General features: G+C 37.7%; 2 protein-coding genes and 1 pseudogene across 2 annotated transcripts; all 3 read left to right on the top strand.

Annotated features, from left to right (window-relative positions):
* The first annotated feature begins 7,884 nt into the window (after nt 1–7,884).
* On the top strand, nt 7,885–8,713 carry LOC110194213 (uncharacterized). The gene is made up of 4 exons (XM_020966406.1): nt 7,885–8,054; nt 8,119–8,246; nt 8,327–8,450; nt 8,530–8,713. The coding sequence occupies exons 1-4, from the start codon at nt 7,885–7,887 to the stop codon at nt 8,711–8,713; spliced, it is 606 nt and encodes a 201-aa protein (XP_020822065.1).
* A 15,717-nt stretch (nt 8,714–24,430) lies between these two features.
* PGBD1 (piggyBac transposable element derived 1) lies at nt 24,431–57,762 on the top strand. Its single transcript, XM_020966577.2, has 7 exons — nt 24,431–24,576; nt 30,200–30,610; nt 30,886–31,012; nt 39,473–39,564; nt 41,909–42,035; nt 42,646–42,742; nt 52,622–57,762. The coding sequence occupies exons 1-7, from the start codon at nt 24,478–24,480 to the stop codon at nt 54,177–54,179; spliced, it is 2,511 nt and encodes an 836-aa protein (XP_020822236.1). The 5' UTR covers nt 24,431–24,477; the 3' UTR covers nt 54,180–57,762.
* On the top strand, nt 32,752–34,904 carry LOC144457964 (1-acyl-sn-glycerol-3-phosphate acyltransferase epsilon pseudogene; annotated as a pseudogene).
* Nucleotides 57,763–72,089: the final 14,327 nt, after the last annotated feature.

The following is a 72,089-nucleotide window of genomic DNA, read 5'->3' as shown; positions in this document are numbered from 1 at the left end:
AGGAGCCATCTCAATTGAGAAATATTTCTATAACTGAGTCAATAAAGGAAAACAATTTGAATGTGAAAAAATATTTCTTTGAAAGGATGTTGTATAATCAGGATTCTCTTCTTTCGTTTGAATAAGTACAGTGCATTACACCACAACCAATCTAATAGTTTAGTGCTCATTGCAGTAGATTAAAATTAGTATTTCCCCTCAATATATGACAGTGATATCTTGCCATGTATGAAGATTACCCTGATGAAAATGACTGCAGTCTGAACCAATAAAATTTAGTGGTAACACAAAGGCCCTAAGTCAGATTGCTAGCATCAACTGAATGGTCAGTAGCATACCAGATACTCTTTTTCACTGTGTAATCATTTTCTTTTGCTAGGATATATCATATCCATGTACAGCCAGAAAGTATTATTATAAATCAAAAAGTTATAGAACACCCATTCATTCTTTTTTTCTGAAAAAAAAAATGCATCAGTCAGGCTGAGGAGCCTTCCAATACCTTTGGAAGAAAACATGGAAATCCATTATGTAGGCTTTTTGCAGTTCATGTTAATACAGAAAAGAGTCAATGACTGGATATATTCCTTTTAAGATTCTTTTCCTTTCATGATCATGGTTTACAGTAATTTTTTTGTTGTTGTTATTTCACTCAATTAAAATGTTTGGTTTCTTTCCAATGATAACTGGAGGATCTTATTTTTGGTTTGCGTTGCATATTTTCTGGCTTTCCTATATTGAAAACAAACTTAGTGCTTTCTCTGTAGAAGAAAATGTGCACCTAGATTTAATTTTTAATGTCTCCTTTTTGTGTATATTTTGGGCTTTATTTGCTTGCTTTTTGATTTCCAATAATCTCTTAATTGCCAAGTCGGATGGCCTTTTCTGTCTTTATCCTTCTTGACTTCTCTGCTTCCTTTGACACTGTTGACCACCTTCTCTAGAGTACTCTCCCCTCTCTGGATTTTCGCAACACTATTCTCACCTGGTTCTTCTAACTGTGACATTCCTTTTTCTCCTTTTCTGACTCCTCATCCATATTATGGCCCCATAACTGTAGGTATTCCTAAGGCTGTGGTGACTTTATCAACTCCCATGGATTTAATTATCATTTTTATAATTGTATCCAGCCCTAGTGTCTGTCACGAGCTCTGGTCTTTACCAGCTACCTATTAGCTGGATACCCAATAAACTCAAACTCATCATGTCCAAAATAGAACTCATTCAATCAAGCCCCTACCTTTTCCAACCTTCATTATATCTATTGAGGATACCACCATCCTTCCAGCTTTTCTTCCAGTCTTCAGGATTTATAACTTTGATGCTATTATCAACTCTCTACTTGACCTTATATATATGTCCAACTCTGTCTCTACCTCTACAGCAACTCTTTTTAGTCACAAAGCCACCAACTTTGTTCAGGCCCTCATTACTTGTTGGTGTCAAAATCAAATAGAAATGGGAGCCACTAATGACTTAGTTTCGAAATGTAATATTATCTATGTTTTATTACATTTTATTTATTTGTTAAATACTTCCCAATTACATTTTAATCTGGTTTCAGGATGCACTTGGGAGTGTTGTAGGCCACATGCAACATGTTTGACACCTCTGACCTATACTTTTTTAAATAATATTTTATTTTTTTCCCCTAATTACATGTTAAAGCAATCTTTACATGTTTTTAAGCTTTGAATTCCAAATTTTATCCCTCCTTTCCCTCTTCTCTCCCTGAGACAGTGAGCAGTCCAATATAGGTTTTACATGTGCAATCATGTAAAACTTTTCCATATTAGTCATTTTGAACAAGAAGATTCAATTAAAAAAATGAAGGGAGGAAGGAGGGAAGAAAGAAAGAAAATATGCTTCAGTCTGCATTTAGATGATATCAGTTCTTTCTCTGGAGGCATAAAGCATGTTTCACCATGTGTCCTTTGTGTTACACTGTATTATATTATATTGTTGAGAATAGCTAAGTGATTCACAGTTCATCATACAATATTGGTGTTACTGTGTACAATGTTCTCCTGGTTCTGCTCACTTCACTTTGCATCAGTTCAATGTAAGTCTTTCCAGGTTTTTTCTGAAATCATCCTGCCTGTCATTTCTTATAGAACAATAATATTCCATCACAACCATATACCACAGCTTGTTCAACCATTCTCCCGTTGATAGGCATCCCCTTGATTTCCAATTATTTAGCCACTACAAAAAAAAAAAGCTGCTACAAATATTTTTGTACAGATATAACCTCTACTATTGCAACAGCCTTCTAATTGGTCTTTCTAACTCATGTCTGTCTTCAGTTCAAGCCATCCTCCATGCAACTTTCAAAGTGATTTTCCTTAATTGCAGCTCTGACCTTGTCACTTCCCTATTCAATAAACTCTAGTGGCTCCCCATTCTCTCTAGGATAAAATATAAATTCTTCTCTTTGGTTTTTAAAGTCCTTGATCTCATCCTATCATTCCAGCCTTTCCACTCTCTCCAGTACAAACTGGCCTCTCTATTGCTAACACAGTGCTTCATCTGCCACCCCTGCCTTTGCACTGGCTATAGCCCATGCCTTGAATTCACTTCCTACTCCCTTCTTTCTCAGTTATTCCCTGCTTTCCTTCAAAAGGAAGCTCAAACATAACTGCTTTCCTTCATCCCCTCCAACTGCTAGTGCCCTCCTTCCCTAACTAGCTTGTATGTGTTTGTATTTATGTTGTCTCCTCTGACAACATATAAACTCCTTGAGTGCAGGTATTGTTTTGTTTTTGTTTGTATCTCTAGTGTACTTAATAGGAAGTTAATAAGTGCTTATTGATTAATTGATTATCCTATTCTTTACGCTTCATGTACAATGAAAAAAATGTACTTTTCTTCTGTTGGAAAAACAGTTCAGGAGTCTGTGGATGTGGATCATGACAGATCATAGAGACTTGATAACCAGAGTTTGAGAGTTGTTTTACCTGAAAAATTCATCACCTTGCAGCTAATCTACTGATGAGCCTCTTTAAACTTAACTGTGGCAGTCCTCAAATAAGACTTAAAGTTTTTCCCTGTACCCAAACTGGATGTTTTTTTTTAGCTTGCTGAGCTATCTAGAACTCAAAGTTATCTCCACACTTTAATGAGACGATTAGATTAGAACTTTAATGGAGGTATGGGGAAAATGCACTCTTTGCTAAGCGTATGAGAGGATCTCCAACTTTTCAGGCAAATATTCCATGGAGGATTTATGAGTGTAGACAAAAAGCCCCTAAACCAAGAAGACATAGTGCAGTTGTTATCTTCATGGGTAGAGTACCTACACAGGTGAGATTCTCCGATGCATTAAACATATAGTTTACATTGCAACTTGATGTGAACTCTTTAGAGTAATATTTGACTTTCTGATAAAGATTCATCACCTCTGTTCTGTACTGAACACTAATTTCTATTGTGTATTAATACTAATTTGTGTTTTTAGATAGCATTTGATTAGATAGCACTTTATAATCCTGTGAGGTAGGTAGTATAAATTATTGCCATCTTACAAATGAGAAAACTGAGGACAAAAAGAAGGGAAGTAACTTGTCCAAAGTCATACAGTGAGAAAGTTATAGAGCCAGAATCCTCTGGAGGTCATTTAAAAAAAAAATTAGATTGTGATATCTTTCAGAGCAGTGATTGTTCTGGGTTTTTTGGTTTTGCTTTGTTTTGGCTGTTCTTTGTATCCCGGTGCTTAACACAGTGCCTGCCACATAATAGGCCCTTAATAAATATTATTTGACTGACTGGCTGACTAGTGTAGAGGAAAGAAGATTTGGACTCAAGGACCTGAGTTCAAATCTCAGGCCTGTAATTTACTATATGACCTTGAGTACAATCACTTCACTTCTTTGGGTCTTAATTCATTCAACTATAAAAATGAGGGGTTGGAATAACCCCTAAGGTCCCTACAACTTTATCTGTTTCTGTAGTCTTTAAAGATCCCATATAACTCTAAATCTGGATTTTATAACTCATAAATCCAGTGTGTTTTCCTACTTTTTAAAACTTTTAGATCTCTTTAAATAATTTATTTTAGAATCCCACAAGATTTAAAAATAATATGTTTAACTACAGTAATAAATAAGGAAGAAGTGATTTCCTTGTCATGGAGGAATTTGTTTTAGGAGTTGCAGACTATCTGTACTTAAATGACAGAAGATTTGATGGAGGAATATGTACTGAGAAGACTGGGACGTAGGATGTGAAACAGAGTACATCAATGAACCCACTCCCTGTAAATTTAATAAAGGGAGAAGACTGAACTATGAGGAAAGCCAGGCTTTGTCATGATAGGACACCACACAGTATGGACAAAAGAACACTGGACATAAACTAAAGGTCTAGATTTGAGTCCCTTCTCCAATATTTACTGGCTATATGCAACTTTGGAGCATGTCCCCTAACTTTTCTGAGCCTCACTTTCCTCATCTGTGAAATGGAAATAAGATTGCTATGTGAAAGTGCTTTGTAAATCATAAAGTTAGTATACATGTAAGTTACACTTACATAGGAAATTTTATATATCCAGCCTAAACTGGAAACATTTCTAGAGCCCTGGACTTCACTAACGAAATAGCACCATTCTTGTGGCACTATTGCTGTATTTTCTGTCCACTTCTGGGTGGACAGCTAAGCAAATATTACAATCACTTTATGTGAGGACTGTAATCTGAGATCTCTTTTCTTCCAGAAATTTCCTTTTTGACCAGCCCTCATTAAACTCTATATAGATGATCATTCCTATGTTAAACAATCATTTCTTATGCCACAGGAGTAGTCCTGAAGCAGTAATCCTCTCAGTTGAATTGTGTTGCCTTATGAGCTAATCAAGGACAGGATGACTGTGGAGTGGAATGAATCAGCAACCCTTTCCCCTTTCTTACAAGTTCTCAGGGAACGGAATTGTCCTTTAATAGTGAAGAAAGAAGAAGACCATTCCTTGAGTCAGAAAGCTTGTCATCAGGAAACAATCTCCCTGGTTGGGTGATCTTCCATGAATGCTTCAGGCAGTTATGCTATGAAGAAACCCCTGGCCTTTGTGAGGCAGACTCTGGGAGTTTTGCCACCAATGGCTAAGGCCAGAAATGCATACAAAGGAACAAATCCTAGTGTTGGAGCAGTTCATGACTATACTGCCTGAGGAGCTCCAGATGTGGGTGTATCATCTTGAGAGTGGAGAGGAATTAGTGAATATGCTGGAAGATTTAGAGAAAGAGCTTGATTAACCAACTCAGAAGGCAAGGTGAAGGGGAGAGTTACAATCTGTTGCAACAAATTTTAGGGAAAGAGAGAGACATATAACTTCAGGCAAGCCACAGCAATGAGAGGAATAAAATCTCCATTAGATCTAAATGGAACTGTTGATCTCTGTATATTTCTTATCTCTTTTACCCCACTCTCATCACCCTTAGAAAATTGAATGATATTTAGGTTTCTTCTTTCTCTACCATGTTCTTTAGGAATGTTCTCTGAAGTTTTAACTCCATTTCCCATAATAATTATCTCATGATCCCAATTGTATATTAATCCCAGGTCCCAAACTGGTCTACATGGGCAGGAACAAATTTTAGAAGAGTGTCCCTGGAAGCTGCTCAAGAATCCCCAAATTCTAACCTCTATCAAGTGCAGGTAAAGGGTGAATCTCAAGAATCTAATACTTTTCAAGAGATTGGTGAAAGGGGGGATTTTAACTGGGAACCCACTTCCTCTGGAAACCCAAACCTGAGCAAGGTGACCAAGAGAAGGTATGCTGCTACTTCTTAATCACTCTGTAGATTTTGACCCTCTCCAGATCTGTGTACAAGTCTGAGTACAGGTATGTATTTTAAATGCTTCAATTCAAATTATTCAATACAATGTACTTGTTTATTACCTCTCTCTCAACTTCTTAGATTCTGAAAGAAAAGGTCCTGTGTGAAATAAACATATCTACTCATTTGATTCTGTGACTTCTCAGATCTGTTGAGAAGGCAAGTTCTGCATTAAGTATTGGAGAAATCCTTTTCCTTCCCAGTCTTCAAATTAGGGAATGCAAGACAAGTTTTGTTATATAATCCCTAACCACTTCCTACTCACGCATTTAATCCACATCAATCTTATTCTACTACTAACCTTCACCTTTCACTTTTCCAGCTACTACCCTCTCCACTTCCTAGCCTTTCCCATTCTATTGATTAGTCTTATTTAGTCTCTCTTCCTGTTCAAAATTCCTTTTTAGTATTACAACTCCAAATCTTATTAGCTCTGTGACTTTGAGAAAGTCACTTTATCTCTCTGATTCTTGGTTTTTCCATTTGTAAAATGTGGACAGTAATATTGCAACTCCTAATCTCATGGGGTTGATGTGTAGAAAGTGCTTTATAACACCTTAAAGCACTATATAAATGTGTTTATCATTATTGATGTTTTCTTAGCCATTGCTAGATTCCCCTACTTTAAAATTCTCCTTGTGATTTTGCTTTACTTCTGCCAGACTTGCTATCTGTTGGGCTCTTTTCAATCTGCAAGCCTCTTCCTTCAGTTAATCCACTAAAATATTTGTTGTTATTGCTGTTAAGTCATTTCAATTGTGTCTAACTCTTCATGACTCCATTTGGGGTTTTCTTGGTAAAAATATTAGAGTGGTTTGCCATTTCCTTCTCCAGCTCATTTTATAGATGAGGAAAGTGAAGCAAACAGGATTAAGTGACACAGCTAATAAGTGTCTGGGGTCATATTTGAACTCAGGCCCAACACCAAATAGCTGCCCCAGAAATATTTGTAGCAGCCACTTATAATTTGAATATTGATATTTTTCTTATGACTTTATTATCTTCCTAATGAATTGAAGCCCTCTGTGGTAGACTAGGCCTAACTCAAGCTGGTCTCAAGCTAGATTAGAATAAAATTAAATAATCATTGACCATCCACTTCTATTTTTTTATCTTTTTGGCAAGGCAATTAGGGTTAAGTGACTTGCCCAGGGTCACACAGCTAGTAAGTATTATGTGTCTAGTCTGAGAGGTCCTTTTTACTCTAGGGCCAGTACTCTGTACACTGCGTTGTCACCTAGCTGCCCTGACCATCCACTTTTAAAAAGTGTACTTAACAATAACATGGAAAGAATACTCAGCAAGGTTACTGCACTGGTTGAGGTAGATTTAGCCCTCTTGTTTCCATTTTGGTCAGCAGGATATGCTGATTCATATGGCAATAAGACATCACTCATGTCTGAGTGATCGACTTCTTCTAGGCTAGTCTTTTTAAGGCAAGAAGGGACCAGGAAGCCAAGTTAGTAACTCAAATCCTAGTTTCCTATATCCGTTTTCCTGCCTTATAGGGGAAAACTCATCTAGCTGACTTAGTAGTTCCTTAGGAAAAACTGTCCCCGCCTATGTGGCATAGCATTAAGGAATTAGGAAGAAACACTAGTGACTTGAGCCCTAGTGCTCCGGGGCATTCAAGCTTCAGGGTCAGTTTCTCTGCTCTTTACAGAAAAAAAAAAATTAGCTTAGTTTATGTGGCAGGAGTCCTGGTAGAAACTGGTCCTGCCACACCTTCTCTGAATTTAGCCTTCTCTATTGGATACCATATTATTACCATATTCCCTGCCCTTCTACCCCTACTTCTCCTGCTGGCCCCCAGCATTTGGGCTTTGAGTTTTGTCACTTCTTTTCATATAATGATCCCATTTTGCAGTCACTTATTAACTGCTCACACGTACACAGTTTATTTAAACTATCTCTTTCCCATAAAGCAAGTTCCCTTTTTTGAACACAGAAAATAGGTGACATAATTATATTGATTGTTTCAAATCATGAAACCAGGATTGAGAATAGGGAGTTAGCTTCAAAGCCTGAAATTCAAGAAGAAACAGAATCACACATGGAGATATGTGGAACAGTCATTGGAAACATTTCCCAAGGTCCTGAGTATAGAGAAACCTATGATCCTAAGAGAACACGGGGAATCCAGAAGGTAAATGCCATAGGGGATAAGCAACATAAATGTGATGAATGTGGGAAAAGCATCATGCAGAATGCAGACCTCATTCAGTATCAGAGAATTCACAGAGAAACCTTTTAAATTTGGGATCTGTGGGAGACCTTTCCATCAGAGGCCAGACTTTTTTCATCACCAGAAAATCCATACAGGAGTAAGACCATATAAGTGTGAAGAATGTGGTAAAACTTTCAGATATAGGTCAGTCCTTGTTCAACATCACACTGGGGAGAAACCTTATAAACGTAATAAGTGTAGAAAAACTTTCAGAGTTCAGAATTTATTTAGCATCAGAGAATACACTGTATAGAGAAACATTACCAAGGCAATGTGTGTGGGAAAGCCTTTTGCCAGAAGTCAGGTCTTTTTAATCATCTTAAGACTCACACTGGAGAAAAACCATATCAGTGTAATCAGTGTGGTAAAGTTTTAGTCGACATTCCATACTTGTTCAACATAAGGGAACACACACTGGAGAGAAACCTTACAATTGTAATGATTGTGGAAAAACCTTCATTCAGAGAGGAGGCTCACAGAACATCAGAGAATTCATATTGGAGAAAAATCCTATAAGTGTAATAAATGTGGGAAAACATTCACACAGAAGTCAGATCTTATTGGATATCAGAGAATATGTCCTGGGGAAAGACCCTATCAGTGTGATAAGTGTGGAAATACCTTCTGTGGAACAGCTAGCTTTATTCAGCACTAGAGAATCCACATAGGAGAAGACTCTGTAAGTGTAAAGAGTGTGGGAAAGCTTTTATTCAGAGGACAAGCCTCATTTGACATCATGGAGTCCACAATGGAAAAAAAAATCTGTTTCTTTGTAACTACCATAGGAAAGTATTCCATCATCTTTGGTCCAGATTTTTCACTGATATAGGAGATTCCTTGTAAGGAAAATCCTACAGATCAACAGTTGTTCTAAAATTTATAGTATTAGAGGGTTACCTGGGTTACTGAAAGGTTAAATAACTTGCCACAGATCACCCAGCCAGTATTTCTCAGAGAAGGGACTTTAATCCAGGTCTTCCTAAATTCCAAGTCCAGTTCTTTATCTGATATGCCATATTGCTTCATTGCATCAAACAGTCAGGTATTACTCAATGTATCAAAATTGCAGTGGAGAAAGGCTTCATACTAGCACCAAAATCTTCAATACTGTTAGTATCTAGTTTATACCCAAAAAAAAATCTAGCTTATACAAAAAAAAAATCTAGCTTATACAAAAGTTGGCTACAATGGACTAGCCACTGAGAGTTGTAGACTAATTTATTAGTGCCATATCATGGGGTTTTCTGGAATTAAATTCTGAGCACTCAAGATAAATTTTACAAAGGGACTGCCCTTCAGATCACAAAATCCTAGAATTGGAAGGAACCTCAGCCCACTCTTAGTAAGGGCACCTGCAGGACTGCTTGGGTAGAAGCCAGCTTATGAGTAAAAATAATCAGAGCTGTTTAGGGTTTCTGTAGCTGTATTGTGGCTTCCCAGTCTTATGAATTTTAGAAGTAAATCTCTAAAATATCTTTTATAGTTTTTGTTTTTATATCACCTCATTTCCAAATGCACCCCTTCTTAACACTCATCCAACTAGTCAGAATAATAGCAGAGGGAAAACGCAGTTCTGCAAAACTAACAAACATATCCATCCTGTCTGACAGTCCCTAGAGTGCCATTGTTCCAAATCTGCAATCCCTTGCTTCTGCAAAGAAGGGAGAAAAGTGCACTTTCTCATCTCTTCCAGGTCAGTTGTAGTCATTATAATTATATAGCATAGAAGCAAGTCTCATTGGACCTTAAATGTTCAGGAGTAGCATGCAATAAAACCTTACTTTCTGAAAGAATGCTGTTGTCAACAGTAAAGCCATAGCTCCAGTAATATTCTCCTGGGTTGGGGGATTTAGTTTCTTAAATAGTTAAGTGGGTAGACATGGGTACAATTTTGTTCAAGACTAATAAGGAGATGTATAAAAGGCCTACTTCATGCTACCTCCAGGGCATGATTTTCAGAGACTAAGAAGATAACACCATTGTTACATAAATATACATTTCCCATCTAGTAGCTAGGCCCTTAAATTTTACTACCCTTAGCTTAAGACTTCTGTCCCCATTAAATTTCAGATACACCTGAAATGAATAACTGCTAAACTATCTCTGCCAGCCAACCCAGACTACCCAGAATTCCCATATCTCATTTTGTCTGTTTGTGTATACTGTCAACTATTCTTAGAATGGATTCCCCCTTCCCCCTAAATTCTGCTCTTGAAATTGTTTCCTTTCTTCAAGGCCTACCTCAGTTGCCATAATTTCCACAGAACCTTCTCCATGTTTTTGAAGAGCCCTGGACACCTGGGGCAGGAGAGCAGCAACACCTAGGGGAAGAAAATAGTGAAGACTGGAATTTTTCTTAAAACTGACCCTACTTCCACTCAGTTGTTCACAAATGTCTTAATAGAAGCCATAAAAGAAGCAAAGTGGAGACCATTTCCCCATCCTGCCTTTTTTCAGTCATAAGTGACTTTTCTGATCCTTCATGGAAGCTATTAGTCAAGAGCAGAACACAACACTATAGAGTTGAACAGAGCCACAGAGTAGAAAAATAGAGAAAGATAACATGGCACAAGAGGATAAACCAAGAGCTCACTTTCTTGTACTGTTGGAATAGCTAGACTTAAAGACTCCATGTCAAAATCTTTGTGTCTTTACCAGAAGCAGCTATATGTGAAAAGAACAAAAGGCTAGAGAGATGGAAAAGAGGCAGTGATGGTGATTTACAATTGATTTAAAATTGTATTTACATTTAGTATTTCTTTTGAAGTTTGAGATTCATCATCAATCAATATTCAGTGCCTATTATTTGCCAGGCACTATGACAGAAAAAAAAAGAAGTAAAAGACAATTCCTGCCCTGAAAAAGCTCACTATCTAATGGGTTTTGGTGATTAAATTTAATTTAGTGCTTAAATTTGAATTTAGATTTAGTGCTTAAATAACTGTTTCTTGACACTTTGGAGGTTTTCTGAGACTTTTCAAACTGATTCAAAGGTAGCTGGTGAAACTTAAATTCAACTATCCCTTCTTTGCCTATTATCATGGCATTTTATGACCTGTTGGGGTTTTTTTAGTAGCTTGGAAAGTCTCTGTAATTTTTGTTGCTGGATTTCCAGCCTGATGTGACTACTGATTGATTCTCTGTTCTTTCTAATGATACAAGATCCTTATTAGATACAAACAGGAGCCACACAAACATTTATATTTGTGGATCATTAAAGTTACTATTACAGAGAAAGAAAGATGCATACTAGCACTTATCTTATCAAATTGTGACATATATAAACATGGTAAGCATCAATATTTAAAAATTTTTTTGTTAGTATATATCTATTTCATAGAATGGTGTTATAGAAAAAATGTTGGTTTGTGTTTTCTGATCATAAATACTTTAAATTTACCAGTCCTGTCAAGCTTCTAACATTTTTAATTTTTAACATTTTTAGTCAGTAGCACTTTAGTTATTCATTAACACTTTTGCATCTTATAAATAACTTATTTTAATGAATTCAGCTGAGGAAGTTATACATATTCTGATAGAAATATCCATTTGATTTGAGTAGAACTTAAAAAGTAGTGATAAATGTGTGATTTAAAGCACAATCAAATGTTTTTATTGAGAAATCTAAGCATGAAATAACCAATAGTCAACTCTTGATAGATTTTTTTTTTTAAAAAGGCACCTTCATTTTGTTCTTTTGTGTTTAGGCAGACCTGGACTACCTTCCTTTTTGTGAAAGGCAAAAAAGCCCTACAGCCTCTTAGGATGAGAATGTCTATGCCTAAAATTGACAAGTAGCTGACATTCTTCGCTATTTCTCTAACTGAGCCTATTTGTTTTGTCCTAATTGGTGAATTTGCAATTCTATTTGGTTTACTTTGGCAGTGGCAAGGATCCATGAGGTGAATTTTAGGTGCCCTTTGGAATAAGGACCCAGAAGAAATTGCCTAGACCTCTGTGGGTTGAACTATGGTACAGAGGGACCCCTAAAGAATATTTGTGTGCACTGTGTTAGAAAGGGACACTGTTTCCAAGACCCTAGTTGGATGGCCTTACACGCTGTGAGAATTATGGAAGAGTTTCCACTTAGTGCAGTTTTCTCATTTGAGAAATGGGTAACATTTGATAGACCCCACATCCCAAATCCCTGTAGGGAGAGTTCGATGTAAATTAAAAAGCTCAATGTGGACCAGATTTTCATTTGATACAGAAAGCCAGTTTTATCCTTATTCTTTCTTTTGCTTATGAATTGAGAAAGGCCCTGTAAGTCAAAGGCTAAGCAAGCAGGAATATTTGGGAAATTTGGGAAATTTGTTCCTTGTTTTGTTGAACTTGTAAAACTTTGTATTTGGAAATAATTATGGTTTTTATCTGTACATGTGGGATTATATGTGATTTGCAACATCAGCTGTTTTGAGACTTTACTGTATGGCACTAGGGGAAAGAGAGAGAAGAGAATAGAGATTTATATGGCATCTGCTATGTGTCAGATACCATGCTGAGTGCTTTACAAATATTATTTCATTTGACCCTCACAACAACCTTGCAAGGTAAGCGATGTTATTGTCCCCATTTCATAGTTGAAGAAACTGTGGCAAACAGAGGTTGAATGATTTGGCCAGGGTCACACAGCTAGTAAGTGTTGAGGCCAGATTTGAACTCAGGTCTTCCTGACTCCAAGCCTAGCACTCTATCCATTGTGCTATCTAGTTGCCTCTAGCAAGTGAAAAAACATTATTTATGCCTCCTGAGAACTTGTTCTGAATTTGGGATAAGGACTGTGCTGCAAAAAATGCATCCCTGGCTTATTTCCTAGAGATAGCAAATTTCAAATTGAGGGAAGGTATAATGGTGCCTTGAAACACACTCATGTTGCCTAACATAGAGGCAATTCTGCATTTCCCTACCAAGTGAGTGGGAGTAACCTCCTTTGATCGTCTGTATAGGCTACATCTTTAAAACTGCCAGACTGGGACATCATTATTTCAAGAAATCATTGAAGAATATTGCCCAGATATATTCACGCAGGAGAGCAATGTTAAAATGGAAAGAAACCATCAATCACCTCCTGTGAGAAACACCAAAATGAACTGAACATACAACTTAAAAAACTAGAAAAACAATACATTTTTAAATCCTAATTTTAAAAAACACCAAAATAGAAATCCTAAAAATCAAGGGGGAGAGTTTGAAAGTTGAAAACAAAAAAGAAAATTGAAGGGAGGAAACATTAAATAAAACTAGAAACTAATTAAAAAGCAATGAGATAAAACAATTAGCTCATTTTTAAAAAAGAAGAGGAAACAGAAATTACCAGTATCAAAAATGAAAAAGGAGAATTCAAAACAAATGAAGAAATAATGAAAATTATTAGAAACTATTTTGCCCAGGAGTATGCTGGCAAAATCAGGTACTTAAATAAATATTTACAAAAATATAAAATACCCAAATTAAAGAAGAAAAAGAAAATTTAAATAACCCATTTCTTCAGGGAAAGAAATTGAATAAGCCAGTACTTTTAAGGAGGTTGAGGTGGAGTGTCCAGGTTCTCTGCCATTGGCTCTAGTCACCACTAATAGTGTTCCCCCTATTGTTGGGGGTCCCCTATACCTCAGCTTCATTTAATCATCTAATAGGATTAACTTTTACAAAGGAGTGGCTTACTTCAAAGGTATAATAACAAATATACAAACATACTTCCCAAAATGTGGGGCATAATTTCCACCTGCATGAGGAAGGGTTAGTCACAGCTTAGCTTACTTTTTCTTTTCTTTTTGGTGAGGCAATTGGGGTTAAGTGACTCTCCCAGCTAGTAGGTGTCAAGTGTTTGAGGCCAGATTTGAACTCAGGTCCTCCCTACTGCAAGGTCAGAGCTCTATCCACTGTACTACCTAGCTGTCCCTTAGCTCACTTTCTATAAAGTACAGTCCCAAGTTCCAAGTCCAGAGCCCATCTTGGGCTTGCATCCCAGGCACCCTCGCTTCTCAGAGCTTCTCTTCTTTGACTGGCTGGCTGCACATCCAGCCTGGAATCCTGTCTCCAAGGTTGTCGTGGTTTGAACTCTCAGATACTATGGCGATTGTACTTCCTGCACAAACAAAACAAAGCACAGTCCCCTAGCTTGATTCTCAGGGGCCACAGAGCAAAGAGTGGGTTGAGGGGAAGGAAACTCCTCCCCCTAGACAGTCAGTTCATGGTGCTTGAACCCTGTCTGGACACAAGAAGAGTGTAGGAAAGAGACCAACACTGTCTTAGTCTGACGGTTTTAAACATGTAGGCTGTTCTGGCTTCAGTCAATTGAAGGCAGCGACTCCCACCCATAGGGAAATACAGGATATCTTCTTACAGAAGCACAGTGTCTTCATATTAGATGATCTGGACATAATCCAAAGCTTACAGAAGCTTTTCCTTATATCATGCTCCTTATAATTTATCCCTTTGGTCCTGGTCCAAGTCCTCTGGGCCAATAGAAATCTAACCTTTCCACATAAATTGCTGAATATTATCAGCATATGTACAAATTCGATAACGTTTTAGATGGCTTGTAAGTGACAGATACTGCCAATCTGGAGTCAGGAAAACTTGACTTGGCTTCAAGTCTTGCCTCTTACTAGCTGTATGTTCATAGGCTCCTTCTAGAGTCCCACACATTTTTTTGTATTGTTATTACTTATTTTTTATTATTCTGAACTAGACAGACAACACGAAAATTAGAAAAAGAGGATGGTACACAAAACTGCAAAATCTCTATATAAGGCACTTTTTATAGTATATAATAAATTGAACACATTTGTTTCAAAATTGTCTTGCTTATCCATGCCTCCCTTGGAATTACTTAGCGTTCTCTTTTATACATTTAAAAAATGCTTCATTAATGATGAAGAGTATGGTTCAGAAAAATCTGAGTAAAAATATCTAAAACCATGGATTAATTTTAGAGAAGGGATTCAAATGTCATCAAGGGAAGAAAGAGAACTCAGCAAACATAGATACCATGAAACAACAAGCCAAAGCAATACAATGAGGATCGTCAATGTTAACATCAAGTTGCCTTGTGGCCTGGTAACTCACTCCCACTGTCCATTTGATCAGCACATTTCATACTGGATCCTAGATGTCTCATGTAGTCATGTAGTCTCTGGAAACAGCTTCTCTTGGACCTTCCAGAACATTTTCAGGGCAGCTCTGAAGGGGTTTCTCTTCAGTAGGTTTGCTTCTCTAGTTCCAAGTTACTTGCAGAGATTCTTAGATGCTTCTGCTAAAAGCTTTCACAAAACAGATCTCAGTACAATTTAGCACACTCTCCTAAATTCTGATTCTCCAATAACTAATTCATGTGGTGAAAACCAGCTCAAGCCTTGTGGTTCTTATTAACAATACAGCTATAAGAAGAACATCAAGTTAGGAACCTTGAAACTTCACAGAATTTAAGTTTGCTGTTTCTATGTTTACCTAAACCCTGTACCTGATACAAGACACTGCCAACAACAGACTGAAGGAAGAATCTTAAAAAGAATCTATGAGGATCTAACTTGTAAAATGCGACTTTCCAAAGCAGACATGTAAGCTAAGGTTGAATGATTTTCTAAATTGGTATTGGCACTGAGAAAGGAATTTATAATTTTCATATTTATCGATATGATACGTGTATTGAACGTACTAATAATTCAGTTTTGTCAAGAGCTGCCTTTTCCAGCTTGTGAGTCAGACTCACAACGTAGCTTGAATTGATCAATCAAACCTTGACAAGGCTCACGATCACTAGCATCCTTCTGCCTGTGTACCTGAAGTGAAGCGAATCAAAGACCATAGAACCTGTTCCCATCACAGAATTCTGGTCCTATGACCCACTAAGTAAAGACCCCAAGGACTTGACCAGTTTTGCTCCCACAGGATTCCAGAATTGTTGCATTGTCTTCCATTTGTGGGTTTGTTGCGGGAAACTACTCTTGCCCTGGGAAAGACTGTTTGTAATCCACCTTCCTCCCTCCCTTCCAACTTGTGTTTTATGTATATCATCTGTCTTCACTTCAGCAAGGTGGAATTCTGATCAGGAGAATTCTCAATTTGCAAATCTGTTCCTCATAATGAAACTAATTAATTAAGTGGCTACTTGATTACTGGCACTTTGTCGCTGGCCCGTTGTTTCATCATTCTCAGGTTAGAAACTGGTTCAGTAAAATCCTGTTAACAGCTCCATTATCATTTAACTTTTTAAGACTGGCATTCATTTATTTCATTTTGTATTTCAGATTTGAACTTCATAAAGGGAAACACTTCAGTTGTACTACTTAGAACTGTCTTGTGATGTAAGTTAGCAAATTGTTATGATCCTGTTGCTTTCTCAAAATTTTCCACTTGAGCCAATTCCCTCCTTAGGAGGACCAAATGCTATTAAGGATCTAATCCCATTTTTGTTGTTTTTGGTCAGTCATCTCAGTCCTGTTAGATGCTTCATAAGCCATTTGGGGTTTTCTTGGCAAAGATATTGGAGTGGTTTGTCCTTTCCTTCTCCAGTTCATTTTACAGATGAGGAACTGAGGCAAATAGGGCTAAGTGACTTGCCCAGGATCACATAGCTAGTAAGGGTCTGAGGCCAGATTTGAACTCAGGAAGATAAGTCTTCCTGGCCTTAGGCCCAGTGCTCTATCTACTGCACCACCTAGCTGCTCCAATCTAATCCTATACATGAATACATAGGTAACAACACTCTTGGTAAGCAAATGACTTCTATTCCCAAGTTCAATGGCTACACAAAAGAATTTACTTAAAAGATGCTAACTTTACTCCAATTGTAACAAAAGACAGTGCCCAACTACTCATCTACTTAGTTGTACAGGATTTGGAAATAACTATAATTTCACATTGAAAACAGTAAGATCTTATATACTTGCATCCTACAGCAGTGCAGAGGTGCTGAAGTATTGCAACAATGAGAGTAATTATACACACACACACACACACACACACACACACACACACACACATATTTTATAACTTTACCTGCCCTGGTTAGAGAGATTTGCTGTGAAAAGAAGAAGCAGGGATATGGTTATAACAACATCAAGACTAGTCCTCCAGGCCTAAGCCTAAGGGCACAGAATAACTCAACACAGATATGACAGGATAATGTATCCTTAGCTCTGTTTGATTTCAGGTAAAAGTCATATTGTATGCTAGTATATCACATCAAGGCTCAGAATTAAGGAGGTGGAAAGTTTTCTTGTGTGGAAAACTGTGTCAAGAGGGTCTAACCTTAGTTTCCCCAAGGTTGCTCCCCCACTCCCACCCCCATGTATTCTCTAGGGACAGATATCCAACGGAAGCAGTTCACAGATCTCACTCCCACTAAGCTGCTGGCATTTTTCTTGAAGAAGTGAAACTTTGGCTTAATGACACAAACATACCTAAAAATAAAGCTCAAAAAGAAAATTCACAGCCCCCAAAGATTTTACCTTAAACATCAAAGTTTCACTAATCTAGCTTAGAGCTTGATGTTGTTGCAATAAGTTAGGTAGTGATAAACAGTTTCCAAACCTCACACACACACAAAAAATTTTATTCAACATCCTTTTTCTTTTTTTTCTTCCCTATTTTAAACTCATATTATTGTCAAAATCAAACATTAGAAAATAAAAAAAATAATTACAATCTGGAATTCCACATAGATAGTAAATACATGATCATTTACTCAAAAAAAATTCCCCAAGAAAAACACTGGCTAATTACTGCAATCTCCAAACTAACAGATATCCACCTTTTAATGTGTTGTATATTAACTCCTTAAGCAAAATTAAATCCCTAAGACTGGAGTCTGTCTTTAGGTTTGCAAAGCATTTGACAAACATTAGCTCACAACTGCAGAAAGTAGGTACTATTATTATCTTCATTTTACAGATGGGGAAACTGAGGTAGGCAGAAGTTAAGTGACTTATCACATGGCTGGTAAGAGCCCAGTTTAAATCTGGCCTCAGATATTTACCAAATTGACTATAGAGGGTGGCACATTTTTTCAGATATGGCCATGGCAGAAATTTGTTTTGCTTGGCTATACACATTTAACAGGAGGGGGGAAAAGTTTTAACTTTCACTCAAACTTCAAACTGTGAACCATATTTCCCTTTCTTTGGAGTGAGGGGGTCCTGTAAAGATAAGGTCACAGGCACTCTCCCTGACCCTCAGAGGGGACAATCCTGAGCTGAACATTTCTAGTTTTGGTAGTAACCTTGTGTGCTCAAGATGTCATGAGCTCCTAGTTCTCTCAGCAGAAACTGACTGATAGTAGGAGGAATTTCCTGCATTATAGAGGATGACCACTGACAGGAAGAGGAACCAAAGCCCTGATATGATCAGCAGTAAGTCACTCTCACCCTCCCTTATTGACCTTGAAAATCCCAGAGAACATTGCCCCAGGAAAAATCTTGGAATAGTGGAGCCAGCAGAAAGATGAGGTATAGCAGTCTTTTAGTTCAGGAGACTAAGGAGACTAACATGAAAGGTCCCTTTTGTTGTGGCTGAAGGGGACCAGTATAGGATGGGAGGCATCCTGGCAAGCCCCACCTCAGCAAACCGGTGGGAGATTCTGAACCCCAGGGTGGTGAAGCAGGCAAGTGCCAACACCAGGCACATGCCAGCCACCACCACCAGCTCCAGCTTAGTACCAGGTAAACTACCAGATGCCTACAGCCTCCAGCTGCCAACATCTGAGGCCCCAGCACACAAACCAGTAAACAGGCCCCTAGCCCCCAGCACAAAAAGCATGGGACAGTGCCCCCTGTGACCCAGAAGCAGAAGTCAACTTTAAAAGCCAGAAAAAAGGCATACAACATGAGCAAGAAGCAACAAAGAAAAACCATGAACATAGAATATATGTTGGTGAAGGGAAGATCAAAACACAAATTCAGAATAGGACAACATTGTCAATATACCCACATCTGAAACCTCAAAGGGGAATATGAACTGGTCTCAAGCCCAAAAAGCTTTCTTGGAAGAGCTCAAGAAGGATTTTAAAAGTCAAATAAGAGAGGTAGAAGAAAATTGAATTCCTTTAAAAATACAATTGAGCAGAGCCAAGATGGCAGAGTGAAAGCAGTGACTTGTTTAAGTTCTACCCCAAAACCCCTCCAAATACCTGTAAAATGACTCTAAACAAATTCTAGAGCAGCAGAACCCACAAAAAGACAGAGTGAAAAAATCTGGATGGTTGATAGGAAAGGTTTGGTGCACCAAGCTGGGAGAGGAGCGCAGTTCAATGTGGGCTGTGCAGGTAAAGACGGGGCCAGAAGAAATCTTCAACAGGCCTCAAGAAACTGATTCATGGGCAGCTGTGGTGGTTTCCGTACTTCTCAACCCACAAACACCAAAGATAACTTATAAGGTCAGTGGGAAAGGTCCGTGGGACCTGGGTGAGGGAGAATCGTGGACCAGTCCTGGCCCTAACACAGCCCTGGGGTGGTGGCCACAGCACCAGAGCTCTCAGCCCACAGACAGCAAGGGGATCAAGTAACTGATCAGATAGGGGAATGCAGGGATCTCTTTGCTGGCACTGAGGCAGTATTCTCTTGCTTTGCCTGTGCTTGGATCTAGGTTGCAGTCCTGGGTGGCAGTCCTGGGGTGAGGAGGAGCACTGGTGTGCTGGAACTTGTGGTGCAGTGAAGAGGGAATCTCCTCACAGTTCCAAGGCAGAAAAGAATGCTAGTGGTCACTCACAGACCAGAGCACAGGCCAGGAAAGTAGGCAAAAGAGGTCCAAAAAGCCAATCAGAAGAATGCCTTAAAAAGCAGAATTGTCCAAATGGAAAAGGAAGGCCAAAAGCTCATTGAAGAAAATAATTCCTTAAAAATTAGAATGGAGCAAATGGAAGCTAATGATTCTATGAGACATCAAGAATCAGTCAAAGAAAATCAAAAAATGAAAAACTAGAAGAAATCATAAAATACCTCACTGAAAAACAACTGACTTGGAAAATAGATCCAGGAGAGATAATTTAAGAATTATTGGTCTACCTGAAAGCTACGATCAAAAGAAGAGGCTGGACAGAAACTTTCAAGAAATCATCAAGGAACACTGCTCTGAGATCCTAGAACCAGAGGGTAAAACAGTCATGAAAGAAATGCCTAGGAATATTATAGCCAAATTCCAGAATTATCAGGTCGAGGAGAAAATACTGCAAGCAGCCCAAAAGAAATAATTCAAATATTGTGGAACCACAGTTAGGATTATGCAAGACCTTGCAGCTTCTACGTTAAAAGATTGAAGGGCTTGGAATATGATATTCTGTAAAGCAAAGGAGCTTGGAATACAACCAAGGATCAACTAACCAGCAAAACTGAGAATAATCTTTCAGAGGAAGAGATGGATATTCAAAGAAATAGGGGACTTCCAGTCTTTCCTGATGAAAAGACCAGAGCTCAACGGAAAATTTGATCTTCAAATACAAGACTCAAGAGAGGCATAAAAAGGTAAACAGGAAAGGAAAAAAAATGTTATTCAATAAGGCCAAACTGTTTATATCCATACATGGGAAGATGATAGCTCTTGACTATCTTTATTAAGACATTTAGAAGGGATACACATAGACAGAGGGTGTAGGTATAAGTTGATTTTGATGTGATGATAAAAAAAACCTAATTAAGTGGTGAAAAGGGATTGTAATGGGAGAAGAGGAAAGGAGGAGGCAGAAAAGGGTAATTTACATCACATGAAGAGGCACAAAGAAGGAAAAGAAGGGAGGGAGATGAGTATTATTTGAACTTTACTCTCATTGGATTTGGCTCAAAAAGGGAATAACATATTCAATTTGGTATAGCAATCTAACTTGGCATATAGGTAGTAGGAGGGGAAAGGGGAAAGAAAAGAGAGGGGGGATGAGAGAAGGGAGGGAAGATTGAGTGAGGCCTGGCTTAAAGTAAAACTCTAGTGAGGAGGGAAAGGGAAAAAGAAGAAAGAAAAACATAAATAGGGGGACAGGATGGAGAGAAAGACACAGATAGTAATCATAACTGTGAATGTGAATGGGATGAACTCTCCCATAAAACAGATCATAAAAACGGGAAAAGGATCCACATGTATAAAAATTATTTATAGCAGCTCTTTTTGTGGTGGCAAAGAATTGAAAATTGAGGGGATGCCCTTCAGCTGGGGAATGGCTGACCAAGTTGTGGTTTATAAATGTAATGGAATACTATTGTTCCTTAAGAAATGGTTCAGAAAAACCTGGAAATACTTTAATGAACCGATGCTGAGTGAAGTGAGCAGAACCAGTAGAATGTTGTACACAGAAACAGCAACATTGTGCTATGACTGACTTTGTTAGACTTAGCTCTTCTGAGCAATATAATGATCTAAGACAATTCCAAAAGACTCATGATGAAAAGTGCTATCCACATCCAGAGAAAGAACTATGGAGTCCAAATGCAGATTGAAGCATATTATTTTCTCTCTCAATCTTTTTTTCTTTCTCATAGTTTTGCCCTTTTGTGCTGATTCTTCTTTCACAACATGACTAATGTGGAAATATGTTTAATATGATCATACATGCATACCCTTTCTCAGATTGCATGCTAATTTGGGGTGGGGGGAAATTTAGAACTCAAAATCTTATAAAAGTGAATGCTGACCACTAAAAATAAATAAAATTTTTAAAAAGGAACAAAAAGAACTTTGGAATTGATTATGTATGTGACATGGGAGAAACTGACACAGAACCTTTCAGCATGGCATGCCCTCATCAGAGAAGGTCGACCAAAGCAGAACTGAAGTAGCTTAAAAAAAGTGAGATATGCAAATTTAAAGAATCAACCCCAAATATTCACATGAACTATTTGTACCAACCTGTGGTAGGTAGAGTCTTCCCAAGTCCATTTTGGTCTGATCAGTCACAGTCAGACACATTGTAACTAGACTTATTTTGGTCCTCTTCCAGAACAAAGGACAACAGCCAAGTCATCCTCCTCTTTGGCTAGTGTTTGTGTTAAAAGAAAGGATCGTAGCTCCTCAGTAAACCAGGTAAGAATCTTAGAATTTAAAACTCTCTCATTAGCCACATATGTTCTTATATCTCCTTCTTTCACAATCATAAGATTTTATGACCTTGGTCAAGGTTGAAAATCCAGAGGACTTGACAAGCCCTCAAATAACTTCACAAATAATGAGAATTTTTGTACTTTGCCCAAGCACTAAGTGAACATCATTATTATTGATTTTGAAGCAAAATATAACCAATTAAATGTTCAAGATTTTTTTTCACTATAAGGACAAAAATCCCTAATAAGTGATAGTCCAAATTCATCACTTCATAGCATTCATATAAAAGTGACAGCAATATAAATTCATCACAATCTAGGTATCATTTCTCAAATAAACAGTATTTCTTATATGGTGGTAAAATCATAATGCAAAAATTTTAAGAGCGTAACAAAATATAAAACAATATTATGGGTTTAAAACATGAAACAAATCTTATTGCCATTCAGGGGCATCATTCAGGGGAATGTCCTTCTGATGTATCTTATATGGAAAAATAATTTCATTTATCCATCAATTTTAGTATTCTATTCTAGTAGTATTTAGAAACCAATAAATAGTAATTAAGATCAGCTTGCTCTTAGTGCTCATTGCTTAGGAGAAGTTTAGAAACTGCAGACTGCAAAACTCTTGGCTTTTTGTTTCCTGCTTTTTGGAATCACTGGAGATAAAACTTTTTAAATGGCTTCAGTTCTGCTTAAGGCTTCCTGAGAATTCTCTAGTCACTGAAATTACCTTCCTCTTCTACCCTAAAACAATAAATCTATAATTCTCCCAGGGAAAGGAAAGAATGATAAAGGAGTCTGAATGCTATTTGCATGAAAATTTCACAAACTTTCTATTTTAAAAAGTCCTAGAGAGCTGCAACCTCAAAACCCATTAGGATATTTCAGCACTTATAAAAACTACATTTTCAGCATAATTTGGAAATGCATAGTAAACAAATTAAATTTTAATCTCAAATTTAGTCTCTGGTTAGGTTAAAATGTCATAGATTACTGAAAATAGAGAAAGAATCACTCTCTCTCTCTCTCTCTCTCTCTCTCTCTCTCTCTCTCTCCCATTCCTGACCTAGGAACACAGAAATGAGACTATATATATATATATATATATATATATATATACATATATATATATGTATATGTATGTATGTATATATGTGTATATGTGTATATATGTATGCACATGTATACATATGTATATGTATGTATATATGTATACATATGTATATATATGTATATATATTTTGGAAAACACATTTTCAGCATAATTCTCATTCTCTTCCTTATCTTCTAGTGAAATTTTTTGGGGGGAATATTGGTTATTTGGGGTGGACTGGAAACTTTTTTCAGGTATCTGGGTTTGTGGCAGTAATTAGACAAGTGAGAGGTCAAATTTTAATTCCTTTGCTCTCCTTAAGTTCTGCAAAGTAACATTCTTGGTCAGAATTTTGCTGACAGGCAGCTATCAGTCACACTTGGTAGTCATCCTGCCTCTGGGACTCTACTCTTATTTCTCTTTCTCTCTTTTCATCTCACTCATTGAAGAACAAAATTTATCAGTGAGAGAATTTCATATAGAATTTTTTTTTGCAAGATTGTAAAGTGATGTTATTGTCCCTTAAAGGGATAGGATACTGCCTCTGGGGTTCCTGTACCCCCAAAGAGTGTGCACTTTCAGGGTTGCCCAAATAAACTAATTTTATCTTCCAGAATTTGTGAAACTTCATGACCAAAGGTACCATTAGGTAGCCAGGGCCATTCATTTAAATACATTTAGGATGGCCATTTAGATTGACAGAGCTTAACAAGATCAGACTTAGATAGACTAGCCCTCTCTGAATTTTTTTTTTCAAATTAGTCAAAATGGACTCTATTCTGGACCAGAAATACTGGATCCCATAGTGATGACTGACCATTCTAGGTGGAATTAAGGATCAGACTTTGATGTGACTGAACCTCAGTTTCCTTATCTATATTCCCCCCAACCTCACAGAATTGTTGGGAGTTATGCAAGTGTTAATATGATTTAGAATTTAACTATTATTATTACATCAAAATATACACTTCTGAGAGAGAGAGAAGAGAGAGAGAAAATACTTTTGAGCTGTTAGACTGTGAAAGACAGGTTTTGACTGAGAAAGAGCCAAAGGACTGGGAGTCACAGCAAAGACAGAGATGGTGAGAAAGGAAAAGGATTCATAGCTGTAGAGCTGAGAGTGTCAAAGGCGGGTCTGACAGATCACGGTTCCAAGCGAAGAGACCACATCATCCCCCTCTCCCTACCACCGTATTTCCATCCCGGTGGGCGGTACCCTAAGGTAGGAGAACAAAGAGATGAAGCCAGTCCGCCTTGAGATTCCTAGAGAGGACCCAAGCCTGAGAAGCAGCCTAAATGGCATGCGCGCCTCTGGGCGCCGGGCGAATCGTAGAGAGCCTAGTCGCTTTTGAGCGCCCACTCATTTTCAGGGGTGCATCCCTCGGAGGGTTTGTGGTGAGTGCCGCTGAGGGGAATGGGGGAGGGGTTGGGTTGCCCTGGGAGGATGTGCGGATGAAACGCTTCCTTCTCCCTCTTCTTCATTCTTCTCTCTTCCCTTCCCCGGCTCCTCTCCCCTCTATTGCTCTCCCCACTTTCCCTCTGCCCCCATCCTCAGGCTCCCTGGCTGCTGGAAGCGCTTTAGGGAAAGCGGAGAAAGGCCTTAATACCCTGCGTTTGGGGGGTTGGCGTCCGTTTCTGGAGCTCATTTGAGGCTCTGGCCGCTCCTCCCTCCTCCCTCTGGACAAAGGCCAGCCCTGATCGGGCCTGTGCTCCTCATTTGCGCCTCTGATCATTGAAGCCTCGGAGGATTTCTGGGTAACCGACGGTGCTGACCGCCTTGGCCATCTCAGGGGCGGAGGCTTCCCTGGCATTTCCTTGGGATCTTTTCTCCTAAGCTCTAGTGGTAGGAGTACGGTTTTCCCCCGTTTGTACATTTTCTGAGCCCCAGAGCCATTTTGACTTAACAGTTACGGGCTATTGTTTATCATCATCGTAGCCGCCTCTCCTTCTCTTCCTGATAATCTTAGGAGGAAAAGCACACCACTGGAGGCTGTAGCCAGCGGCATTAGGGAATCACTACCTTCCCAAACCCCCACACTCCTCAGGAATACTCCTAGAAATGTGAGGAGGAGGCAGTTTTGTTTTACCTTCTGGCCTCACCACTCCGGCCCTAGAGTCAGGAAGACTTGGATTCAAATCGGGTCTCAGACACAAACAGGAATTAAGAGAGGTTGGGGAAGGTTTCCTGTAAAAGGTGGAATTTTAGCTGGAACTTAAAAAAGCAAGGAGGTCAGTAGTCAGAGTGGAAGAAGGAGAAAGCCAGTGTCACTGTATCAACAGACTTCAAAAGTAGGAGGAGGCTAGGTTATGAAAAGCTTTGAATGCCAAACAGATCATTTTGTATTTGCCCTTGGAAGCAATAGGAAACCACTGCAGTATGTGGGGGGGGCAGGGAAGAAGCAGAATTTGTACTTTAGGAAAATCATTTTAATAGCTAAATGGAGGATGGGTTGGAGGGGAGAGAGATTTCAGGCAGGCAAACCCATCAGCAGGCTATTGCAAGAATACAGGTAGGTGTGAAGTGATAAGGGCCTGCATTAGAGTGGTAGTAGTTTCAGAGGAGAGAAGGGAGCATATTTGAGTGATGTTGTAAAGGTGAAATTGACACGTCTCGGCAACAGCTTGGATATGGGGTGCCGGTGGGGATGAGAGTGAGGAATCCAGAATGACTCCTAGATTGTCAACCTGAGGGACCGAGAGGATGATGTTGCCTTCTCTAGTAATAGGGAAGGTAGGAGCAAGGAAGGTTTAGGGGAAAAGATAATGAGTTCAGTTTTGACCAGATTGAATTTAAGATGTCTGCTGAACATCGAGTTTGAGATGTCTGAAAGTCAGTTGGAGATGCCAGTTTGGAGGTCAGCAGAGAAGCTGGGGCAAGAAAGATGGATTTGAGAATCATAAGTGTAGATATAAAATTAAATTAAATCCCATTAAATCCATGGGAGCTGATAAGATCACCAAGTTAAGTAGAATAGAGGGAGAAGAGAAGAGGACCCAGGACAGAAACCCTAAAGGACACCTACAGTTAGAAGGTGTGATGTGGAAGGGATCCAGCAAACGAGACAGAGAAGCAGTCAGGTAAGAAAAGAAACAGGAAAGAGTGGGTATTTTAAAAAACCTGGGAGAAGAAAATATCAAGGAGGAGAGAGGGATCAACAGTATCAAAGGCTGCAGAGAGATCTAGGAGAATGAGGATTGAGAATTGCCAATTGAATTTGGCAACTGAGAGATCAGAAGTAACTTTGGAGAAAGCAGTGTAGGTGGAATGATAAGGTCAGAATCCAGACTGTAAGGGGATAAGAAGAGATTGAGAGGAAAGAAAGTGGGGGCACCTATTGTAGACAGCCTTTGGAAGGAGTTTTAACCACAAAGGGCAGAAGAGATAAGGGATGATGGAAGGATCAATTGAGAGATTCTTCAGGATAAGGGAGATGTGGACAAATTTCATAAGCAATTGGAAATGAGCCAGTAGACAGGGAGAGATTGAAACTAAGTGAAGGAGTAAAGATGAGAGACAGGGTAATCTTGGAAAAGGTAGGATCACGTGAACAAGTAGAGGGTAAGGAGTAAGGCCACTTCATCATGTGAAATGGGGGGATGAAGAAAGTGGCAGAAGACATCTGAGTCACTGGAGGTGCAGAAGACTGTAGAAGAAGGAGTTAATGGCTAGTTGCCTCAATTTTTTTCTGTAAAATATGAGAGAAAGTACTCAGCAGAGAGAACGAGGAGGTCATGGGAGGTTTGAGAAGGGATGAAAAGGTTTGGAAGAGCAGCTATGAAAAGAAGGTTAGTGACTTGATAAGGGGGGTATAGTAAGATTGCCTAGCAGCAGTGAAGGCCCATTTAAAGTTATATAACATAAATTTGTAGTGGACCCAGTCAGAACAGTTGTCTGATTTTCTCTACCTTCAGTTGAAGTAAAGGCAATGAATAATGGGAGTGATTGAGGCTGATGCTTATCTTGGTAGAATAAGCAATATTGTAAGGGGGACTAGGGATTCAAGAGGGGAAGAGAGTATGGAGTTAAATTGGTTCACCAAGGAGTCAAGATAGGGAGAAGATAGAGAGTGACTACTGCATCTCTTCCATTTCCTTTATCTCTACTCACCTGGTCACTTGACCCTGATTCAAATCCTCAATCACCATTCAATACCTTCTGAAATACAGAGTCTTCAGCCTGGCATTTAAAGGAGTGCACATTCTAGATCTTTTTTTGCCTTTCCAGCCATATTTTCTAATTACTCCCCTTTTTTAACTCAATATTCAGCCAGACTGAATGACTAGCTATTCTGGAAAGTTAGCAGTCCACTTCTTGTGTTTGCACAAGTAGTGTCAGTGCCCAGAATGAGAAGGAATTCTTCCTCATCTCCACCAAGTAGAATAGTTGTCTTTTCATTGAGACTGAACTTTTTTTTTATTTCCCCATTTGTTATTACTCTTTCCCTTCTCAAATTATGTTTTTTACTTGTGTATATTCTCTCTCAACTCCACACCCCTCAGTAGCATATGAACTTCTTGAGGCCAAGATTGTTTTAGTTTTGTATCTTCAGTGTTTTCCTACAGTGTGTAGCACATTTGGGATAGGTGGGAAAGAAACTTGTTTCATCAATGTGGGGAATTCCAAGTGTGGAAACTCTTTTCAAATATAGTTTATATTGTCAGGGGCATAGAAGGTTTAAGCAGCTTACCCTTGGCCACATAGTTATTATGCATCAGTCAGGAATTGAACCCAAGTTTTCCTACTTCCAGTCCCATTTTTTGAAATAAATTTTTATTGGTCCTTTTTTTTTTTTACATCATCGGAATTTCTCCCAACATACCTTCCCCCTCCCCCTCCAAGAAAGCCATGTATATTATACATGATATTTTTTGAAGAAAAAAGGTTAGAGAAAAAATTAAAATTGACTAATATATTGAAAAAGTCTGAAAATTTATACAGTGTCCCACACCTGTGGCCCTTTGACTTCTACAAAGGAGAGGGTTAGGGGTGTCTTCTCATGTTTCTTTTTGGGGGCCATGTTTGTGTAATTTTGCAAAATTCACTTTTAATTGTTTTCAAGTGGTTGTTTTTTCTGTTGCATTCATTGTATAAGTATTGTTTTATTGGCTTTACTTACTTGACTATCAGATCTTGGAAATATTTCTATGCTTCTCTGTATTACATTTGTCATTTGTTATGGCACAATAATATTCTATTACATTTATGTGTCACTATTTGTTTAGCAGTTTCCCAGTTGATGGTTATCTACTTTGTTTCCACTTATTTGCTACACAAAAAGAGGTACTATAAATATTTTGGTGTATATAAGGACTTTCTTATTAATGGCCTCTTTGGGGGTAAACCTAGCAATGTAATCTCTGGGTCAAAGAATATGGATTTTTGGTCATTATATTTACATAATCCCAAACAAAATGACTATGCTGGTTCACAGGGTTCCACAAAAAATGCTCTAGAGTCACTTAGTCAAGTCATTAAGCATTTGTTAAGCAGTTACAATGTACCAGGTACTGTGGTAAATGTTAGAGATGCAAAGAAAGGCCAAAAAAAGTGACTACCCTGATAGAGTTCAGAATTTAGTGAGATAGACAACATGTGAAGAACTGTGCTCACTAAGACATATAAAGGACAAATTGGATCTAATTTTAGAGGAAGGCAGTAGCATTAAGGGGAACAGGGTCAGGGTTGGGGAGCAGGGAAGCTTCTTTCAGGAGGTGGGATTTTAGCTGGGACCTGAAGGAAGCCAGGGAAACCTGGAGGGGAAACATTCCAGGCATGGGAAACAGCTAGTAAAAATGCCTAGAGACTGGCGATGGAGTATTGTGCTCAAGGAGCAACAAGGGGGCCAGTGTCACTGGGTCAGAGTACTTAGAAGGAGTAATGTGTTAAAAGACTGGAAAGGTAGGAAGGGGCCAGATTATGAAGGGCTTTAAAAGCCAAACAGGATTTGATATTTGATTCTGGAAGCAACAGGGAGCCACCATAATTGACCGGATAGAGAGATGACAAGGAAAGACCTGTAATTTAGAAAGATTGTTTTGATAGCTAAAGGGAGAATGTACTAACGTGGGGAGAGACTTGAGGTAGGGAGACCAGCCAGCAGGATATGGCAATAATCCAGGCATGATATCATGAAGACCAAGGTAGTGGCAGTATCAGAAGGGCGCGTATTCAAAAGATGTTATAAAGATAGAAATGGCTGAAACTGCCTTTTGCCTTTCTTTGTGTTGCCACTACTTATTATAGTGGTGCTTAATAAATGTTTATTGACTGAAATGAGAGGTGAAGGAGAGTGAGGAGTAGAAGATAATACCCAGATTGAGATATTGGGCGACTGGGAGGATGGTGATGTCCTGAATATAGTAATAGGGAAATTAAGAAGAGGAGAGGGTTTTAGGGGGAAGATAATGAGCTTAGCTTTGGTCCTATCTAGCATTTTTAAGTCTTACTTTTTAAACAGTAATAATCACAGAGGAAGATCAGTTCACTAGTTTTACTTAGAGAGACAGAAAGGGAAAGCTGGTTTAATCCATGTTTTCAGTTAGAGAACTTTAGTGTGTTGAGATAATACACAAGTATCACTCATTTTGGCTGGAGTCACAGATTTGCTTCCCTGACCTGCAATATCTTCAGTGATGCCTTTAAGAGATTCATATGGATTACTTTACACTGCAGAGGATTTGGGGGATGTGACCTGAGGGAAGTACTTCTCATAGTCATTGCTTTTCCTCAAAAAGGAATAAATAAAGAGTTGACATTCTAATCTTTACTTAACTACTTTTTCCTTGAAAATTATACTTTAATTTCAAAACCTAGATTAAGTGATCAAGAGGCAATAATTACAGTGGATAGAGTGCTGGACTTAAGAAGACCTAAGTTCAAATCCCACTTCAAACACTTGCTTTTGTGACTCTAGGTAAAATAAGTAACCTATCTAAGCCTGAGTTTCCTCATCTGTAAAATGAGAAGTTTGGATTAATTTCCCATCCAACTCAATCTATGATCCTATGACCTTTTTAGATATTTAATCTCAAGATGTCAGAAGGCTTTTCTGTCCCAGTTCCAGAGGAACAGAAGGAAGTTTTGAAAGTGAAAGAAGAAGACTGTACTTGGGAACAGGCATCCAGCCAACCAGAATTAAACAGTTTTACCCAGGAGGCCTTTCGGCAGCGTTTCAGACAGTTTTGCTACCAGAAGACAACCAGGCCCCGAGAGGCTTTGAACCAACTATGGGTGCTTTGCTGTCAGTGGCTGAGGCCTGAGGTGCATACAAAGGAGGAGATTATGGAGCTGTTGGTGCTGGAGCAATTTCTGACTATCCTTCCCCAGGAGCTCCAGGCCTGGGTGAAGAAGCAGTTTCCACAAAACAGCGAAGAAGTAATTACTATATTGGAGGAACTGGAGCAACAACCGAATGAAGGTGGACAAGAGGTAGGAAAGAGAATAGTATAATGAAAGAAGCCATAAGGATGGATGTAGCACTGGGTTTAAATTAGTCAAATTTTGCTTGTAACTGGTTTTACTTAGCCATTAATCTCTAGGTCTGTCTTGCTCCCTCTTTTCTCCTGCTGCTTTAGAGAACTGAATGCAACTCTGGTTTCTTTTCCCCTTGTTTTTTAGTTCCTTGGGAAATGTACTTTATGGTCTCTTCTCGCTAGTGTAAATCCAGTTCATTCAATGGTGCCTTTATAACCTTTTGTCCCTAGATTTCAGTTCTTGCACAAAGACTAGAAGAACACTCAGAGGAGACAGAGCATCAAGGAGAATCCCAGAAGTCACAAAGCCTCCAGCTGAAGTATGAATCTCAGGATCGCTGTCCCTTACAAGAGAATGGTAAGTGTTAGAATTTGGACTTCTGTATTCTTTTGGAGGCCCTGTATCTGCCTTCTTAAGGGAATAGATCCTTGGACTCAAGTCCTATTACATGACTAAGCCTATATCAAAAGGAATAGAGAGCATCAGAATTAAAAGAGACTTTCTAGTCCAACCTCATCATTCCTTTAAGGCCTGAAGAGATGATATGACTTGTGTATCACTAATTAGTGGCAGAGTTGGAACTAAAATTCAGGTAGTCCGACTTTTAGTCCAGGGTTCTTTTCACTTTACAACGTTGCTTCAATACATACAACATAATTTTAATATTTGGATAGTCTAAATATGTGACTTGGTGACTTCCCATAGATTCATTCCTTTTGCCATAGTAACCATCTCCTCATTAACCTACCTACCTTTAAATTTACCAGGGATTGTTGAGTAACGCCATTGTATTTAGAAGCTAGGCATAACTGAGTTCGTCTTTCTTATGTTCCACTTTATAATTTTCCATCCACTGAATCCTAGTCTTCTTCATCTTGGTTTCATCTCTGACAGTTACATATTGAATATCTGTTACTTGGGCCTCACAGTAGCAAAACTGTACTCCTAGTCACCCAGTCTTGTAGCCTAGGTATCACACTTGACTCTTCACTCTTGCTCCCCGTGCCCAATTTGTTGCCAAATCCTGTTTATTCTGCCTTCATAACATCTCTTGGATTTGCCTCCTTCTAATCTTGCCACCACCTTGGTTCAGGTCCTCATCTCTTCATGCACAGGGAAAGTAATCACTTCTCTTTTGATCCACGGTAGAAGTATTGTTAGAAGTAGCAGAATTTCAAAAGTCATATAATTTGGTTGAGAGACTCCCTGCCTCAAGTCTCTCCTCACTCTAGTCCATCCTTCTTCATCTGTCAAAATGAACTTCCTATAGTTCACCATATCTGTTCAATCAACTCCCTGTTACCTCTTGGATCAAATATCAGATCCTTTCTTTGCCTTTTGAAGCCCTTCATAACCTGGCCTCTTTCTACCTTTCTAGTCTTCTTAAACTTTAAACCTCCATGTACTCTGTGATCCAGTGACACTGACCTCCTTGCTGTTCCTGACATGCTATCTCTGGACTTCTGACATTTTTCACTGGCTGTTCCCCATGCCTGGATCTCATTCTTTCCTCTTCTCCCACTCCTGGCTTCCCTGGTTTCCTTCAAGCTTCACCTTCTTCAAGAAGCCTTTCCCAATCCTCCTTAATTTTAATTTCTTAACTCTTCTCCTCTGATATTATCTCCAATTTATCATATATGTATGTGTGTGTAGGTATAAATTAGAATCACAGAGGTGGTATTAATCAAATCAAAATCAGTCCAAAAAGTTCTTGCCCTCAAGGAACCCACTAATGGGGGAGACAACATGCAAACAAGATATACACCCACATATATAAAACATGATATATCTTATATATGTATACCTTATGTAAGATATGTATCTTTTCTTCATATATATGTAGGTATATCTGTGCATGTGAAATATATCTAGTTGGACAGATAGATATATGGATATCTTATTTGGACATAGCTGTTTGCATGTTGCCTTCCATAGCAGACTGTGAGTTTCTTGGGGGGGGGACTTTTTTGGGCCTTTCTTTGTATCCTTTGCATACTTTTCCTCACACATAGCAGATGTCTGTTCTCTATTCCTGTCTGACAGTTAACACAGGGGTCAATAGAGTCCTAGGATCAGACATTATAAAGGGACGAGGCATGTCTGAGGTACTCAACCAGGTCAGCTATGCCCCAGGACTCTTTAATGTTGAAGTTTCTCCCAGAGTGATGAATGTTCAGAAGGATCTTTGTTCTTTGACTAGTAGCCAATATAGACTGGTAAGGGTGGCAGGGCAGACATGTAGACCCTGGTTCTGTTTTTGCCAGGTCAGCTCTGTTCTAGGATCTACACCCAATGCTGAGCTGGTGAAAACATACAAATCTTTCTTGGAAGATTGGATGGAGACTACAGATGCTGAATGTAACATTCTCCTTACTTTCTGTGTCAGTTGGTTTTATTTAACTGTTTTTCTTTGTTGCAAGAGAATGTTCTGTTGGGGGTGTAGGAGTAGAGAAAGAAATAGGTATGAATATAGAAAAATTATATTTATGAAAAACAAAAAGCATCAACAAAACTTTATTTTAATGAAAATAGAAGTTGTCTACTATGAGCTCCTCCCTTACTCCATACATCAGAACCCCTCTACATCTTTAACTGTCCTTTTCTTTGTTATCACCTTCTTTGAATAAGAAGTAGCCCTTCACTTTGCCTGTCTCTTCCGATGGCTCACCTTGCTGGTCATTTCCTCCCTCTCACTTTAATTTTGAACCTATCTACTAACTCCTTACTGCCTGCTAACATGCTTAAGGCTGCTCATCTTCCAAAAAAAAAAAATCAATGATATCCCCTCATTCCTTCAATTGCCAAATTCTTAAAAAGAATTGTTTAAAGCAATATGGTGTCAGAAGAGGGTCATGAGCCATAACTCTTCCTGAGGTAACCAGAAGCTGTGTCCCTATAGCTCCCAGGTTGCTACGCTTTCACTGGCGTAATATCTGTGTCCGTGTCTCCTGGGGAGCAGAAAGCTAGGGGAGCCGGACTCCTTAATGTAAGCAGTTTGCCTGCCACTCAGTATTGCAGCCCCTAAGACTGAGGGGGTGTGGCACTGATGGTGGTGGTGGAGAAGGTAAAAAGTGCTGCAGCTCCAGAGTAGGCAAAAGTTCTGGCAGCTTGCGGCTAAGGGCTCCCCCTTGGGCCTGGTGGTACACTGGCCTACAACAGAAAAGAGAGGAAAGGAGGAACAAGAAGAGCATGTGACCTAGTTACAACACTTCAAGAGAGAGCCAAAGCAGGAAGATATTGCTGTCCCTCGTGTTCCACATTGAAGTCCATGTACTATGTCCTCCTGGCTATGATGCTGGGTATGGCCCCCACCTACATCCTGGCCTGGTTAGGCTGGTGCATCAGGAGCTGGACAATCACTTTTACACCATCTACCACAGCATAGTGCTCTTCTAAAACCACACCTCTGTCCTGATAATACTATATGAGAACTTGTCCAAACATTAAGAAAATATAATATATTTACCAAATCATCAGTTGACAGAATTGTTGCTGACATTTTGGCAATCAGGCAGAATACTCTTGGACACTTACACTGAGTCCTGAAAAAGAAATGGCTTAAAAGTGGCTTCCATTCTATGGTAGTATTTTTCTTAGCATGGAGCTATATAAAATGAAGTGCCAAATTTAATGAAAAGGAAATGAGAAGCAAGCTGCAGATCTTGAGAATGCAAGCACTCCAGTGATTTTTCTTAAAAATTGTGATTATTCTAGAGACAACAAGATAGAATTTCGAGCTAACAAAAGTTCTTGCACGTAGTCAAACAAGCTGCCAGACAAGGTCTTGCAGTGTTAAAACATGTGCTGACGTCAAAAATAAAGGCAACATATGTTGTCTTTGTATGAAGAATTACTTAAGATGCAATTTACAATGTTTCAGTATATGGGAAAGAGAAAAGAAGCACCATCTATGGCCAAATTTCTTTGCAAAGAATGTCCAAAAGTTCACATTCACATTGATCACATAGATGTTAAAAAGTCCCAGAAGAACAGCTGTATATGAGAAGATGGTTTCATGACCTCTTTGAAATACAAAGCAAGTTACTGATAGAGTTCTGTGATTCACTGGATTTCCAAAGAAGAAACAAGTTTCCAGGAAATAGTAGTGATTCCAAATCAAGCCTCAAAAATCTTTACCATCTTTACTGTTCTTAGGTGGTCTGACTGCTAGTATATTCATGACAGAATCTGGAAACCTTGGATATCTGGAACTTTAACTGGCTGCCTGCTGGTTACTATTAAAGTATAAGCAAATCCTGTCTCCCAGCACTCTTCCATCTTTAACTCTGTCATTTTGTGTACATTTAGAAAGAAGTCTCCTACTGGTCTTTCTGTGGTTACTTCACTGCTGTTGTTGTCCTCACCTGATGCATTCATTTACTTTTGCATTTCTGTTATCTGGGGTGTTTGAGAAGCAAATAATCTCTTCATTTCTAGTTTTCTTTCTAAAAATGTTACAAATTCTTCTTTATTATTAAACATCCATATTTTGTCCTTTATGGTTAAGCTCAGGATAAGACTATAGGATAGGATGGGCTATATCCAGGGCTCCACTGCTCTTCCAAACACATTATTTCATCTCTTCTTTTTCTAGTCTGTGTGGAATAGTCTTGCATCAAATAGTCTGTTCTTTTGTATTTGAAGGTCTTTCTCCAGATTGCTTGCAGAACTTGTTGATTTGAATTGAAATTATGAAGTTTAACCACTATGTGCCTTGGAGTCCTCAACCTTATTTTGTTGTTGTTGTTTTCTGGGGGTGATCTGTGGATTCTTTCAGTTGGAATTTCATTTTCTATGGTCAGAAGTACTGGGCAGTTCTCTTTTATGATTTTCTTCATTATAGTGTTGAGGTTCTTTGTCCTGTCTGGGATCCCTCTGATCCTTCTTTGATAGCGGTATGTGTTGCTTCCATTGTGAGCAATACTTCCTTTTAATGCTTTTATTTTTTGTTTTTCTTCTAGGTTGTCCTTCACTTTTGTGTTTTTGCATTCCCCAATGTATTGTTCTTGCATTCATTTCTTTAGTGAGGTTTGCCATTGCAGATTCTAGTTTTTCTGTTCTGCAAATTATTTTTACTGTGCAGGACATAAATTCTGCTCTAATATTCTCATTTCTCTTTTAAACCATTCAGAAATAGTGTGTCATGGTTCCATGTTGTCTTTACATCCTACAGGATCCTCTATCTCAACAAATGTTAGATTATTTTCCTTTATTTTATAGTATTTATTAATAGATGCTTGAAATTATTCACTAGATCTGGAGGCCATATTTATTTCTATTTTTATTGTTTTTCCTGTTAATGTTCAAGGTCTTTGAGGTTTTGTTTTTCTTCTTGAAATCTTTGGTACTTTCCATCTTTTTTCCCTCACTTATTTTCTTTATTGCTCACTTCTGATTTCCTTTCCTGATTGTGGTTTCCTCAGGGGCTCGAAGTCAAAGTGTCACAGCCTTCTCCCACATTCAGCAATTTCTGGTTCGCCAGACTAGGTGTCTGCCCCAGTTGATGTTTTGGTGGTCAAAAATGGTCCCAGCTGGATACTGTGTTCTTTTCGTCAGGCTTAGTGGAGTGCTGCAAGTAGCATTGGAAGTAGAAGAGAAGTCCCAAGTGCAAGTGAGCATCAGTTCCTGGTTTTTTTTTAAACCTTCTTTTGTATTCTAGATGTTCTAGACCAGGGCTTTTTAAACTCTTTCCATTCACAACCACTTCTGTGCTTCTTAACCTGTGGGTCACAACCCCAGATGAGGTCTCGATATGTAGACAACTGAAGTTGCCTTATCTTTGGTGCATAATTTGTGTTTTGGAGAGATTTGAAAGAAAGGTTGTGGGGAGTCAGAGAAAATATTGTTTCTTACTTGACCCTTAGTCCTAAAATATTTATTTTTAGCCTAGTAACTAGGTGTCCAGTTGGGTATACAATAATTGCAATATTAAAGTATATTACTGTTGAAATTATGTTTTTTATTGGGTTTTTTTTTGGGGGGTGAGGCAATCAGAGTTAAGTGACTTGCCCAGGGTCACACAGCTAGTGAGTATCACGTGTCTGAGGCCATATTTGAGCTCGGGTCCTCCTGACTCCAGGGCCAGTGCTCTATCCATTGCACCACCTAGCTGCCCCATAATTATGTTCATTTTTAGTGATACAAAATAGCAATATGACTAGTATGAAAACTTGATAATTCTTCTGCTAAACTAAACTTATACACTCTTTTCTTATGCACAGAAAAAGCTTGATAAAATAATTGTTTTTAAAATTAATTTGCTGGAATGAATGCTCAAAATGTTTGAGAAATTAGTTGCTCTTAACGTGATATTAACTTCAGTTATTTCTTTATTAAAGTTGAGTCCCCTGCTCACACTTTTTGGATTTACTTTTAGTAAAGTGTTCTCTTTAAAAAAAATTGTTTTTCCTTACTGCCTCTACTTCCTCACTACTCACTCACTTCTCAGCTCTTTCAATCTCGTTTTTTACACCCTGTCCCCAACAATTCCTTGAAACTAATTTCTCTAAGATCATCATGGATCACTTCACAGCAAAACTGATAGTCTTCTTCTCAGGCCTCACCTTCTGTGACCTCTTTGCAACTTTTGATGCTATTAGACTAGTCCTCCTCTTGGATATGCCACTCTTCTTTGGCTTCCATAACACTGTTCTTTCTTGGTCCTCCTTCCTGTCTCATCACTCTGGAGTCTTCTTTGCTGTCCTGTCAGTGTGGTTGTTCCTGAAGGTTCTGTCTTGGACTCTTATCCCTCCTTCCCTACAAGTTCTCACTTAGAAAGATTTCATCAGCTGTTCAATTATACCTATGCAGATAACTGTCCAATCCATGTATTCAGAAAGAATATCTCTCCTCAACTCCATTCTTACATTGACAGCTGTGTGCTGAATGTCTCTTCCTGGAAGCCCCCTTTTGTTGTTGTTGTTTAGTCATTTTCAGTTGTGTCTGACTCTTCATGAGAAGAGTTTTGGGGTTTTCTTGGCAAAATTAGTGGAGTAGTTTTGCCATTTTCTTCTCCAGCTCATTTTATAGATATGGAAACTGAGGCAAATACAAATTAAATGACTTACCAAGGGTCACACAGCTAGTAAGTGTCTAAGGCCAAATTTGAACTCACAAAGGACGAGTCTTCCTGACCCTAGGCCAGCTGGAAGTCCCCTAGGTACCTCAAAATCAATATGCCCCAAACTGGTTTCCACAGTGTGGTGTTTATTACATTTGCTTCACATGTAACCATTTTGAAACCAGGCAGAAGCAAAGCAAATCCTGCTTTTGAGGTAGCATGGCATAGTGGATAAGGCATTGGAATTGGAGTCTGGAAGACCTGGGTTCAAATGTCAAGTCAGAAATGTATTAGCTGTACAAGTCACTTTATCTCTTTAGTTTCCTCATCTGTAAACCGATGGGATTGGAATAAAATATCTTGCAAAAGCCCTTCTAGCTCTAAATCTGTCATCCTACAATCTCATTATCTTCTGCTCTAAACATTGTTCTCCTCTAAACTTCACTATTTTTCTTTAGGGTACCACAATTTTCCCATTTACTCAGGTCCATAAATTTAGGGTCTTACCTTTCCCTCATTCCCATGTGCTTCCCTTCTAGTTCCCTTTAGTGGATCTGTGATCTCATTCACTTGGGTATTCACTCCACATGTATAGACTGCAATCCACTAATGCCTTTTTATCCTTTGTTGATCCTCCACAGAGCATCTGTTTTCCAGGACCAAGAATGATAAAGTAAATACAACTACATAAAATGAGAATTTGGATACATGCATTGACAAATTTTGGTCCTGGAAGACAGATGAAGAAATATACTTTCCTCCTTTCAGAACAGAGGGAGTGATCTACAAAATGAGGCAAATAATGTCAGATATAATTAGTGTGTTGGGTTGTTTTGGTTAACTATTTTTATTTGTTAAAAGAGAGTTCTATTTTGAGTTGTTGGGGTTAGTACTGGGAAATGACAGTAATATAAAAAAGTATCAGTAAAATTTTTCTTAAAATGCGACTACAAATATTTTGGTATTTATGTTGCATTTATTTGGTATTTATGTGTCTAACTGTGACTTTCATGGGACTACATGCCCAGCAATGTTATTACTGGTCAAAGGTGCCATGTTTTCTTTTAGTGAGCAATGCTTCCCTTTCTAAATTATCACAAAACATCCTTTTAGCCTTTTAGAATTTTGCCAGGAGTTGAAGGTCTCTAGTTAATAGATTTTACCTCTTACCAATTTTGAAAATTGGGACATTTGTCTTTCTCCAATCTTATAACACCTCTCTTATTCTCCATAGTCTTCCAGAGGCCACTAATAGCAGCATTATAATAATTGTATGTACTAATTCTTTTACTACGTTAGTATATAGTTGGTCTGTGTCTGGTGACCTAAATTAATTTGAAGTCAGCTAGAGTCTCTCTTACCACCAGATCATTTATTCTGGGTTTCAACTTTGTCCCTTGTTCTTCCCAGGTCAAAGGCCATTGTTGGAAGAGAAAACAAAAGCAGAGTTTGAGGTGAATAAGTTAGCCTTCTGTGTTATCATATCAGTCTTTTCTTCCCCTCTCAAATATTATACACAAACCCTGTCCTAGTTTTGTCACTAAAAATTTATAACCTTAGAGGTCTGTTGCAGACTGAAAATAATTTTGCATTAGATCAGAGAGAGCAGGAATCTTGTCTTTCGTATAATTTGTACAATTTTCAGTGTTCAACATATATTAAAAAAGTCTAGAGGATAAGTGATTCTGGGCCCCATGATGAAGGGTCATTACATGACCAGAATTGTTGTTACTTATGACTTTTTTCTCCTCCCTCAGCTGTCCCTGTTTCGCAGGTTTCTTCTCATCACCAGGGGGAACTCCTCAGGGACCAGACAGTGGTATCAGTTTTTAATTCTACTCAATCCCAGGTAAGCTATGATTCCTCCATCCTCTCTGACATGCAACTCTATCCTCACCCATCCACTGGTACCCCCTGACTTTGCCTTTATCTTATCTCATCTTGGAGGCACCCCCAGTACCTGAGCCTGAAACATCTGGGAAGCTTCCTTATCTCTATTGTTCTTTTCCTCTTCTCTTTAAATAACATTTCTCCACTTTCTTCATCACCTATTTAGACATCCTTAGCCCCCATTTATCAGGCACTTTCCTCTCCTTTGTCATGGAGTTATGGTGGTTAGACTACAAGTCATATTATTTAATTTTAGCTGAGCTCTGTTTCTTGACAGTTTTTTTGCTCATCTTTCAGTGATTTCCCAGTATATTCCCCACGGCAGCGATTTCAAACTGTCTCCATTTGTTTTCAGAAATATTTTATTATAAATTTACTAACAACCTCAACAAGACCATAAAGTTCAAACTCTGTGTAAACTTGAAGTTTACACTTTAATAGAATTATAGGATTTAGAATTGGAAAAGACCTTAGAAATCATTTAGTCCAATGCCTAAAAATGAGAGATTCACAGAAGATAAGTGACTTGCCGAAAGTCATAAGGCTCAATAAGTGTTAGAACTAGGACTAATCACTGCATCCTGGGCTATCACCAGTTGTCTTGACCGTTGTCTTGCCATGGGACTTTGATGACTCTGGAGGCGAGAGTGAGACTGATGATTTCGTGTAGCTCTGCCTCACTGAAACACCAATTTACTCACAAGTCAAGACATCACCTTTATTGGTCCTCTTTGAGAATAAAGGATGAACGACAACAACAAAAGATATGCAGTTTTATTGCCCTTTGGGGATAGTTCCTATTTATTCTCCAGAATAGTTGTACCATTCACAACTCCTCCAGAAGTGCATTACTGAACCTATTTTTCTACATCCTCTCCAGCATTTGTCAGTTTCCTTTTCTGTCATGTTAGCCAATCTGGTAGATGTGAGGTAGTACCTCAGATTTACTTTAAGTTGCATTTCTCTAATTATTAGTAATTTAGAGAAGTTTTTTTCTCAAGGTTGTTGATAGCTTGAATTTCTTTCCTTGAAAATTGCCTGTTTATCATCTTTGAATATTTATCAAGTGGGGAATGACTCATATTCTTACAAATTTGAAGATTTACTTGTATACATATTTGCTTATATATATATCTTAGATATCAGACCTTTATCAGAAACTTACTGCAAAGGATTTTTTTCCTCTAGTTACCTTTTTACCTTCTTGTTGGTTTTGTTTATGCAAAAACTACAACTCCTTGTTCACTCTACTACCACCCCAAACTCTGACTTTACCTTTTTGATTCTACTTCCCACTGAAATTTTTGTTTCTTTTAGCCACTAATAATTATTCCCATTATTCATCTCTTGCTTATTATACTTGTTTGCTATTGTCTGCCTTCTCTAACCCTTCATGTTTCCTAGTCATCCCAACCATTCCATGGCTACACTATCCCTCTGTTCCTCCTACTCTTCTTTTCCCACTAATGAACCTGTTTTAGTCTTAGTTGAGTGGTGAAATTGTCCCTGTAGCAAGAGACCAAGTGGTCATGTGCCTTCATTAGGTCTGTGGAAGAAAGGATCTAATAAATTCATTCTCAATGAAATCACTGATTGTGGCTTAGTGTGTTATTCCACCTGAGAATATTTACATTTTAATTATGGCAAAAATCTGAAACTAAAAGGATGGCTATCCATTAGATTAATTTTAGGTTTTCCTTATAGGCATGTTTGAAAGTCACCAATCAGTTAACAAACATTTATAAGAGCTTACTATATGCTACACACAGTTGTGGGGACACAAAGAAAAGCAAAAATAGTTGCTTGTGCCATTCTTGATTGACCAATCCACTGTCCTCTATAGTGTCTGGAGTAGCACTGGGCAAGGTTTTATAAATATTTGTTGATTAATTTCATTTGCAAGAATTAGCAAGGTATCTCTTTACTCTGCTGTTTGTGTAGGTGCCTTTCCTCCCCATTCCTGGAATTCCTTCACTCTTCTCTTCTGCCTTCTAGAATCCCTAGTTTCTTTTGAAGCTCATAACCTCCTCACCTCCTGTAGAAGACGTTTCCTCATCTTCCCCTTCCCCCATTAAGCTAAGGCTTCCCTTTCCCCCACCCCTGGTGAAATTACTTCGTAGTTCCTTTCTATATGTATTATATATACTTATCTCTGTACACACAGTATTTCCCCCATCCAGTGTAAGCTCCTTGAAGTCAAGGACTTTTTCATTTTTGTTTTTGTATCCTCATTGCTTAGAACAGTGTTTAACACAAAATAGGCACTTAGTAAATGCTTATTGATTGATCTTTCCATAATTCAGACATTGGTGAAGACTGAGGAAGAAGTGAAGTTCCTTGTTTCAGAAGAGTGGCAGTGTTTTGACCCAGCTCAGAAGAATACATGTGGGAATGTGGCACTGAAGAATTTTAGGAACCTTGACTCGTTAAGTAAGGAAAGACCATTGGCACCACTCTAGCCCCCTTCCTTAACCCTCCAACCCTGACTTTACCCTTTTGATTCTACTCCCAGCTAATCACCAATCATTGTTCCACATTTTTGATAATCATCTTCTCTTGCTATTTATATTTGTTACCACTGTTTCCTGTCTTCTCTAAGCCTCTATGCTTCCTAGTCACCCCAAACACATCTATATCCACATTCTATTCTCATCTTCTTACTCTTCTTTTTCTACTTATAACCTTTTCTAGTAAACCTGTTCTTCATTCTGTGGCCAATTCCAAGCTCCACTTAATACCCTAGCCACATCTTCATCTTCATAAATGTTTCTTGTTATTTAAAGATATCCTTGTGTGACCCCTTTCCCACCTCTCCTTATCTGACCCTTTCCAAAGACTTTATGTCCTCTTTACCCTATCTCTTTAATACTTCTGTTTTACTTTCTCTTCTTCTTTCTACATATTGTGACACATTTTGCAAGTAAGTCATGCATTCCCATCACAACTGTTTCATTTAGATCATCTTGTTCCCCTTACCTTAGGTTTCTTTCTCCTAGAATAGGAATCAGGTGACATATGTATGTTTCATTTATTATTTCAGCTGGAGAGATCATAATTAAAGATGGAATGTTGCTTCCAAAGCAAGAAATTTCTAAAGAAATAGACTCACAAGAAGAGGTCTCTCATGCACTAAGAAGGTATGTTATCTTTGTTACCAGTGTTACAAATAACAAGTTGGAAAGCAGGCAAGACAATAATGTGTGATAGATAAGGAAAAACCTCATTGAGAACTTCAAATGAAAGCTTTTGCATGATTCTTACATTTATAGAGTTTTTGCCTTGTATATGGTGGTCATCTTTGCATATCAAAGGTAGATAAGAAGCTATATCTCTGTCTCTCTGTCTTTCTCTGACTTTATCTCTCCCGTAAATATGTGTATGTATACATTTTTCCATGATATATATTTTGGGGAGTCATACATATGTGGCCTTTGTCTATCACCCAGTAGTTTTGTTTTTGTTTTTTTGCTTTTTGGCGAGGCAATTGGGGTTAAGTGACTTGCCCAGGGTCACACAGCTAGTGTCAAGTGTCTGAGGCTGGATTTGAACTCAGGTCCTCCTGACTCCAAGGTTGGAGCTCTATCCACTGTGCCACCTAGCTGCCCTACACCCAGTAGTTTTAATCTGACATCATTAGTTATGTTACAATAGAATTCTCTTCCTGAAGTTTCCTTATAACATATTACTTATAGCAATTCTGACAAAAGAGGTTTCAAAACACGTTTTTCCTCTTTGTCTTTGTATAGATTCCTGATAAATTACAAAACACACAACTTCTTCTGTACTCCATAGGGAGAAGTACTTCATAATGAGACACTTCTCAAATATGTGTTTTGTGTATATCTGTATCTATTTGTATATGCACATATATGTATATGTGTATGTGTATGTTTTTTTCTTAATATCCACTGTCTCTTCACTCTAACTTACCCTCAACCTGCTAGGTCTAGATTCTCAGAGATAAACAACTACCCTACTATTCCCCTCAAACTTTCTCAGACTCTAAGGAGTAATACTGTTGAGGGGAAATACCTTCTCCCTATCAACATTTTAACAGTTGAGCTAAGTGGCAGAGTGGATACAGTGATGGATCTGGATTCAAGAAGACCTGAGTTCAAATCTAGCCGTAGATACTTACTAGCTGTGCAAGTCATTTAACATCAGTTTTCTCATCTGTAAAATGTAAAAAAAATGTAAAAAAAAACCCTCCCAGAGTTGTGAGGATAAAATGAGATATTTGTAAATTGCCTTGCAAATTTTAAAGTGATATATATGCTATTATCATTATTAATATCATCATCATGATTATAATTTTTATTATTGTCTATTTATATAACCAAACACTATAATGATACTTTTGGATATTAAACATAATCACTTATCTAATAAGCAGCAAAAGAAATATCATCACAAATACTAATACATTATAATCAGTGCATATATAACACATATATAAACCTGAATTCACACTCTCCCACTGATGTATTTAATATCTATAGTGAACAATGGGCACACAGAGAAACCTGACAGAGAAACACAAGAGGAAAGAAAACCTATGTGTCTGGGGGAATTCATAACTCTGGCCTTCAGGTTTTGCTGTTTTGGTCTATTCCGGAGCATCTGCATCACATAAAACTGCTTCTCTGCTTGTTGCATGTTTGTTGGTCTTCACCACTCTTCAGTGGGCAGATCCTCTTCTATTATTTAAACATAGCATTTACAAGCTCTTTCAATTCACTGTCACCCTTAACAAGGCTTTTAGAAAGCATCATGGGAGAAACAATTCCCTTTAAGCCACAGCACTGCAAAGCTCCTCTGGCTATCTCTGGGCTATAGAGATCACCCTGCACAATTATTCATTCTTGTGGATGCTGGCTTATCTAATCAGAATGGAGCTCACAGCAGACAGCTCAGGTTTACTCTTTGGGTCAGGCAAACAAATCTACCTAGAGAGAAGCAATAAAATTCCTCTGAGTGGGGAAATGGGGTATCATGTGCAAAGAAAAGCCAGTGTCATTAGATCACGGAGTACATGGAGGAAAATAATATCTAAGAAGACAGGTAAGGTAAGGCTGAGTTATGAAGGACTTTAAGAGCCAAGTAAAGGATTTTATTGGATCCTGGAGGCAATAGGGGGTCACTAGAATTTATTGAATAAGGGATTATACGGTCAGACTTGCATCCCAGGAAGATTATTTGACTGCTGAGTGAAGGATAGATTGGAGTGGGGAAAGATTTGAGACAGAGTATTGCTGGTAATAAAGGTATGCATTAGGATGGTCATAGTGTCAAAAGAGAGGAGGCATATCTGAGAGATTTTATGAAGGTAGAAGTAACAGGATTTGACAACTGATTGCATAAGAGGGGTGAAAGTAAGAAATTGGGAATGACATCTATGATGAGAACCTGGAGCTAATGGTGTACGCTCAACAGTATTAGGGAAGTTAGGAAGCAGGAAAAGTTTAGAGGGGTGGGTGGGGAAAATAGTTCAGTTTTGGATATTGTTAGTTTGAATGTCTGCAGGACTTCTAGTTCAAGGTGGCAGTTGAAGATATGAGACTGAAGCTGGTAGAGGTTAGGAATCAATAAACAGATCTGAAATCATATCCATAAAAATGATCATTGAAACCATGGAGCCTAATGATTATGTTATGGAGCCTAATGTTATGATAGATGGAGAAGAGAAGAGGGCCCAGGCAGGCCTTGGGGGACACCCATCATTTTAATGGGCAAGATATGGATGAAGGTCCCTCCAAAGAGACAGAACAGTTGTGGAGGTAGAAAGAGAACTAGGGCACAGCAGTGTCTTTAAAACCCAAGAAGAAGAAGCTGATAATAGTGTCGAGGTTGGAGAGAGGTCAAGAAGGATCAGTATTGAGAAAACGATATTACATTTGACAAAAGCATGCAAGAAGATGTAGGAAGCAGGAAAAGAACAGTTTTAATCTGAAATATGGATTGTTACCTATGGAGCAGGTATTCCAGAAAGCATGTTGGAAGGGTTATGTAGCTTTAGAGCGGGAAGTTGCGGGGGGTGGGGTGGGGTTGAATTGAGGAGGATGGGAATAAAGGAGTGATCACTGGGGATTGAGGAATGGAGTTTGAACAATGGCAATTGGGGGTTCAGAATCACTGGGATGGGGTGAGTATGACAGGGTGGAAATATGTTAATCATTGAGGAATGAATTTATCATTGTCATAGGGCTTTGATGGAGTTGTCCCAAGGCATAAGATAATTGTATGTAACTGGAAAGTGTGGGGGGGGGGCACGCAAAGCAACTGCTGTGGAAATATAGGTGTCTAGAGGAAGCACCTAGATCAGGATGGAATGGTAGAGGTAAGGCAAGCCCCATGGAGTCATAGGTGATGAGAGAGTGCCTTGAATATGATGGAATGCCACAGGCAAGGCCAGTGATGAAGGTGGAAATGTAAGGTAACAGTGAAGATGCAGATGGGGCAATATGGACCAAATCTGGTGATATTCTGTCTCTAGGTAAATCAATGCTTTTTTGTGTGTGACTATATTACAACATGCTAGGATACATGAAAGGGGGCAAGGGAAGCAGGAGGATAAAGAGGAGCATGTGACATACTGGAGTCAAATCACGATCTAGCAATGAGGGGAAGGTGGTCTCAGAAAGTTAAAGTCTATAGGGTAGTGAATGAGAAGACAGGAAGAAAGATTGAAAAGGAAGGAGGCCTTATTTTGGTGTTGGGAGAGGGTTCTACTGATAAACGTTCCAATGAGTAAAGCGAGATAGTCGGTGAATGGAGATGAAGAACTTACACTGGGTAAGGCTTAGGGGATTTAGTGCTGAAAAGTCTTCTTAGGCCACACTGGGAGGAGGGAAACTGAAACCCCAGGGGGCAACTGGCATAATTATAGGGGTCATGAATCAAAGAATGAGTGTCTAGAGTAGACAGAGGCTGGATAATGGAGAGAGAGAGTGAAATGGGGCAGGGGTAAGGGGAGGAAGAGAGAGAGAGAGAGAGAGAGAGAGAGAGAGAGAGAGAGAGAGAGAGAGAGAGAGAGAGAGAGAGCGATCCTATTGGAAAGGAGCACAAGAATTAATTTTGAAAACTAATGAATAGGACTAGTTAAAAAGATGAGAAAGTGAGGAAGAGGAAGCCTACTTGACAAACTAAGAGGAAGAAAAAAAGGGGAAGAATTATGTAACCAGAAATAAGCTGGAGAGAAAAAGGAATTTAATAAGCAAAACCCTAAAGAGAAAGGGATATCAAAAGAAGAGGATCAGCTTAAGGGCAAGAGCGCCAATCAGAACAGGACCACTATAAAAAAAAATTAAATCAAACTAGCTGAAGAAACATAATATTGTGTTTACAGCAGAAAAGGATTAAAAAAAATCATAGCTTAAAAAAATTTTAGAGAGTCGGAGGAAAATATGTAGCTTTATAGCTTTAAATGGGAATAGATTAAACAGTTCACTAAAATGAAAAAGTGACAGATGGGATAAGAAAATAAAGTCCTATAACAATCTGTTGCTTGCAGGAAACCCATTTAAAAAACAAAAAAACATACAAAAAGCTGAGAGACCAAGGTTTTCTTCACTATGCATCAAGTGAATCCAAAAAGGCAGGAGTTGCTATGCTGCTATTTGACAGAGCAAAAATAAACCCCCAAAATAAAAAGGGATAAATAAGGAAACTCTTTTATGAAAGGAACCACAGGCAACAAACCAATATCATTAATAAATAAACATACTCCCTAAATGATTTAGCATCTAAATTGATAGACAGTAACACAATAGTGACAGGAGACTTCAACATACTTCTCTCAGTTTTGGATAAGTCTAAACCAAAGGAAAAATAAGAACTAAACAAATTTCTGGAAAACTAGAGTTAAAAGAATTGTGCTGTTGTTCAGTTATTTCTGACTCTTTGTGACCCCATTTGGGTATATTTCCTTTTCTAAGATTGTGTTATTTAAGTGACTTGCCCAGGGCAACTCTAGTAAGTGTCTGAGACCAGATTTGAATTCAGGTCTTACTGACTCCAAGCCTGTCCATCTATCCACTGCGCAACATAGGCGAATCTTCTTAAAAGGGTCAGTAAAAGACTACACATATTTCTCTGTACCACATGGAACTTTCACAAAAATATACTATGGCACAGAGATATTGCAAGCAAATGTAAAAAAGCAGAAATACTTAAATACTTTATAGACCATAACAGAATAAAAATAGAAAATGGTTCAGAGACCACAAACAAGATACAGACCCAAATGACAGTAAAATTTTAAATAATGAGTGGATCAAAAGACAAATTATATAAACAACATTTATAATTTTGTCTCTAATGCTTATAATGTAAAAGAAAATTACAGTGATGAAACAATGTACCATGGGATGCAGTTAAAGCAGTCGTCAGGGAGGAAATCATATCCGTACAACCATACATTGACAAAATGGAAAAAGAAAGTATTAAAAAATGAACTGAATACATATTTTGTAAAAACTGGAAAATAAAAAAATCCTAAAATAAACACAAAAGAGGAGATATTAAAAACTAGAGGGGAAATAGATGAGCTAGGAACAACAAAAAAAACCATAGAAATTACAAATAAAAGTAAAAGCTAGTTCTTTGAAAGACTAATAAAATGATAAACCATTAGCAAATCTGATTAAAAAGAAGAGAGCAGAAAATCAAATCAACAAAATAGCAAATGAGCAAGGTAAAGTCATACTAATAAAAAGCTGCAGAAGAAGTAGCATAAGAACATAATATCCCAATTATATACTAACAAAACTGAGAATACAAAAAAAATGAGGAATACCTTAAAAAATGTAATATAAACCAAATAAAATAAACCAGAAGACCAGATAGAGATCTTAAATAACCCAATCTTAGAAAAGGAAATAGAGAGCCAGGAGAACATAGTAGACAGTAACAGCCACATTGTGCTATGACTGACTTTGATAGACTTAGCTCTTCTCAGCAATGCAAGGATCTAAGACGTCTCCAAAAGTCTCATGATGGAAAATGCTATCTTCATCTAATGAAAGAACTATGGAGTTTGAATGATGATCAAAGTATACTATTTGCTCTTTTTTTTCCTTCTGTCTTGTTTCTTTTTTCTTGTGGTTCCTCTTATTGGTTCTAATTCTTCTCTACAACATGACTAATGTGAAAATATGTTTTATGTATACGTAAAGCCTGTATTAAATTGCATGCCCTCTTGGGGAGGAGGAGGAAATTTAAAACTCAAAAGCTTATGGAAGTGATTGTTAAAAACTAAAAATTAATTAATTAAAAAAGGAAAAGGAAATAGATCTAGCTGTAAAGCAACTATCAAAGGAACAAACTCATTGTCTGGATGAATTCATGGGAGATTTCTATCAAACTTTTAAATAATCAATACCCATACTATAGAAATTATTCTCAAAAACTGATAAGGAAAGCACCCTACCTGAATTCATTAATGAGACAAACACAGTTCTAATACCTAAACCAGGAAAAGATAAACACAGAAAGAAAAGTAAAGGCTGGTAGCTTTAATGAACATTGACTCAAAAATTTTAAACAAAACCCCAAACAGACTGTAGCGATTTATCCAAGAAAACATTCATGATGATCAGGGGGATTTATACCAGGAATGCAAAGATGGTTCAACATTAGGAAAAATGATCAACATCATTAATCATCTTAAAAACCCAAACATCCTAAGCCACGTCTCAAGAGATGCAGAAAAAGCCTTTGATAGCAACACTTGTTTATGTTAAAACATAAACAACATTTGTTTATGCTAAAAACCAAAAAAAGTATAGGCATAGAGGGACTTTAAAAATAATATAAAAAGCATCTATCTAAAACCAAAAACAAGAATCATGTGCAATGGGGATAAACTAGGACCTTTTCCCATAAATATGGGACTGAAACAAGGATGCCCATTTTCCCCGCTATTTTTAATATGGTTCTGGAAATGCTAACAATAGCAATATGACAAGAAAGAAATTAAAAGAATAAAGGTAGCAAAGAGAAGATGAAGCTATCCCTGTTTTCTGACAATATGGTGATTTACTTGGAAAGTCTTAGAGAAATAAAAAATATATAATAATTTTAAAGAAGATAATAATTGGGGTAGCTAGGTGGCGCAGTGGATAGAGCACCGGCGCTGAAGTCAGGAGGACCTGAGTTCAAATCCGGCCTCTGACCAAACACTTGACATTTACTAGCTGTGTGACCCTGGGCAAGTCACTTAACCCCAGTTGCCTAATTAAAAAAAAATAATAATAATTGAACTTCAACAAAGTTACAGGCTACAAAATATTCAAAAATCAATAGCAAGCATTTTATGTATTTAAAAAAACATAAGTAGTCCTAGGAAAATCCCATTCCAAATAAATACAAAATACATATAATATCTGGGGAATGGAGCTCACAAACATACAAAAGACTTATATAAATTAAATTACAAAGTACTCCTTAAAGAACTTAAATAGCTACAGCAATATACTGTGCTCATGGCTAGACCATGCCAATATAATACAAATGACCATATTACTAAAAATAATTTACATATTCAATGCTAATTAAATAGTACTTAAAATTATAAAAATATCAAAATTCATCTGGAAAAATGAAAGATCTAGGATATCAACAGAAATGAAAAGAAACAGGAATCAAGAGGAAATAGCTCTTCCATACCTCAACCTATGTTATAAAGCAGGAGCCATAACTACCATCTGGTATTGGTGAAAGAATAGAGAGATGAATCAATAGACCAGACTAAACAAGGAAAATTCAGCAACAATAATATTCAGTAACTCATTTGATAAAAGTGGAAACATCAGTTATATAGGGGAAATTTAAATATAAATAATATACTACAATAATGTAACATAATATATTAATATATAATACTAAGCATTATATTAAATATTATAATAACAATATATACTACTTCTTTGTGTAGCTTGGATACCAAACTCCTATCAGGGAAAGCTGATACAAACATTCCTCTCCCCTACTCCTCCCATTGGACTACTTCCCTTATCCTGGATGCATTAATGTTGTCTATGCAGAAGCTTTTCAATTTCAAGTAATTCCAATTAGCTATTTTATCTTTTGTAATTGCTTCCATCTTTTGTTTAAGAGTACGTCTCTTACCCATTTCTATGAGTATAGCATGTAATCTATTTCTCTTCTAATTTTTTTGACAGAATAATCTTTTATATTAAGGTTGCCTATCCATTTAGAATGTATTGTGGACTGTCGTGTAAGATGTTGATCTGAACCTCATTTCTTTTTCTTTTTCTTTTTTCTTTGACTAGGCAGTGGGGTTAAGTGACTTGCCCAGGGTCATACAGCTAGTAAGTGTTGTGTCTGAGGCTGGATTTGAACTCAGGTCCTCTTGACTTCAGGGCCAGTGCTCTTTCCACTGCACCACCTAGCTGCCCTTTGAACCTAATTTCTGACTTTAAAGTTTTCCCAGCAGTGTTTATCAAATAGGTAGGTGGTGCAGTGGATAGAGTACTAGGTGTGGATTCAGGAACACCTAAGTTCAAATCCAGCCTCACACACTTGCTAGCTATATGACCCAGGGCAGGTCACTTAAACCTGTTTGCCTCAGTTTCCTCATCTATAAAATGAGCTGGAGAAGGAAATGGCAAACCATTCCTGTATCTTTGCCAAGAAAACCCCAAATGGGGTGATGGAAAGGCTTGTTTTATTCCATAAATTAAAAATAAAATAAAATAAAATAAATGAAAAAAGTTGCTCACAACTTAAAAATGACTAAAAAAAAGGTTTTCCCCTATATAATTGATTTTCCATTTTTATCAAACAATGGCTTGTTGAGCTCTATTGTTTCTGAATTCCCCTAGTCTGTTCCACTGATCTATCTCTCTAATCTTGAACCAGATGATTTTGATGATTGCTGCTTTATAATACAATTTGAGGTCTGGAAGAGCTATTTCTTCTTTTTTTCCACACACTCTCTTTTTTGTTACCTGTCAGTAATCTTTAGAGGTCTAGCGTTTCTAACATTTCAAAAATTCTATTTAGACACTTCATTTCTCTTTTGTTTGTATTTATCTAGATGTAAATCCCTTTGACTAAATCCAAACTTCACAGAACAAATCCCCTTAACAAAAACATTTATTCTGTAAAACTTGGACTCAGTCAAAAGGCCACCCCCAAGGACCTAGAAAGCCACATGTGGCCTTGAGGACACAGGTTCTCTACCTCAGTCTAGATAATCAAGAATAAAAAATATCTGAACTCAGTAATCTTTTATTTGATAAACTCAAAAGATTAGCTACATAGGAAATAACTGTTCAGAAAGTTTGTTGTTCAAGCCGTTTCAATCACGTCTGACTCATTGTGACCCCATTTAGGGTTTTCTTGGCAAAGGCACTGTGGTTTGCCATTTCCTTTTCCACCTCATTTTACAGATGAGAATCCCAGGGTCACACAGCTAGTATCTGAGGCTGGATTTCAACCCAGGTCTTCTTAATTCCAAGCTCAGTGCTCTGCCCACTGTACCACTTAACTGTCCTTTTAAAATAATTAGTGAAAGCTTAAAAATTATCTTTTATTTTTTCCATTTCCTCTAATTCTCACTGGCAGCTTATTTCATCTTGTATTGTTGATTGCATGGGGGAATCAAAGGGCTTAATTTTACTGATCTCTATCTTGGCATGGTTAACAATCAAAAAACAAACAAACAAAAAGCCAAGTACTGTGCTAAGTGCTAGAGATACAAATAGATTGAGGTTACTAAATACCAGTGATCCCAGCCTTTTTTTTTTTACATTTTAAGGGTTTTTTTTAAACTTTTTGTATCAATTTCCTTCAGATATCTCATTTCAAAGTATTTTTTAAAGTACATCTTTTCCTAAATCTTCCAGAGATTCTCAGCTTTTAGGGAGAGGTGAATTTTACTGTCTCACCAGAGAGGAGGGAACTTATTTCAAAGAATATTTATGCTTCCCTAGTTTCTGAATTTTATGTCATACGGATTTTCAAAGTTCATGGTGTCTTTTTTTCTTTTCTAGAGATTGTTCACCTCAGATCCTTGTTGGTCCTCCTGTACAAGCTGAAAAAAACATTGAATTTCTGAATACTCTTAAAGACCGTAATCCTGGGGATTTATGGTCTAGAATGCACATCTCGTCAATGGAATATGCTGCAGGTGACATCACACGGAAAGATAGGAAAAAAGACAAAACAAGAGTAAGTGAATTGCTACAAGGTCTTACATTCTCTGGTGATTCTGATGTTGATGAAGAAGATGAAGTTGAGTCACACCCTGCTAGAAAGAAGCAGAAAGTAACTACTTTTACAGAAAAGAAATGGATCAAAAGAGATATTCAGCCCAATTTTCCAAGCTGGTCAGCATTGGATTCTGGAATTTTGAATCTCAAAAGTGAGAAACTAAGTCCAGTCGAGTTCTTTGAATTATTTTTTGATGATGAAACATTCAAGTTAATTGTTGATGAAACAAATCATTATGCCGCTCAGAAAAATGTCACCTTGGAAGTTACAGTTCAGGAAATGAAGTGTGTTTTTGGTGTTCTTCTTTTGAGTGGATATATTTGTCATCCCAGGAGAGGAATGTATTGGGAAACTTCAGATAAAGAGCAGAGTCTTGTTAGCAATGCAATTAGAAGGGAAAGGTTTGAATTAATATTTTCATACCTCCATTTTGCAGATAACAGTTGTCTAGATCAATCAGACAAGTTTACAAAATTGAGGCCTCTTATAGATCAAATGAATAAAAATTTCCTCTTATATGCTCCCTTGGAGGAATATTATTGCTTTGACAAATCAATGTGTGAATGTTTTGATAGTGACCAATTCTTTAATGGTAAACCTATTAGAATTGGTTATAAAATATGGTGTGGGGCAACTACCCAGGGTTATTTAGTTTGGTTTGAACCCTATCAAGTTGAACCAGTCCTAAAAGCAGATAAAGATCATGACCTTGGTTTAGGTGGAAAATTAGTAATGAACTTTGCTAACATTCTCTTGGAGCGAGGACAGCATCCTTATCATATATGTTTTGACAACTTTTTCACAAGTATCAAACTAATATCAGCTCTGAAGAAGAAAGGGGTGAAGGCCACAGGAGCAATTCGTGATAATAGGACTGAAAAATGTCCTTTGATGAATGCAGAAAATATTAAAAAAATGAAAAGGGGGTCATTTGATTTCAGAGTGGAAGAAAAGGAAGAGATAATTCTGTGTCGTTGGAATGATGAAAATTCCATCAACCTGTGCTCCAATGCTGTGGGCATAGAACCACTGAGCCAAGTAAGCTATTCTGTTGATGAAAAAAAGAAAATTCAAGTAAGTCAGCCATCAATAGTTAAGTTGTATGAAGTATGTAGGTATGGTGTTGCCAAGATGGATGAAAATATTTCCAAGTACAGGATAAGAATTAGAAGCAAAAAATGGTATTCAATTTTGGTAAGCTACATTATTGATGTGGCCATGAACAATGCATGGCACCTATATAGAATCTGTTGCCCTGATACTTCTTCAAGTCTTTTGGATTTCAGAAGATGCATTGCACATTTCTATTTGGAGAATAATGCTAATCTAGCAGACTAAGCAAGATAAAGTCAGCAGTTACATACAGAACTAAAAAGTAAATATACCACGACTTCCCACTTAGAACATCAGTACTTCAATAATTTATTGGAGGAACAAATTCATTAATTTAGGTACTTCCTCCATCATTACATCCTTAACCTCTGTGATTCCCCCATAGTGCACCTACTCAATGCCCTAGTGGCCTTCCTCTGGTTCTTTTAACCCTCCAAAGAAACCAGTGTGTCACTCAGACTATCCATTATCCCTTAGTATGTACTGGGGCCAAGCACTTTTCTAATCATATTACATATCTTAAATAATATATTTTATATCAGTTCTTACAAACAAATTATCATTGGCTATCTGCTACATCCTACTAATGTCTGCTGCATCTCTCCATTGTCCTGTGGATTATCTGTGATTTTTTTTTATATTGTGGAATTTTATGATAGCTAATCAGCTTCAACAAGAGAATATTGATGTTAAGAAAGATGGATTTTTCTATTAGAGAGTAACCTGGGATCACTGAAAGCACTGCCTATGTATGTAGTGGTATACAAAGTCAATGGGTTGCCTATCCAAACTACATGCCATGAATAATAAGCATTTTCACAATTTTTGTTTTTCCTATTTGATTTCTTAGGTTTAAGAAGTCACATAGTTTTTAAAATTTCTTTTTAAATATAGTTTTGTGCTTGATTGAGGAGGCCCCCTAGTATTCTTGGGCTTGATACAATCAACGCAATGTCATTCACAAATAGGTTAATCTGGAACTCGCCGTTTCTAGAAAACCCCTCTGCACAAGACATCTTCTGTAACAATGGCAAACACCTTTCTTAAGTGTATCCATTTTAGGCCTCAGTTGATATTGATCATCATAAAATGATTGAACAAAGATATCTTTGTGGGTCCATTTGGTAGAGAATCATGTATAATTTTAACATATGCATGGGAGAGAGATCTTTGAAGTCTATATTTTGCTCATTCATTAACATCTTCTGGAAAGACAGCTTTGAAGTCTGTGTATTGCTCAGTAAGATGTATTTCTGTAATCAACAAATAATAATTATAATGGAAGCTTGTATTCTTTTTGATTTTCTATCAACTGTGTGACTCTGGGTATATGGTCTACAGTAGAAAAAAATTTCTGTAAGCCTGCCTATTGCTTTATCATATTTTCATTGAGGATATACTATACATATGTATGTATATGAATATACGTAGGTGTGTATGTATAGTTTACATAAAGATAAAGTAGATATGTAGTTAGAAGTTGTTGGTATATTTTTATCATCTTTTTTAGGTAAGAATAACTGTAATCCATTATTATTTCCAATTGTGTTATAATTCCCTTATTCCTTTATCTTAAAGAGTCAGTCCTTCAGGCAAAATATAATGACTTATAACAAAGAATAAACTGTCAAAATTGCATATAATCCTATGGTAAATTCCAAGTATTCCTCATGAAAAGGCCAGAACTGAGCAAAATTTTTGAAATACATGTTCAAGAGTCAAGAGAAATACAGAATGGTAAAATACACTAGATCAATTAAAAATATCATATGATGATGAATTATTTACTTCTAATGGAGGAAAGAGGGAATGTTCTCTCAGAATTCTAATGACCTCAATGATCTCAGAGAAAGTTAAATAAGTTAAATAGAAGGCTGTGGGATTATGTTTTCATTACATTAGAAGAAGGAAATAGGAAAGATAGGGCAGGAAAGAAGGAGGTAGTATCTCTCACAATAAAAGTGCATGAAATAAAGATTATATAGAAATTAAGGAAGAGATGGGTGAAGTGAGCATCCCATGAATCTTACTTTCACCTGAACCAGAGAAAAGAAGGTTGAACACACACATTTATTCCCACACATACAAAGGGCTTCGTATAGAAATTTATTAATGGCAACAGGGAAATAGGAGGAAGGTTTAAGAAGGAAGGAAGTACAGGGAGGAAATACTAAGCAAAATAGAATTCCAGCATCAGGGGATCCTGAAGAGGAAGTTTCAAAAATCTGTAATTAAGGGTGTGAAAAAGGGAAGAGAAGAAAGAATGGAGTTAGAATGGAAGCAATCCTTCACAATTACAGATCACCAGTGTTAAGCAAACTTCTTTCTTTAGCCATCTTTTTTGTAAAGAGGGACCTTGGAGACAAAAAGAAGGGAAAGTATAAGAATAAAGGATGTAGGGAAATACACAACTAACAATCATAAAAATGAACATGAATAGCATGATCTCACCCATAAAACTAAAGGGGACAGAATAGGGTAGCATCCAACAACATGCTGCTTAAAAGAAACTCTTGAGATAAAAATTCAGAGTTGAAATCAGTAGCTACAGTAAAATCCACTATGATTCAGGTGAACTTTTTAAAAAAATAGTAACAGTAATGATTTCAGACAAGACAACAGTGAAAATGGACATGATAAAAAGAAATAAGCAGGGAAACATGCGTGTACTTAAAGGCTAACCTGATAATGAACCAGGGACTAAATCAAGATGGTGGAGTGAGAAGAAGCACTTTATTCTAGCTTGCCAGTATCCTTTTTCTACAATGATCTACAAATTCTTATTGGGAAAGGCAAGAAAAAGTCATAGTGAGGCAACTTTGGATAAGGATTCACTATTCAACAAAAATGAAAATCCAGGAAAGTACTCTGGCAGAATTGGCTATAGATCAGCATGTTACAGTAAATACCAAGATAAGCTCCAAATGGATACACGACTTAGACAGAAAAGGTCACATCCTAAACAAATTAGGGAAGCAAGGAAAGACATATCTACCACAACTATAGATGGGAGAAAAATTCATGACCAAACAAGTATAATAGGAAAGATCACAGAACATAAAATGAACCGTTTTGATTTGGTTTTGCTAGAACAAAACCAATGCAGATGAAAATAGAAGAGAAATAGGTAACTGAGGGAAAAATTTTTGAAGTAAATTTCTCTGATAAAGATCTAATAACCAAGAAATATAAGAGGTTGCTTCAAATTTATAAGAAGAAAAATCACTCCCAAATAAAAATTATTCAAAGTCACAGTTAGTTTTTCTTTTTCTTCCCTTTTTTCTTTATTTTTGAAATTTAGATTATTATTTATTAATTATTGATTAATAGCTAAGAGTTTTAGTAATGACTATAACCAATTTCTGCAGCTTAGATTTGGATTTATTTTGTATAGGCCTTGGTAGAAAAGTTTGGAAGAGACTACATACACAATTGAAATTAACCCTGCCTCTTGAAGGAAATAAAGAAAATGGATGGAGGGCAATTCAACCTTATCAGGAGATGTTTTTCCTACCACTAGGTCCCTCTGGTGAAGGGGAGGTATCCAGTTGGAGACTTTCCAAGGGATGTTCAACTCTATGTTTTCCTTGTTACAATGAATTCTGGAGACCACTCCCCTCCTTTTGCAAATCAGCATAACTAGGTACCAATCAAAGTCTGAATTTATTTGGCACCGCTAAATCTTATGTAAATGAACTTAAGTAACCAAACTATGTAAAAGGCTGCTCTGACTATAAAGTATGTCTTTGGTGACTAACCTCTATTATTGGTAATTGCTAGCCTTGCCAATAAAGAGATTATGCTTGGACTTTAATGCCTCAGTTTCTTTTAATAGCACATTTATCACAACAAATTTTAACATTCCTTTTTAAAGTTTTGAGTTGAAAATTCTCTCCCTCCCCTCAGTCCCTTATCCACCCATCAAGAAGGCAAGCATTATATTAATTATACATACAAAATCTTTTAAAACACATTTCCATATTAACCATGTAGCCAAAAAAGGAAAGAAAAAGTAAAAAAAAAAGATACTTCAATTTGCACTAAGAGTTCATCAGTTCTCTCTCTGATGACGGATAGCATTTTTCAACATAAGTCCTTTAGGATTGTCTTGGATTATTGTATTGATCAGGGTAGCTAAGTCCTTAGCTACAGTTGATCATTGTTACATTGTGTTACTATTTACAATGTTCTCCTGGTTCTGCTCAATTCACCTTGTATCAGTTAATATAAGTCTTTCCAGGTTTTTCTGAAACCATCCTGCTTATCATTTTTTATAGCATAATCATATTTCATCACAATTATATACCACAGCTTGTTCAGCTATTCCCCAATTGATGAGCATCATCTCAATTTCCAATTTTTTCCATCACAAAAAGAACTCATAAATATTTTTGTATATATTTTCTTTTTCTTTGATCCCTTTGGGATACAGACTTAGTAGTAGTATTGCTGGGTCAAAGGGCTATGTATGCCCTTTTTTTTTTTATTGCCCTTTGGTCATAGTTCCCAACTGTTCTCCAGAATGGTTGGAACAATGCAAACTCCAGCAACAGTGAATTATTGTACTAGTTTTTCCACATCCCCTCCAGAATATGTCATTTTCCTTTTCTGTCATGTTAGCCAAACTGATAGGTGTAGAGTGGTACCTCAAAGTTGTTTTAATTTGCATTTCTTTAACCTTTAGTAAAAATAGAGTGGTATGAAAAAGAGTCTGGTTAATAGAGCATTTTTATATGACTATTGATAGTTTTGATTTCTTCTTCTGGAAACTGCCTGCTCATATTTTTTGGCCATTTGTCAATTTGGGAATAGCTCTTATTTTAATAAATTTGACTCAGTTTACTATATACTTGAGAAATGAGGCCTTTATCAGAAAAACTTGCTGTAAAATTTCCCCCCAATTTTCTGCTTTTATTCTAATTTTGGCTGCATTGATTTTGTTTGTGCAAAACCTTTTTTAATTTCATGTAATCAAAATTATCCATTTTATTTGATGTAATACTCTCTATCTTTTGTTTGGTCATAAATTTTTCCCTTATTCATAGATCTGGCAGGTGAAATTTTCTACACTCCCCTAATTTGTTTATGATATCACCCTTATGTGATGTACCCTTTTGTGTACCCATTTTGACATTTTCTTGGTATACAGTGTGAGATGTTGGTCTATCCAGGGATGGGGAACCCGAGGCCTCAAGGCCACATGTGGCCATCTAGGTGCTCAAGCTCAGCCTTTTGACAGAACCCAGACTTCACAGAACAAATCCCCTTAATAAATGAATTTGTTCTGTAAAACTTGGACTTGGTCAAAAGGCCCCACTCAAGGACCTAGATGGCCACATGTGGCCTTAAGGCTGCAGGTTCCCCACCCCTGGTATTATACCTAATTTCTACCAAACTACTTTCCAGCTTTCCTGACAATTTTTGTTAGTGAGTACTTTTCCCAAAAGTTTGAATCAGACAGAGAGGACTGCTGACACTACAAGGAACACCCGAGCATGTAGGGAGAAGCTATGTACCAGATCAAGTGAAGGTCCCAGACTCATAATAAGGGTTCCACATGGAAAGAGGTGCCAACTGTTAGCTTTGACCTGCACTACCTAATTCAGTGAAGATTGCAAAAAGAGACTTTCACCCAGCAGTGGCCTTCCAAGCTAAGGAACTGCCTCAGGACCTACACTGAGAGACAAGTTCAGAAGGAAACAACAATATGAGTTTGACCCCAGGAACAGAACACGGTCTCAGTTCCAGCTTCTAGCCAATTCTGCAGTCTGCAGAGGACTGACCAGAGCAGCAATCTCAGACTAAAAGGGAACCTGCGGTTCTGTCACTCAGAGTCAGAAGAACTTCCAAGCTGACCACTCCAAGACATTCTATTGTTGTTCAGACCCAAACTAAGATCAGGAACTTGTAAAGCCCAGACAATGACAGTAACAGTTTTACTTTGCCCTCAATCAGACCTTTGGGAACACTGAAAATCTACAGGTCCCCAGCCTTAGCTGTTCCTGAGATCCTAGAATAACCCAACAATCAATAGCCCAAGCAAGCAGCAAGAATGTCAGCCCAGACCTTCCCTTCACAAGTACACAGAACCTGGCCCTAATATCACATATGAAGTCACAAAATAAACTAGAAGAATGAGCAAACAAAAAACAATGTCTTATAGAAAGTGATGACAGGGATACTCAAGACACAAACCCAGAAGAAGAATATGACTCCAAAATATATTCAAGACTTCCGCTTCTGGGAGCCAAGATGGCGGAGTAAAAAGGTAGTCACTCTCACCCTCTCCTATCAACCTTTAAAAACCCAGAAAATATCACCCCAGGGAAAAAGAAACACAAAACTCTGGAACAGCTGAACTAGAAGAAAGACAGGGAACAGCAGTGCAGCAGCCCAGCAAACGGGTCTCCCAGTGCCTCAGCAAAAATAAGTGAAGCAGCACTACAAAGGGCCCAGGTGGATAAGCACCCTGCAGCATTCATCTGAAAGGAGCTGAAGAAAGCTACCTAAAGTCTTCCTAAAGTCTGAGCCTTGCTGATTCCAGCCCAACACCATGTAAGCTGTCAGAACCTCCAACTGTCAACCAGGAAGAGATCCTGAAGCCCAGGTCATAGAGCAGGCAAACACCAACACTTGGACCTCCTAATGCCTCAATGAGGGCAGAGCGAATGGGTGGAAGCCAGCTCAGAAAACCACCAGGTGCCTCGACACTCTACTGCAAAGGAATCTCCCAGTGCATTAGCAGAAACGAGGGAGATAGCACTGCAAGGGTTCCCCGGGCAGATAAACACCCAGCAGCACCCACCTAAAAGGAGCTGAAGAAAGCTAAAGGAAAGGAAAAGCAGGCAACCTAGGATTGCCTGAAAGTTCCAGCCTTGCTGATTCTAGCCCAATACGAGGTAAGCTGCCAGAAACCTACAGCCTCCAATTGCCAACATAAGAGGCCCCAGCACACAAAGCCAGTGACCAAGACCTAGGCTCCCAACACAAGAAGCTTGGGTCAGTGCCCTCTGTTCCCCAGCAGGAGAGCTCAATCTCTTTAAAGGCCAGGGAATAAAGAAAAACCATGAGTAAAAAGAAACGTACCATAGATTCATATTATGAGAAGAGTGAAGATCAAGACAGAAATTCTGAAGAGGACAACATTGTCAACAAACCCACATCTGCAACATCAAAAGGGAATATGAACTGGTCTGAAGCCCAAAAAGCCTTCTTAGAAGAGCTCAAGAAGGATTTTAAAAGTCTAATGAGAGAGGTAGAAGAGTCCTTCAAAAATACAATTGGCCAATTGGAAAAAAAGCACACTGAAGAAAACAAGTCCCTAAAAAGCACAATTGGCAAACTGGAAAAAGAGTACACTGAAGAAAACAAATCCCTTAAAAATACAATTGGCCAATTGGAGAAGGAAGTACAAAAACTAACAGAAGAAAACAATCTGTTAAAAACTAGAATTGGACAAATGGAAACTAATGACTCTATGAGAGCAAGAATCAGTCAAACAGAAACAAAAGAATAAAAAAAAGATGAAAACATAAAATACCTCATCGGTAAAACAACAGATCTGGAAAATCGATCTAGGAGAGACAATTTAAAAATCATTGGACTACCTGAAAATCATGATGAAAAAAAGAGCCTGGACAGTATCTTTCAGGAAATCATAAAGGAAAACCGCCCGGAAGTCCTAGAACCTGAAGGTAAAATAACCATAGAAAGAATATACCTGTCACAACCTCAAAGAGATCCCAAATTGACAACGCCAAGGAATATAATAGCAAAATTCCAAAATTACCAGATGAAAGAGAAGGTGCTGCAAGCAACCAGAAAGAAACAATTTAAATATCATGGAACCACAGTCAGGATTACACAGAACCTTGCAGCTTCTACATTAAAAGACTGCAGGGCGTGGAACATGATATTGAGTAAGGCAAAGGAGCTTGGACTACAGCCAAGGATCAACTACCCTGCAAAAATGAGCATGATTTTTCAAGGGAGGAAATGGATATTCAACGAAAGAGGGGACTTCCAAGCCTTCCTGACAAAAAGACCAGAGATCAACAAAAAATTTGATCTTCAAGTACAAGATTCAAGAAAGACATGAAAAGGTAAATGGGACAGAAAGATACAATATGTTGTTAATAAGGGTGGACTGTTTACATCCCTACAAGGGAAGATGACATTTGCATCTCTTGAGAACTGAGTATACATAAAGGGGGTGGATATTAGTTAACTTTGATGTAATGATTAAAAAAAAATCTAATCAAGTGGGTTAAATGGATCCAAGTAAGTGGATTAGTCTGATCTTAGAAAATGTACTGAGAAAAGAGGAGGCAGACAAGGGTAAATTACATTACAGGAAAAGACACAAAATCCTATTACAGCAGAGGGAAAGAAGGGGGGGGGGGAGCATTGTTTGAAACTTACTCTCATCAGATTTGGCTCAAGAAGGGAATAACATAATCAGTTAGTTATAGAAATCTAACTTGCCCTATAGGCAGTAGGAGGGAAAAGGGGAAAGAAAAAGGAGGGGGGAATAGAAGGGAGGGAAGAAGCAGTAAGGCTAAAGGGGAAGAAAAGGGAAAGGGAGGGAGGGACTGAAGGAGGCGGTGGTCAAAAGCAAAACACTTATAACTTCACTAATGGGAAAATATGTTTAATAGGAAGGTAAATGTATAGCATATATCAGGTTGTGCACCGTCTTGGGGAGGAAGGGGGAGAAAAATTTTAAACTCAAAAGCATATGGAAGTGGTTGTCAATAAATCAAAATAAATTAATAAAATAAATTTAAAAAAATATATTCAAGTAAAATATTAAAGAAAAACATAGTTTGGGCACAAATGCAATTAGAATTTCTGGATGAAGAAAGAGTTTACAAAGTTAAAATATATTTAATCAACTAAATAATAGCACCAGAGGAAAAAATGGAAAAGATATGAGAGCTATGGAAGAAAGAATTGGAAAGGGTTTAGCACTAGAGATACAAAATCTTGCCCAAGCAACAAACTCTTTGAAAATTTTTTGACACAAACAGAAGTCAATGACACCATGAAACAACAAGAAATATTAAAATAATGTCAGAAAGCTAGAAAAAAAACAGAAGAAAATATACAGTATCTCAGCAAAAACAACTAATCTGGAAAACAGATTGAGTGGGGGGGGAAATCTAAGAATCATTGGACTATCTGAATGCTATAACAAAAAAAAAAAGAGCTAAGACATCATATTTCAAGAAATTTTTTTAAAACTCCCCAGATATCTTGGAAACAGAGGGCAAAGTAGAAATAGAAAGAATCCCACTGGTTACCTCCTAGGAAAAAGAAAAACCCAAAATAAAAACTCCCAGGAACAATATAGCCAAAATCTAGTTTCCAGGTTTAAAAAAAAAAAGAATACTATAGCCAGAAAGAAAGAATTCAAGCAACTGAGGAGCCACTGTCAGGATCACTCATGATGTAGTAGCCACTTCTATAAAGGAGCTAAGAGTCTGGAATACTATATTTAAGAAGGCAAAGCAAATAGGCTTACAATCAAGAACAATTTACCCAGCAAAACTGAATAGAATACTGGGGGGGAGGGGCGGGGAGGAATGGACATTTAATGAGAAAACTTCCAAGCATTTCTGATGAGAAGATCAAACCTACATAGAAATTTTAAATTTCAAACACAGGAGTTAAGAGAAACATTAAAAAGTAAGCACAAATAAATGATGATAAAGGACTAAATAAGGACAAATTGCAAATATTCTAACCCTGACCTATGTTCAAAAATCAGTGACTATGTGAGAAGTGTCATCCTGGTATTTCTCTTATTTTCTGTTCCTTCTTTATATAGGTATACCTACTATAAGCTATAAAGATTTGGCCTCACCCACTGATGGTGATAGAATCTGAACCCCTAAAAAAGAAAAGACTTATGTCTTTGGGATCTGGACCCCAAAAAAGAAAAAGTCCTGCCCTTTCCCACATGGCCCAGGTCTCTGGGGCAACTTGCCCTTCTCAGTTAATCCTTTCATTGTGGCTCTACACCCAAACCTCCAATTATCTGTTACCTCTAACCTAGCCCAGCCTTACCTCCAGATCCAGCCACTTCCCACCCTTAATTGTCAGTCCTTTTCAATTCCCAAAAAATTCACCTCTGGTTTATCTTTTACAAAATTGAAAAAAAATTTAGTTTCCCTAAAGAACTTAAAAAGAAAAGGCTTGTGTTCTTTTGCAACACAGCTTGGCCTCAGTATCACCTGGAGGACCAAGAAACATCGCCCATTTGTGGGTCTTCATAATACAGTACTCTCTTATAGCTAGATTTATACTGTCGCCAAGAAGGGAGATGGATGGGAATACTCTGTGTAATGGCCTTCATGGAGCTCTCTTGGGACTCCATTCTCAGAAAAGATTGTAAGATGCTTGTAGCTAGAGCCACCCCACAAAAAGGGAATGGGGGCCAATTATCTTCTTGTGGACTCCAGGGCTTCAGCCCCCTGCCTTCTCTGCCTCTGATCCCACCATTTCCCCAGCTCCTATCCCCACCCCATTCTCCCCTGGCTCCCCCTGCTGCTCCCTATTCTCGTTTCCAGTCTCATTCACCTTGCACATCTCCTACCCTGCATCTATGTTTTGGCCTTTCCACAGTCATTTTTAATTTCCACCAGGGAAACTGTTTTTGTCTATGCTCCTTTTGTGCCTTTTTGGTCCTTGTTTGCTTCACCTCCTTGCTAGGTCTGCCTCCTCCGGGGTAAGAGCAATCAACTTCTAGATGACTGCTCAGGCTATATACCAAACTCCGACCGAATCCAAGGTCTAAACACCTAAAGCCCACTGGACCTGACAACCATTAAGGTTGCAAAGTCTGACCCCTTTAACGGAACCCAGAAAGGCGGGGACAGCTCTGTCTCTTGCCAGCAGGAAGCAGTTTCAGAAGCTGAGACTTTCGCCCTTACCCCAAAAGAATTTGGGTCCCATTTGTTTGAGGGGGGAATGATGGAGACGGGATCTGAACCCCTAAAAGGAAAAGACCATGTCTTTGGGATCTGGACTCAAAAAAAGAATAGCCCTGGACTTTCCCACGTGGCCCAGGTCTCTGGCATTCACCTGGGACAACTGGCCCTTCTCAATTAATCCTTTCATTGTGACCCCATGCCCAAACTTCCAAAACTTTATTACCTCTAACCTAGCCCAGCCTTACCTCCAGATCACTCCCGGCCACTTCCCATCCTTAATTCCTTTTGGCCCCTTCTCTTATCCCACAGTCTTCTGTAAAAAAGATCCATCTTGCCTCCATTAAGGTGCTCAGATTCTTAAAATCTGGCCAATAGTACAGACTCACTAGGAATCTTGCTCACCCCAACCAGTGTTCTAATAAACCTTGTCTTTGGCCGTAAGATGGCTTGGGTCAAATTCATTCGAGGCAGGACCTGTGTTGCTTGCCCTTGAATTTCAGGGTTCCCAGCACCCCTAAACCTCAATACCACCATATGGATCAGGACTGGGTACTTCTGAGGGATCTAGAAATCTTCCTGAGATTTCTCTTTTTCGGCTTCCCATATTTGGTCATTACTTTAGGGAGCCATCACTTTGCTTACGTTGCTTTATTTGTTTTGTTTTTGTTATCTTTCTGTTTTAGTGTTTCTTTTCTTCTTGTTGGCTTCCTATTCAGGGCTTCTCACATCCCCAAGGATGTAGTAACAACTCTAAAACTATTTCAGTGACGAAAGGTCCTCTAGAGCAGTTCTGTCAAACTCAAAGCAAAATGGGGACCACTAATCCATACATAAGGACTCCTGTGGGCCACATATATACTCAGAAAACCATATATTAACTTTATCTATGTTCCATTATATTTTTTAGTTATTTTGTTAAATATTTCCCAATTACATTTTAATCTGGTTTGGCAGCACTCAGGAGCATTGTGGGCCACAATGCATTCCAATGGTCATGTGTTTGACACCTCAGCTCTAGAAGACCTTTAGAACCTTGCCACAAAAGAGTGGGGTATGATAATAATGACAGGAAAATTAACTTTAATATTGTTAATATAAAATGTAATATTCCCTGCCCCTCATCCTAAATAATCCTGGTAATGTCAGAGTTCTAAGTAATGTCATTGCTTTCCTGCTCTTGAGGCACTTACTCTCAATTAGATTGGGCTAGGTCCCACCATAGAACCTCACACTAGAATCTTTAGCTCTGTTTATCCTGTGAAGAGAACTAGCTTAGGCTAGCAATAGGTTGGGGGAAAGTATATAATTAGAAAATTAGATAAGGAAAAAAATCAGAATGAAGTAGGTTTTCTTGTTTGGATTGCCAAGAGCTACTGGGACCTTATGATCAGGCCTTGCCCCTCATATATCTCACACACACACACACATAACACACACACACACACACACACACACACACACCCCACACAACTTTTTACTCCTGAAAATACAAAAACATTCTGTAAGTTTTCTTGGTGGACATCCATGTACTCAGATATATGGGTGACCTTATTCTTGACCCTATTTATCACAATTAAAGAAGACTTTTTCCTCCACTCATGAGTTTGTTTTATTTATTTATTTATATGAGCAATTACCTATCAGAGTCCCTGGACATGGGGATTGAACTAGCTTTTCTTAAGACTCTGCTCTGTGCAGGTTAGTTTTTGATTTTCCTTCCTGTTCACCCAAGAATATTTATCTAAGCAGCCTGTGGAGTTGGGGCCCTTCAGATATGGCAGATGTCCCAAAACTAGGCAAGTTTCCATGCCTTGTGCTACTGATAAGATATACTTCTGTATGAAAATGAGTGGGGCCATGTCTATCTCAGCTAAAGGTTGTATCAATTTTATGGTCTGCCTATAGCTAACTAGGCTTCCTTTTCTTAACAGTTGAATGGCCTATGAATGTCTCATTTTGTTCTAATATCAGACCTCAACAACAAGCTTGACTTTGTCTGTCTTGGCTTATTACATATAGAATAACAAGGTTTTTGCTGATCTAAAGAAAAACATATACACACACACACAGAGGAAAACTCCAAGCTTTGGAGAGATGTGAAGTCCATGGGCAACAAACTTCTCTAGCCCCCAATAATGATTTTTGTTTACCATTCACTTCATTTTTAAAAAAATTATTCTGTATCTGACAAACATAAAATGTAAGCATTACTATACACAGAAGAACAGGAAAAGAAGATTTTTGGTGAAATCACCCATCTACTATGTACAGCTTATATTTTTAAAATAATATAATAAATTCAACATACTAGTTTGAAAACTGTCCTGTATCTCCTTCTGGACTCCTAATAAAGATTTAAAAGGAATCTCTTCTTTCTGCAAGTCTACAGGGTGGAAGAAGAAAGAGTGTTCAATTTCTTGTCATCTCTTCATTCGTTGGATATTTCATTTCCAATGCCAGAACTATTATACATTTTATTGCAATTTGGAATCAGTTGGTAAAATTGGCTCATAGAAAAAGATGTCAGTCAATCAGCATATAAACATTAAATGCTTACTTTGTGCCAGGCCTTGTACTGCACTAGAGATACAAATATAAATAAAAACAAAGACAGTAACTGCCCTCATGAGAGAAAACAATGCATAAAAGGAAATTGAGACATGAGAGGGAGGAAGAAGAGGTATCTGGTGTTGAGAAGAGGATGGTTTTTTTTTTGTTTGTCCTTCATTCTTGAAGGGGACCATGACATCAAGAAGGTGATGTCATGACTTGCAAGCGAATTGGATTTAAGTGAGGGAGGGCTGTGCAAAGTCACCAGCCTCACTTTCTCCTCCAGAGCCATCTGGGTACAGTGGCAAGATATAGATCAGGATGACTAGAGATGCACCCTGCCCCAAGACAAGATGGAGATATCCAAAGAATTCCAAGAGCAATATAGCTGGTGGAAAATGGAGAAGAAAAACTATGCTGCGCACTGTCTTTAAACAGAAGCCTCAGAACCCTTGGCCCTGCCCTTCCCAACAAAGGGAGCAATCAGAAAGTCATAGGATACTGTGAGTACCAGGCAGATTCAATCATGCAACAATGACATTTTCCAGTGATGAGTTTCCTGGGAAAGAAAGGCATGATGGTGTCTTCCAAAGAAGTCTAAAAGGAGTGTAGCTGATGCAGCAGGAGATGTCTTCATGCAGCAGGAGGGTTTCTGTATTTATACATTGAATGTATGGACACAATGGACTTATACTATACAGAAAACACATAGTCACAGTGGGTTCACAGTCAGTCAATCACTGGCTTTGGTGGTGTCAGTTTGCTGTTTGTCAGGTAAAAGGAAATGTAAACTTTCTAATCTAGTTTGTCATTGGTCTTGGATATCCTGGCTATTCTTGAGCAAGTAAAAGAGAGCAAAACATAAAGGTTAGATATGACTGCCCATTTAACACTGAAGTGGATGCTTATTCTTCCCCAGCAGTTGTTGTCAAACAGTGGGTTCTTATCCCAGAAGCTGGGGTCTTTGGGTTTATCAAATAATAGATCACTATAGTCATTGACTACTACGTCTTGCATACTTAACCTATTCCACTGATCCACCACTCTATTTCTTAGCTGGTACCAAGCAGTTTTGATGATTTGGAATGGCTAGGCCACCTTCCCCTGTATTTCTTTTCATTAGTTCCCTTGATATTCTGAACCTTTTGTTATTCCAAATGAATCTTATTATTTTTTTCTAACTCTATAAAATAATTTTTGGTAGTTTGGTTGGTATGGCACTGAATAAGTAAATTAGCTTAGGTAGAATTGTCATTTTTATTATATTAGCTTAATCTACCCATGAGCAACTGATGTTTTTCCAGTTATTTAGATCTGATTTTATTTGTGTGAAAAGTGTTTTGTAATGGTGTTCATAGAGTTCCTGGGTTTGTTTCAGAAGGCAGACTCCTAAATATTTTATAATGTCTACAGTAAGTTTAAATGGGATTTCTCTTTATATTTCTTCCTGTTGGTCTTTGTTGGTAATATATAGAAATGCTGATGATTTATGTGGGTTTATTTTATAGCCTGCAACTTTGCTAAAGTTGTTTATTATTTCAAGTAGTCTTTTACTAGATTCTCTAGGATTCTCTAAGTATATCATCATATCATCTTTAAAGAGTGACAACTTTGTTTCTTCTTTGCCTATTCTAATACCTTCAATTTCTTTTTCTTCTCTTATTGCTAAAGCTAACGTTTCCAGTATGATATTGAACAACAGTGGTGATAATGAACATCCTTGTTTCACCCCTAATCTTACTTGGAAATGCTTCTAGCTTGTCCCCATTACATATGATGCTTGCTTAAAGTTTTAGTTAGGTAGTATTTGTTATTTTAAGGAAGACTCCTTTATTCCTATGCTGTGTAGTGTTTTTAATAGGAATGGGTATTGTATTTTGTCAAAAGTTTTTTCTGCATCTATTGAGATGATCATGTGGTTTCTGTTAGTTTTGCTATTGACATGATCAATTATACTGATAGTTTTCCTAATATTGAACCAGCCCTGCATTCCTGGTACAAATCCTACCTGGTCATAGTGTATTATTCTTGTGGTAAGTTCCTGTAATCTATTTGCTAATATTTTATTTAAAATTTTGGCATCTATATTCATTAGAGAAACTGGTCTATAATTTTCTTTCTCTGTTTTGACTCTTCCTAGTTCAGGTATCAGTATCATATTTGTATCATAAAAAGAATTTGGTAAGACTCCTTGTTAACCTATTTTCCCAAATAGTCTATATATTATTGGAATTAATTGTTCTTTAAATGTTTGATAGAACTTGCTTGTAAATCCATCTGGCCCTGGAGATTTTTTCCTAGGGAGTTCATCAATGGCTTGTTCAATTTCTTTTTCTAAGATGGGGTTATTTAAGCATTTTACTTTCTCTTCTGTTAATCTAAGCAGTTTATATTTTTGTAAATATATATCTATTTCACTAAGATTGTCAAATTTATTGGCATACAGTTGGGCAAAATAGTTCCTAATTATTGTTTTAATTTCCTCTTCCTTGGTGGTGGATTCACCCTTTTCATTCTTGATACCAGTAATTTGGTTTTCTTCTTTCTTTTTTTAATTAAATTAATCAAAGGTTTATCTATTTTATTGTTTTATTTATTATTATCTATTTATTTACCACCCTTTCCCACCATCAAACCTGATATCTATCTACCATCACAATGACCTCAACTTCCAGCCCAGAGGATACTGAATATATCAAATTAACACTTGAACATCATAAGTTCTTCAACACAGAAGTTCCAAGGCATAAAACTTCTTCAGAAATGAGTGCTAAAACATGCAAGAAATGTTCATCATTCAGTTGTTTCAGTCATGTCCAACTCTTTTTTTTTTAAAGACAATTGGGGTTAAGTGACTTGCCCGGGGTCACACACCTAGTAAGTGTCCAGTGTTTGCTCTGAGGCCGCATTTGAACTCAGGTCCTCCTGACTTCAGGGCCCGTGCTCTATCCACTGCGCCACCTAGCTGCCCCACATCCAACTCTTCATAACCCCATTTGGGGTTTTCTTCACAAAGATACTACAATGGTTGACCATTTCCTTCTCCAGCTCATTTTAACGGTGAGGAAATTTAGGCAACCAGGGTTAAGTGATCTGCCAAAGGTAACACAGAGTCTTTCTGACTCCAGGCCTGGCATTCCAGGCTACTGTGCCACCTAGCTGCCCCTCACGCAAAAAATCACAAAGCAAATTGAATAAGAAATGAAAAAAATCCATGAATGATGAAAATAAAATTAGAGAACTTGCTCAGAATGTAAAAGAACTAAAAGGCAATTAATAGATATACAGAATAAAGTAATACTTAAAAAAGAGCAATAATTTTAAAACCTTGAGATTCCAGAGATTATTTTAAAAGAAAAATACTTAGATATTATATTTGAGGAACTAATTAGAGAAACTTTCCCAGAATGTACAAAAATAGTAACGTAGAAAAATTTCACAGGACACCAGTATGGGTATATATATATACAAGTCTTTAAGGCACATAATTATTTAATTTCAAAATTGTAAAGATGGAGAAAGGACCTTCCAAGTGTAAAGAGGGAAAAAAAGATAATTTATTAAAGATGCTGACTAAATTATCATCAAACTTCTCAACCAAAATGAAAAACTGAACAAAAATATATCTTAAAAACAAAAGAGTAGAATCTGAAATTACATATCCTATAAATTTGAACTTATCACTTAAAAGGAAATAACATTTCAAAAACCAACAAGGCCTTAAAAAACTTACTGAACAAAATTTATAATTAAAAGATTCCCACAAATAGCAAGGGAAGAATTCCAGATTAACTAAAGAAATGCTTCTTAAAAGTAATAACATATTTTAAACTTGTTATTACCTATTGTGAAGATTATAAAACAAGATATATAAACTTTGGTAAGTATAATAGAAACAATCAAATTACAGTTTAAGCTTGAAATGTATACTATGATCAACAAAATATATTATTAAAGGGATGGTTATCGAGTGTCTAGAAAGAAAAGCAGTGACCACAAAGAGTTATCATAGCTTTATCAAGAACAGGTCATGTTAGACTAACCTCATCTCCTTCTCCGAAAGTGTCATTAGGTTGGTAGAGCAGTGAAGTGGAGTAGATATAGTTTACCTCGGTTTCAGAAAAGCATTTTACAAAGTCTTTCATTTTATATTTGTGGTCAAGATTAAGGGACCTGCAAGTAGCCTGTATACATATTTGGATTTAGGACCAGTTAAATGCCTGGATATATGTGTGTGTGTGTGTGTGTGTATGTATGTATATATGTGTATGTATCTATATCTACATATTTATACCTATATATATTTAGGACTGGAAGGGACCTTAGAAGTCATTTAGTTCAACTCCCTAAATTTATAGTTAAGAAAACTGAGGACTAGAGAGGTTAAGCAACTTATCGACAAGGTCACTGAGGTAAAGACTCAAAATCTGAAACACTTTCCACTGCATCGCACTGCCTCTAACTTTGATAGTCATAATTTTAATGTTTATCAAATTTGTGCATGACACAAAACTGGGAGGGATATAATAATTCATTAGATGACAAAGTCAGGATATTTACTGGCTAAAACATTTGAATGAATCTCATTAAATGAAATTAAATAGAAATAAATGTAAATTCTTCACTTCAGAAATACAAGGTGGGATAGGAA

Source organism: Phascolarctos cinereus, unplaced genomic scaffold (genome assembly GCF_003287225.1).
Source record: "Phascolarctos cinereus isolate Bilbo 61053 unplaced genomic scaffold, phaCin_HiC Scaffold_5;HRSCAF=322, whole genome shotgun sequence".
In the NCBI taxonomy this organism is placed as follows: Eukaryota; Metazoa; Chordata; class Mammalia; order Diprotodontia; family Phascolarctidae; genus Phascolarctos; species Phascolarctos cinereus.
This window is presented reverse-complemented; position numbering and strand designations above follow the sequence as displayed.

Excerpts from the sequence above, each read along its gene's own strand:
- PGBD1 (XM_020966577.2), top strand. The coding sequence starts at position 24,478 with ATGGCATGCGCGCCTCTGGGCGCCGGGCGAATCGTAGAGAGCCTAGTC. Across the intron at positions 24,577-30,199 it reads CATCCCTCGGAGGGTTTGTG|ATATTTAATCTCAAGATGTC; the intron begins GTGAGTGCCGCT and ends TGACCTTTTTAG. Across the intron at positions 31,013-39,472 it reads CTGTCCCTTACAAGAGAATG|CTGTCCCTGTTTCGCAGGTT; the intron begins GTAAGTGTTAGA and ends CTCCTCCCTCAG.
- LOC110194213 (XM_020966406.1), top strand. The coding sequence starts at position 7,885 with ATGGAGATATGTGGAACAGTCATTGGAAACATTTCCCAAGGTCCTGAG. Across the intron at positions 8,247-8,326 it reads TGGGGAGAAACCTTATAAAC|GCAATGTGTGTGGGAAAGCC; the intron begins GTAATAAGTGTA and ends AACATTACCAAG. Across the intron at positions 8,451-8,529 it reads TTAGTCGACATTCCATACTT|GCTCACAGAACATCAGAGAA; the intron begins GTTCAACATAAG and ends TTCAGAGAGGAG.